At 34.1% G+C, this 72089-nt stretch overlaps 3 protein-coding genes across 6 annotated transcripts in view; 2 read left to right on the top strand and 1 right to left on the bottom strand.

Annotated features, from left to right (window-relative positions):
• Positions 1 to 342: 342 nt before the first annotated feature.
• On the top strand, positions 343 to 2349 carry LOC110631256 (RING-H2 finger protein ATL13). The gene has a single exon (XM_021779021.2). The coding sequence runs from the start codon at positions 783 to 785 to the stop codon at positions 2193 to 2195; it is 1413 nt and encodes a 470-aa protein (XP_021634713.1). The 5' UTR covers positions 343 to 782; the 3' UTR covers positions 2196 to 2349.
• Positions 2350 to 22221: 19872 nt separating this feature from the next.
• On the top strand, positions 22222 to 45219 carry LOC110599938 (probable E3 ubiquitin-protein ligase XBOS32). Of its 4 annotated transcripts, none has more exons than XM_021736577.2 (11): positions 22222 to 23114; positions 23235 to 23505; positions 23638 to 23697; positions 23783 to 23854; positions 23962 to 24140; positions 24233 to 24393; positions 25078 to 25136; positions 25234 to 25280; positions 25619 to 25723; positions 27016 to 27107; positions 44481 to 45219. In XM_021736577.2, exons 2-11 carry the CDS (start codon positions 23311 to 23313, stop codon positions 45008 to 45010), a joined length of 1500 nt encoding a protein of 499 aa, XP_021592269.1. In that variant the 5' UTR covers positions 22222 to 23114; positions 23235 to 23310; the 3' UTR covers positions 45011 to 45219. The 4 variants fall into 4 exon arrangements, with proteins under 4 accessions (XP_021592269.1, XP_021592268.1, XP_043806067.1 ...); XM_021736576.2 differs by having other exon boundaries at positions 22223 to 23114; positions 23225 to 23505; positions 25583 to 25723; XM_021736575.2 differs by having other exon boundaries at positions 22224 to 23114; positions 25583 to 25723.
• Positions 45220 to 72021: 26802 nt separating this feature from the next.
• LOC110600531 (EG45-like domain containing protein) overlaps positions 72022 to 72089 on the bottom strand; it is a 998-nt gene continuing 930 nt past the window's right edge. Inside the window, 1 exon segment of the mRNA XM_043950167.1 lies at positions 72022 to 72089. This exon segment is cut by the window's right edge and continues 249 nt beyond it. The gene's annotated coding sequence lies outside the window, so the exon portion shown is untranslated.

Here is a 72089-nt window from a genome sequence, read left to right on the forward strand (position 1 = left end):
ATCTATCAAAATTAAAGAATTTCAACTTCTTTGCTTGCCCAATGCAAAAGAAAGAGAGAGGGAGAGAGAGAGTATGATCTGTTTTACTGAATCTGAGATTAGATGTAGAATAGAACATCTTAGAAGAATGTGATCAGAAAGGTAGCATAAAATTAAGGACAAGAAACAGAAGACCCATTTGGGTTCACATTTCCAAATCAACTTAACAAAAAAACATTAATTTTCTCTAAGAGAATTAAATGAGCATTGGAGTTGATGCATAGTTTCATTACAAGTCAAACTATAACAAGATTCTTGTATTTGTTTAAAACATATAATTAACAAAGTCTCCTCCTAAAACTGTTTTTATCCTTTCTTTTTTAATTATTTTACTCTCTCAATTCAATTTGGCTACCAAGTGAGATCTATTTTCATTTAATTTTTGCACTGTCCTCATTAATTGTCTACTCTTGAAAGTTGAACTTCACCTTCTGGGCACTGGGCTCTCCATTTATCTTCTCTTAATTGTCTCATTGATCTCTCTCTCTCTCTCTCTCTCTCTCTCTCTCTCTCTTCTCATTTGACTTGCAGGTTCCTGTTACAGTAAAAAGGAAATTGACAAGCTCTTTGTGTGTCCCAAACCTCTCATAAGAGGGGCAGTAGGCTTAAAGTAACTTTGTGGGGATTCTTCTTTGGGCCTTGGCTTTGTCTGTTGTAGCAGATGAGGTGTTTGATAAATCACACAGCTCAAGGCTAAAGCTGCAATCTTGGTGAGTTTCTGTTGTTTTCAATCATAACAAATCATGGACTGGGTTTCCCTCCAAAATAAGGTAAGTACCAATTTTTCTCCTTCACAACAACCTTATTTTCTTGCTCAGACACCTCCACAACCAAGTCTTGATTCAGATGGTTTTAGCCTGAACAACAAAATCAGTCCAAGTGTATTTCTTATCATAATAATTCTTGCTATTGTTTTCTTTGTTTCTGGGTTGCTTCATCTTCTTGTTAGACTTCTTTTAAGACCACCCAGTAGAAACCCAGATGATTTGGAGAATGTGACTGCTCTTCAAGGGCAATTGCAGCAACTCTTTCATCTCCATGACTCTGGTGTTGATCAGTCATTTATAGATACTCTCCCTGTGTTCCAATACAAAGCCATTATTGGATTGAAGAACCCTTTTGATTGTGCTGTATGTTTGTGTGAATTTGAGCCTGAGGATGAGCTTAGATTGCTTCCAAAATGTAGCCATGCCTTTCACATGGAGTGTATAGACACTTGGTTATTATCTCACTCCACTTGCCCTCTCTGTAGAGGTTGCTTGCTGCCTGATTTCTCTCCAAACAACACCTGCTCTCCCATTGTTATTGTTCTTGAATCTAGTGAGAGCCCCAGAGAGATTTTAACTGATAGAGAGAATAATATTGGCAGAACCAGTTCAGTTTTAACAACAAATTCCCATCTATGTATTCAAGGAGACAATGATTTGGGATCATCTAGAATAGATTTTTCACAAAAGTCATGTGAAATTGCTAGAAAAGATGACTGTAACCCAAGAATCATGGTGGATTCAGGAGAGAAAGTTGTTCCTGTTAAGCTAGGAAAGTTTAAGAATGTGGATATTGGTGAAGGGAGTAGCAATAATAGTAAGGTTGATGAAAGAAGATGTTTTTCTATGGGATCATTTGAGTATGTAATGGATGAGAACTGTTCATTGCAAGTTGCTTTGAGGACTCCATTGAAGAAGAAACAATCAAACAAGAAACCTTCTTTGCCATTAACTCCTGGCCACAGACCTGCAATGTCTGAATGTGATTTAGAATCAAGAAGAGAACTCCATGGATTTGAAGGCAGCAATAGAAATTCCATTGACAGAAGCAGAAGGGAGAGCTTTTCTATATCTAAGATTTGGCTTAGAGGGGAAAAGGAGAAGCAGAAATCAACTGGGGATTCTTCAAGGAGGGCCTTTTCCTTCCGGTTTCCGGTGAACAAAAATGCTGTCGCCGGCAGTGATTTGAAGGTGAAGAATGGTAATAGCAGGAGAACTAAATCTGAGATTGGAATTGGAAGATGGGAAAATGGAGGAATTGGATTGAGTTTTGATGAAGAAAATCAGAGCTGTAATGCAAAAACTCCTTCATTTGCCAGGAGGACTCTGCTTTGGCTTGTAGGGAGACAAAACAAGGTTATTCACTCAAACTTTTCATCTAATGTCTAGTTTCTTTTTCATTTTCTTGGATTCTTCTTCTTTTTTCTGGGAAAATTTCCGTCTATTCCATCATTATGTACAAGGCAGAATTTGGAATTTTGTAGTTTAAAAGAAAAGTGGAAATTATGAAAAAGCACAGAATCGATGGTTACTATTCATTGTAGTTTCTTTTATTATTGTTGCTTTTCTTTACTTCCTTTTCTAAGGTCAACGATTTTTTTGCCTTGCATGAGTTCATATGATTGAAATTAGAGATCTTAACCTCCAAAGTAATTAATTCTTTTATCAGTTCTAACTTGCAAAGATTCTTCATAATGGATTTTTTAATTGAAAAAAAAAAAGAGATTTTATATTAGAAATGGGTATAATTGAAAAGTTGATAAAAAAATATTAAAAAATATTTTAAAATTTTTTTAAAAAATAAAATAAAATTTAATAAAATTATAATAATTAATTTATATATTATTATAATTTAAAAAACTAAATAATAATTTTGAAATAATTAAAAAAATAGATAAAAAATTATAAAATCAAGAGAACATAAATTTAAATTTCTTGCCTCCTAGTAGTCCAGTAATTAGAGTTTGAATTGCAGCAGAAGAATTAGAGATGGATGGGACATTAAATGGGTGATTCACTATTTACAGTAAATGTTAACGTAATTCAAAATGAAGAATCAAGCTGGTCCATAATGAATTGCATTAATTGCGAAACCAATTTCTCTTTGTTAAATTGTGTGGGACTTCCTATTAATGCCTGAATTGTCTGATGTTAATAATGTCTCAAGAACCGTTGAGAGACTATTTTCTGCTGTTACTTTCTTACAACCTAACCACTTACTGCATTTGCCTTTTCGATTTGTTTTTAGAAGGTAGATATATTAATAAAAGGTACAAATGTCTAAATACAATTCAGACAAAAAAAAAAAAAAAGCTCCATCAGCTTAATTTTCTACGAACGAACACAACACAAAGTCCAAACCGTCGGTCCATAGCCTACAACAAACAAGCCCAAACCCACCAGAAATCCTAACTTGGAAGGAGGATAGAACAATTTGGAACTATCACAGCTGGAAATGTGAGAGTCTGAAAGGACCGATGAAGCCAAAAACAGGGGAACCCAGTCAAACTTCGTCAAGCCAAGAAAGAGGTTGAAGAGAAAAACTCGCTGCCCATCTTCGTGCCTAAGGATCAACTGCTCAAAAGCAAGTGACAATGAAACATCCTCGAGGATCTCAACATCAGAAATAGAAGTTACTCTTCACATGACTACAACAGATTTGGTCTACACTGAAGCATAAAGATGAAAGGATTGCAGATATTTTAGAAAGCCTCGTGGTGAAAGAGATCTAAAACTCTCGGTGTATGCATGTGTCAACGTTAGATTCACCAATATAGATCAACCTACATGCATAAACAAAGCCACACATAAGACAACAATAATAATAAAAACACAACAGATTGAACTAAAAATCCTTCTCTCCGAAGCTCGGATTTATAAAAAGAGTATTATTTATCCACAAACTCCATTCAAAGGAGAGAACGAGACCGGTGTTCCCCCACCCGTAAGGAATAGAGAATGGCCATGTAAGGTAGCAAATAAGAAACGGACTAGCCCGCAGAAGACATGTCTACCCTCTCCATTATTTAATTCCTAATATTTTTTAAAAAAATATTTTTCATATTTCTTAATATTTGGAATATTTAAATAAATTTGTGAATATAAAATATTTTAAAATAAAATAAAATAAAATAAATTTTAATAAAAAAATGAGAAGCTTTCTGAATTTAGGAAATTTTATTAAGACCGATATATATATAAATTTATAAATATTTTTTATTTTTAAATTAAATTTAAATAATAAAAAAAAATTATTTTTTAATCCCTTAAATATAGGATTAACGGATTTGTCCTCTATTTTTAAAACCAACACTTTCGTTTTTAAAATTTAATTCCTTTAAAATCTAAAGTTTCATCTTAAAAAATTTCTTTTAAATCAATGATTTCCATTTGATAAAAAAAAAATAAATATAATCTTAAAAATACCATACTCAATAAAAAAAAATATTATTTAGTTTCTATAATATGAAAAAAAATTACTATTTAATCTTTTAATTTTAAAAAATATATTAAAATATCATTGACATTCTAAAAATCTTACTAGTTAGTTCTTTTATTAATTTTATTACTAAATATTTTACTATTTAATCCTTATAGTTTAGAAAAAATTATTAATTAGTCTCTTAAATTATTAAAAAATTTACTAATTAGTCCCTTCATATCAGGGATATTTTAGATTTTTTTATAATATTTAACGATTAAAATTAACGGAAAGACTAATTAGTAGACTTTTTTTAAAATATTAAAGACATTTTAATGAATTTTTCAAATGGTAAGCAGTAATCTCGACAACGAATAGTATCACAAAAACAATTTCTATTGAATTTTAACTATCACGAAAATAATTTCTATTGAATTTTAACTTTTTACTTTTAATAATTTAAATTTTATATATTTTAATTTTTATTATCTTTGCTGAATTTAAATTTTAAATTTATTAAAATTTTATTTGTTTATGAAGATAAGTTTGAGATTTTCTTTTTTGAATTTTGACGAAATTAAATTTTAGGGACTAAAATGTTGAATTCAAAAAATAAAAAGATAAATCTATTAATTATGTAATATTTTAGAGACAAAAACGTATTTTTTCCTTCAAGTCTTTGAGAAAGACCTATAAATGTGTAAAATTAAATTTCAGGAACTAAAATGTTGGGTTCTAAAAATGGTGATTCAGTCATTTTTTCTGTCACTAACGGTATTTTTGACAAAAAAAAATTTTTAATTTTTTATGAAATTAAACCTCAGAGATAAAAATGTTGAGTTTTAAAAATAGAGAGACGATTTCGTTAATTATGTTATACCTCAATAACTAAAAAGTAATTTTTTTTTATAAAAAATATTTTATATGAAAATAAAAAAATATCTTTTAAATATAAATTATTTTATACGAAACAAATTAAATCTTAATTTATTGTCTCAATCCACTGCTCCTTATCTATATATATTATATGGTAAAAATATTAAATTTTCTCTAAAACTATACAACAGAAACTAAAAATTTAAATTTTATTTTTTATCTAAATTTACCTATGAACAATTATTAAAAACTTAAATAAGTCTAAATAAACTAAAAAAATATGGTTCACATTCTAAAATTTTAACTAGTAATAATATGATTTATTCTTTTAAGTATTATTAATGAGTAAATTTAAATTAAAATATAAAATTTAATATATTTGTTTCCGCTATATATATATATAATTTAATAATAAATTTAACCATTTAGTATTTTCATTTGCATGTTAAGGAACATTCTTAGAGATTTTTCTTTTTTTTTTTAAAAAAAAAAATTATAGATGATTAAGCTGACACATAATTGAATGGTAGAGGAGCCAAAAATTAATTTTTATAATTAATAAATTCATCCACTATTATTATATTGCACGTTTTTATCTTCATTATATTTATTATATATATTTTAATAGTTTAATATTTCTCTAACTAACTCTTAAAATTAATCTAACAAATAGAATATTATTCATTTTAAATTTAAATAAAATTCTAAATAATCTATTTTAATAATATAATTCATTATTTAAAATTTATTATTTCACTAATATTTTAATATCAATTAATTAAATTTTAATTTATTATTTTTATTTTGTGCTTAAAAATATAAAATAATTTTTTAATAATTGTCTTAAATTATCAACTCATCAAATAATTTTTTTTATCAATTTAAAAAATGTATTATTCTAAAATTTTTTATTTAAACAATCTTTCAATATCAGTTAATTAAATTTGAACTTATTATTTTAATATCCACTTTAACATTATTAATTTACTATTCTAATATTTATTATTTTTATAATAATTTTTTATATTATCTAATATATGAATGTGTTGTTCTAAAAACTAATATTCTAAATATTTAATTTTATTTTAATTATATATATATATATATATAGTAAACTTTAAAATACTTTAAGTTAACTATAAAAATAATTAAAATAATAAAATTTATCAATCAGGTAAATAATGTAAATAATTGAAATATAAAAATTCTTTTAACAATCATCTTATTTTTTATCCTCTCACTTTTAAATTAGTTTAGATTGTGAATTTATTTTTTTTAATTTATATTTATTTTAAAAATATATATTATTTAAAATAACTCAAAATTTTGGGTTTCTTTGAAATACAAAAGACTCCCCGACATTTGTTTTAGATCTAGGAAGATGGCCACCTGAGACGTGATTGCTTTGATGTAACAGTCCCTACCATTGAAAGCTCATCATCAAAAGCCTGTTTTGAAAATTAGATGAAGGGTTTCCCACCCCAAAACCCCCCCTTAATCATAAATTGAACCCAAACGAACCTCTTCTAGCCCTCTTGTCGAAACTTGCACAACCTTCACCTCACAGCAGCCATGCCATCCCATCTTGAGCCATCGAACCAAGCAATCGTTCAATTAGCAATCCGCAAAACCGTTGATAACCAAATCACTCCCGCCCAAACCTCTCCATATTAACCTAGAAAAGTCACACCTTTCTCCTTAAAATCGAAACCTTTCCTCTTTGGTGAATCCCTGGAATGCGAACCTCCATCTAGCCACCTTACGAAAACCCAAAAGGAAAAATTAATTAATACATTTCCCTTGCACCAAATCCCAACCTTTTTGATGAATACTTGTCACACTAAAGATCTCAAAAAGTCACATCCGGCCAGTTTTTTAAGGAATTTTCATACCTAACTCAATACCTTCAATCAGCCACCCTGCTCGCTCTGGAAAAATAGAATATACACTAAAATGAAGACTTCCCACCTTCCCAACACAAGTCTATGTCATTAAATAATCTTTTGGATCCAAGCCCAAGCCTACAAGGCTTTCTACCTCAGCCCAAGCCAAAACAATGCTTTGTTGGGCCCTTAACAAAATGGCAAACCAGAAAACAACACATCAGGCCCAAGGTTCCCTGCTCTCCATTCCAAATAACCATCTTGAGCCACAAAACTTTCTCAAACTTGATGATCTCGTTCAAATGGCATGTCTTCTTATCAAACCCAAGTCTATCCCTGTTGTTGTGAAATAACCTTCAATAGAAAGTGATCCTCACCAACAAGCATGCCAGATGAACAAGTAAAATGAAAGAGGCTTGCTCGATCTAAGAACTTAGGCATTACTATTACTGAGCTTAAAGATGGGAAAGAGGAGGCGAATCAGTTGAACAGAATCATAGGCATTAGCAATTGAATAGGAGTTGCTTTGGAGGAAGAGAAAGAACCAAACATATTTGCATTAAAAGTGATGATTCGAGACTTATTACCATTGAAGAAATGGCAGGACCTGCAAGGCAGGCAGGCCGAGAACCATGAGTTTCTTGAGTTAGAATTGTCGTGGATTGGCTGGTCCACCAACAGTTAAGTCCTTCAAGACCTTGTCTCATATAAAGCCAAATTTTATTTTTCTTTGTGAAACAAAAGTTGACAGAAGTAGAATTGAAAGAATCCATTTGGTGTTGGGTTTTGAGGGTTGTTTTGCTTTTGACAACTCTAGTTCTAGGGGAGGGCTTGCGTTACTTTGGGGATCAACTACAAAAGTCAGTTTGCTCAATTTCTCGATAATGATCCGGGTTGGTGCCTCACTGGCTTTTATGGCTTTCCTGAGAAAAGTAGATGTCAACAATCTTAGAACCTTCTTTGCAATCTTCAAAATAAATTTGACCTTCCCTGGTGTTGTATAGGTGATTTTAACGATATTGTCAATCATTCTGAAAAAAAGGAAGGTCCCCACCCAAACAAGTTGATAAATGACTTTAGAATAACGACCGAAAGATGCAACTTGATTGATATCAATATGGAGGGCTATCCCTTCACCTAGAAAAGATATCGTATCAAATAGAATTCACCTTTTTATATTTTGAATTCATAATAAATTGAGTTAGTTGAATCTCACGTCGGTTTGAAATACGAATAATGTAACTCTTACAAAAGTCTTAAATACTATTCCATTTTTGGATGAATTATGCCTGGTTCAAATTTAATACGGTGTCAAAACCTCACCAATATTGAATCTCTCTTATAGATGTATTACGTTTCAATGTAGTTCTAGACATAAAGTCAACACATCAATTTGGAATAGAAGCATTAGGTCTAACACTCTCATTTTAAATGAATGCAAAACTACATACAAAATTATAGTAACTTAAATTATAGTAACATGTAACAAAATTAAAACTTATTAAGATGTTGACAACATTGTTGTGTGTAAAAATATTTTTAAATTATTTAATCTTTAAAATAATCTAAATTATATAATAATCTACAATGTTTAATTTATTTCTATATTGATGGTAAAACTAATTTTAAATATTAAATTTGATAAAATTATTATTCTCAAATTAAAGGAAAAATTTTTAGATACAAGTGAATAAAACACTTTTCATTAAAATGAAAATTCCAATAATCTAAACAAATGCTTAAGTTACTAAAAATGTATAATTTAATTTTATACAAGGAACGGACCATGGACACCTGAAATTTTTTTAGTTAGCTAGAGATTTTTAGGCAATTTTTCATTAATTTAACTTTTAAATAAATATGAGAAAACTACTATTAAATGGTTTAATTTTAAAAAATTTATTAATTTCGTGTCTATTTAGAAATTACCTAATTAAAAAATTTTTGTAGTTTATAAAATTAACTTCTTTAATTTTTTATATTATTTATTTCATGTAATTTTAACTATACATATTATTTAATTTTTATAATTTTAAATATTTATATTATTTAATCTATCTAATTAAAATTAAAATAAATTGACTAATTATTTTTTAACTAATAGACTAAATAATATAATTTTATAAAATATAAATATATTTTAATAAAATAATTTTAATATATAGAGATGAATTAATAAATTTTTTAAAAACTCAAAAATCTAATAATAATTCTTTCGTGAATAAAACCTCTAACTTTTAATGCCATTTTTACGGCAATTACCCTTATCCGTATGTCTCTCTTCATGTTTTTTCTTTTGCAATCCATGAGTTCACTAACATCTTCCTACTAGATATTCACTACATTTGTAACAGCCCGGACGTGATCCTCGGCACTGTTACCGTTCACGGCCCAGGGCTATCCCTCGCCTGGCCTCTTGCCACCTCGGACTTTCCACTAGCGTCGTGAACAGCTCTTAACATCCCTTCACCCTCACGGGTTCCGGGCAGGATTTGTCCCCTTGGGTTCTCGACGTCGCATCCTTCCCCAAGTGGATTTGGCCCAAATTTCCCTTAGAAAATTAGGTCGCCTCCCCCACTGCTCGAACCCTTGACCTCCCCATGCTATGTGTTAGTTGAGGAACATTCGGGGACGAATGTTCTTAAGGGGGGGAGAATGTAATACCCGGCTAGACTTCGGTATCGGAATTCCTACCGTCCGGTAGAATCTCGGATGTCGGAGACCTCTAGAAGGGTAAAACCATGTTTTCATAAAATGTTTAAATGTGTTTTGATGATTTTAAGTAAAGAGGAAATGAGTTTTTGGAATAAAAACACCCTTGGAGGAAACTCAGGTTCGGCCGCCGAAACTCAAAGTTCGGCCGCCGAACATGCATGCACTTCGGGAGTGCTTTAGGCCCCCGAAGGCATAGGTTGAGGAAAGTCCAGGTTCGGCCGCCGAACATGGCATGCATGCGGAGGCACTTTCGGCCCCCGAACGTGGCCTGGCCAGCCACTATAAAAAGGTCCATTAGCCGAAAACGGGCGAGCTTTTCCCCATTTTCGGCCAAGGTGAGTCCTTCCGCCATTCCTCACCATCCTTGAGTTCTTTCCTTCAAATCTTTCAAGATTTTCACAAGTTTTTACGTTGTTTTGAAGATTTTCGAGTTTAAAGCAAGTTTTGGAGCTTTGAGGTTCAAGAACTCAAAATCTCCCACCTCCGAGTTTAGGACGTCTCTCTCTCGATCTTCAAGACGTAAGAGCCGATCTTAAGCTCATTTCATGTTTAAAGTAAGTTTTATGCAAGATCTATGGGGTAGAATGCATGTTTAGCTCATAGTTAGGTTTTTGAGTTAATGTTATGTTTTGAGCAATGTATGTTGGATTTGTGTTGTTGTTGTGTGTTGTAGTTGGGGTTTTAGTTAGTTTGAAGCCCCTAGGAGCCAATGTATGTATATTTGCATGATTTGGATTAGTTATATGTTTGATTGGAAGTTTTGGAGGCAAATGTGCATAAAGGAGCCAAGTTTCTGCCCTTTGGCAGAAACCATTTCGGCCGCCGAACATGGCTTGGGAGGCAGGCCTTTCGGCTGCCGAAGTTGCCCCCGAAAAGAGACTTTCGTCTCTGTCTGGGACTTTCGGCCGCCGAAGGTGCCGCCAAACCTGCCTGGGTTTCGGCTCTGGAGGGACTTTCGGCCGCCGAAGGTGCCGCCGAACCTGCCCTGTTCAGCCTTCCTTTGCATGTTTTTGCATGATTGTTTGAGGTGTTTTAGGGGGTTTTTGGGGGATGTTTTTAGAGTTATGTTCTAGTTGTTTGGTCCCTCATTTGAGTCCACCTGTGTAGGTTCGGACCCGAGGAATCGAGGACCCCAGCAGTGAGTTCAGCTGCTTCTGAGTCAGTAGAGCTTCGGCCAGAGGTGAGTAGAATAAACTTTTATGTTTTAAAGCAAATGAATTATAAAGTTGAGCATGTTCATGCATCATGAATGCCATGTGATGAATTAGGTTGTTTGCATTAGAATTCACGAATATGTTACATTGCATTTATGATGTTGATGTGGATTGGTCATTGAATGATCATTTAGTCCTCATATGGTATGATGATGCTACGGCATGAGATGGTATGGAAGTCCAGGTTGTACCCATTCTACGTCCCTGGCACTATGTAAGAGAAAGTCCAGGTTGTACCCATTCTACGTCCCTGGCACATTGGTATGTATGATATGTTATGTTAAGAGAAAGACCGGTTGTACCCATTCTACGTCCCGGCACTTTGGAATGTAGAGGACTATTGGTGACAATACCATCCGAGATGTGATTAGTTGTGATGTGTTGCATTACATAATGACATGAGATTTGAATATTGTTTTCTATTATTCTGCTCACTGGGCTCTTGTAGCTCACCCCTTTCCCTAATCCCCCAGGATTGCAGGTACGGGCTAGACAGAGAAGTTAAGAAGAGTAAAGAAGTTTTATGTATGTAATAGTTAGAATGTGGACATGACAAATTGTATAATGATGTATAGGTTTAAAATGTAATGATATTGAGGTTTAGAAGTGTGCTTGACCATAGTTATTGTAATCCCTTTTTATTACATGATCCTAGATGTTTATTGATGTCTATGCTTAGCCAACTCAACACATGTATATCGCCCATTGGGGCATTGATGAGATCCCACAGAGGGGTCAAGTTTATGATTATGGTTATGTTCAGTGCATGCACAGGTTGAGTTTGGCGTATGATAGAATGTATGAAAGAAAAGTTTTAATTTTTATGTATGTTGTTGATCATGTATGGGATTAAACAGGTTTCCAGGATGTATGTTTGGCTTGCTACGGGTCCCGGCGGCCTTAAGTCGACCCGGATCCTAGCGCTGGTAGCGGTCCGATTTTTGGGTCGTTACAACATTTTTATGTTTTTATGAGTCGAGATAGTGGATGAGATAGTGGATATAAAGCAAATATATTAGACACTATGTTTATACAAAAATTTACTGCTTAAAATAAATATCATTCTTTACGTATATTTCTTATATATTATCTTAGTGAATTTAATATGGAATTATTGGTCACACGAATATAATTTTATATTTGATATTTTAGTGAATTTAATATGAAATTATTGGTCACACGAATATAATTCTATATTTAGTATTACACAATAATTGTCCAAGGCAGGTCATGAACTATCATATAAGATAGGGTCACATGACAGGATTCTGATAAGCCGGTATGAGGTCCTACCCTAAGAAAAGACCCAAGCACCATTGCATCCAATTTTTCACCAAGATTTGCCATTTTCAGAAAAATCTCTGATGTAACGTAACACTCACCTAAAGTAAGCCACGAGCTTCTGATAAGCCGGTACGCAGTCCTATCCGAGTAAAGAAAGACCCGGACACCGTAGCACTCGGTTCTTCACTAAGACTCGTCCTATTCAAAAAGGATCAAGTCTTCACATATATTACCATTAGTGGATATCATAAAGCAGATACCTATTATACTTGTAATTGCAGGATCACTGATCAATCAACCGGTGAGATTCCTTATTAATTGGTCGGTCACATTATTGTCGAATTTTCAGAAAATGCTATAATTGACTCCATCTTTTTACAGTATAAAAGCTAACGATCACAGTGACAAAAATATGCAATTCTTTAGTTTACTGACTTGAGCATCGAGTGGCTGTCGTAGGCGCCAACCACCTCACATTCTCTTTCTTGCAGGATTGACCAATCACAACATAGCTCTGTTTCAGCTACATTATTAACTTTATTTCAGCAACATCATTTAGTTTCGCTGCCAGAAGATCCATTGAATTCTCTTTATTTATCTGGATTAAAATCAGTCTCTTATCCCTTTTTCTCTTAAAAAAAATCTCTTTTCTCTCTCTCGAAATAGCCGGCAATTTATGAGCTGTTGCTAAGGTTGCTACCAATGAGGGCACTATCATTTCTTCTACTTTGGGTAGTGGACAAGACACATCCCCTTGGGTAAACGAAGGAGATCACAACAATCTGAACAATGAGAAAATGCTCCAATACATCACAGGGTTGCAAGCTACTCTCGAGCAATACAAAGCTCAGGAGGAGGCATCCTTCATAGCTTCCAGAGGAAGGGAAGAAGCCTCCATTGATACCCTAATGCCTCAGACAGAGGCAATCCAAACACGGATAAAAGGGAAGACCAAGTTGGAAGAAGAAGAGTCACCAGATGATGCTCCAAAGGATGTCAACTGGAAGCTTATACGGACTGTTCAAAAGTATCAGAAAGAGCAGAAAGAAGACTATATCCTGGACGGTGCCTCACCCCTATCAGAATAAATCTTAGCAAAAAATTTTTCAACCAAGTTCAAGGTACTAAGCTTAGTCAAATATGATGGAACAGCAGATTCCAAAAGTCACCTGGTGATCTTTAGGACGATCATGCAGCTTTAAGATGTCAATGACTTCGTGTTGTGCCGAGTATTTCCGTCAACACTTATAGGTTTGACTTAAAAATGATACCAACATTTGAACCCATATTTAATTCAGAACTTTATACAGTTTGCTATATTATTTAAATCTAGGTTTATTATTTATATACCCCCAAAAAATCTCTCCTTTGATCTACGAAAGATCCGCCAAGGAGAGGGCAAATCTTTAAGGAGTTTTATCTCACGGTTTAATGTAGAAGCAGTACAGGTGGAGGAGTTAAATCACGAGATAGCGTGTGAAGCATTAAAGAAAGGAACACGCAATGTCAAGTTCATGGACTCCCTAATCAAGAACCCAATGGCTACGTACCAACAACTAATGGATAAAGCTCAGAAGTACATCATACTAGATGACAAAGTCCAAGCATTGAGAGAAGACAAAAGGATGAACAAAAAACAAAACCAAAGGCCAGAAAGGTGAGGATATGGAGGAGACCATAGAAGCTATCCAATCTCCCAAAAAAGAGATGATCAAAGTATAAGAATTATACTCTATTAAATGAGTCATGAATACACATTCTAATGTGGATCAAGAAGAATGACAAGAAAGTCAGATGGCCTCCCAAGCTTAATCCAGAGAGAGCCGAAAGGTGAGACAGGACCAAGTACTGTTATTTTCATGAAGACTAGGACATATAATGGAGGAGTGCTGACAACTGAAAGTCGAGATCGAGAGGTTAATAAGGGACGACACACTTTGAAAGTTTTTTAGAAGGAACAGAAAAGAGAGAAGGCTCGAACCCGAGGTAACAACTCCTGAAACAACCCCTGACCATGAACTTGCAGGAGTTATTCATGTAATTACAGAAGGATCTAGCGATTGTACAATAAACAAATCATAGAAGATGTCCCGAGTGTTCAACATAAGAGTCAGGTCATGTGTCTCTAATGTAGGAGACTTAGTCCTTAAAGAAATAGATGTAATAATCGGTAATACCGGGTCTAGTAAGTTGAGTTAAAACTGAAAAAGACCATTCAAGGTCTCAAAGGTTATTTGTCCAGGATCTTGTAAGCTAGCCAAGTTAGATATCTGAGTCATTCTCCACTCCTAGAATATTTGTAATCTAATGAAATTTTATCAATAACAATTAATGAGTTATTTTTTCATGTGTTGTGTTTTTCAATAACAAGGAACATTGGAATTACCTTCTCCAAAAAGATTAAGAAGCATTCATTAAAGGTCACAAAAAGGGAATCCATTAGGCTAGAAGCTCGGGTGTTAGTCTAATTAAAAAAGGCATTTATGCCAGGCCACAAGGCGAAAATTCGTCAGGCCAAAAGACTGGGTGTTAGTCTTACTAAACAAAAGTATTTATGCTAGGCCACAAGGCGAGAATCCATTTAGCTAGAAGACCGGGTGTTAGCTCACTAAACAAAGGCATTTATGCCAGGCCACAAGGTGAGAATCTATCAGGCCAGAATACCGGGTATTAGTCTTACTAAATAAGATATTTATGTCAGGTCATAATGCGGAAATCTGTTAGGCCAGAAGACCAAGTATTAGTCCCACTAAACAATGCATTTATGCCAGGCCACAAGGTGAGAATTTGTTAGGCCAGAAGACTGGGTGTTAATCCCACTAAACAAGACATTTATGCCAGGCCATAAGGTGAGAATCCATTAGGCTAGAAAATCGGGTGATAGTCCCACTAAACAAAGGTATTATGCCAAAATCATAAGGCGGAAATCCGCCAGGCACATGTTCGGGTATTAGTCCCAGAAGACGAAAGCAAGTTTATGCCAAGAAACACCATAAGGCGAGTAACTGTTAGGCGAGTCTTCGGATGTTAATTCTAAAGAACAAAGGAAAGTTTCTATCAAAAATCACCACAAGGTATGTTTTCGCCAGACAAACGACCACGTGTCAGTTCCAATCCTTAAGTCGTTATCATGATCGGGTGTTAAATTTGGTTTATTATTTTAGCCATGAGGCAGGTATCTGCTAGGCGAGTCACAAGGCAAGGGGTATTCCCATTAAAAGTTTAAAATCATAGTAAAAAGCAGAGGTTGCCAAGTGCTTGGCTGGGTGTTAACCCTTTAACAATTTTTTAAGAGATTATTTAAGTCTTATTTGGCTATGATCAAACGAGGGTTATGGTCAAGTACCGAACATTTATGGGTAACTCAAGAAACAAGGTAATTATCATTTATGGGTGGGAGTAGGCAAAGCGACACGAGTATAGAAGACCAATCTAAATAGGCCACGTGTCCTAGGTTCTAAAGACATATGTCACCTTTGAATCTAAAGGATCAAAAACCAGCGGGGAGACTTCTGATATTATATAATAGTCGCCCAAGGCAGGCCATGAGTTGTCACCATAAGACAGGGCCACGTAGCAAAGTTCTGATAAGCTGGTACGCGATCCTACCTGAGTAAAGGAAGACCTAGACACTGTAGCATCCGGTTCTTTATGAAGACTCGTCCTTTTCAAGAAAACCTCTGATGTAACACAACACTCGCGCAAAGTAAGCCATGAGCTGTCACCTTAAGACAGGGCCATGTGAGAAGCTTCTAATAAGCCGGTACGCGGTCCTACCTGAGTAAAGGAAGACCCAGACACTGTGGTATCCAATTCTTCACAAAAACTCACCCTATCCAGGAAAGGTCAAATCTTCACATAAAGTTACCGATAGCAGATATTATACAGCAGATATTCATTACGCCTGTAATCGTGAAATCACTGATCAATTAGCTAGCGAGATCCCTTATTAATTGGCCGGCCACATCACTGCTGGATTTTCAAAAAATATTATAATTGATTACATCTTCTTACAGTATAAAAACTAATGATCACAAAAACAAAGGTACACAATTCTTACACAACTACTCTTAAGTTTTAAGCAACTCCTTATACTCGCTCCATTCTTCAGTTTACTGACTTGAGCGTCAGAGTGGCTGCTGTAGGCACCAACTACCTCACATTCTCTTTCTTGCAGGATTGACCAATTACAGCACAACTCTGTTTCAGCCACATCATCAATTTTGTTTCAGCAATATCAATATTAAATAACATAGTCAAAGCAAACAAGGACCTTTTGACACATTTATCCATAAACATGTGAGGTTTTTATCTGATTTTAAGTGTGATGATTACCTTGCTTCCTTAAACACATATTCTTATGTCTATTTTCATACATAAAATTCATTTGGCAAACAAAATTAAAACCTAGCATGTATGGTATTTAAGTTTGATACAAGCCCATAGCAATAAATAAATTCACTAGGTTTCAAAAAACTTATCCAAGATTATTTACTACTTAGCTATTTTTATGCATTTGGTGATAACCAATTCCTCAACGTACAAAACATATCTCTAATATGCTAGATTTCTTTTAGATTTATCAAGTGAACCTAATTTGAATTACTAAATCCAATTGCATACAATTTAGCATAAAGAAAGCAATAAACCATTTATAGAAAGAGGAACAGAAAGGAGATTATTACAAACTAACTGTAACAAAAAAAAAAGAGCAAGAAGAAAATATTACAATCCATTCAAAGACCTACAACTAATGATTAACAAATATAAACCCACTTATAACTAAGAAATTAAAATAAAAAGAGATTGAAACTATTACAAAACTTATTAGATCAAATATCTCATGTAAATAACCTTTAAGCTGGGATTTGGACTTTGAATTGGGCTCATATACCTCCTTAGCCTCCATGAGCTATTGGCTTCATGGGTTGGATCATGTTTTCTATATTCAGTATTTGTCCATGCTTAATTTTGAACCTTTGGCCCTCCTTTCTTCAATCAGCTGAATTGTTTTAGACTTCTATTTAATAATTCATTGTTAGTTCCTTCTTCAATTGGCTGACTTATTTTAGGCTTCTACTTAATAATTCATTGTTAGTTTTAAACTTTTAATACATAAAAAAATAAAAATAAAAGCAAATAACAATAAGACAAGAGTCCTAATGCTACTATAAAATGAAAATCCTTTCTTAAATCATCATGGTAATCGATCAAAAGGAAGGAGAGAGGAGTTCTAGCCGCACTTCTAACTTATCTAAATAGTAAATGTACATGTAGCAAAATAAAGATCAAACCACAAAAACAACATAAAAAATCAAATAAACATCTAACGAATAAAAGAGTCCTAGCCTTACAACAATCTTGGTTCAACTGATTTTTAGATTTAGTCCTTTGTTTTATTAGTGATGAAATAAATGGCTAATGTGCTTATAAAATTATGAAAAACTATAGATATAGATTGAATATGAAATAAAAGAATAAAAATAGAATTAAAGCAAAATCAATTATAGAAAGAGATATGAGATATGAAAGTCCGCTATCTCCTATCAAATTAGTTTATAGGCATTGTTTTTATATCTAAATTCGATATAAAGCTAGTGATATGTGCAAGAACTCATTCATACTGAGATTTATATTTATGTAATTTCGTAAAAATCATAATTTTGAGAAAAAATTAATATTATAAAATATAATATATAAAAGTTATTGAAAAATTCATAAATTTTTTAGAATGAAATAAATAAATAACACGCCAGTTCACCTTATATTATATCGCCTGTACTTATTAATAATTAACTAAATTATTTAATTTAATTTAATTTTTTATTTAAGTTAATTATTTAATTTATCCAATTTTTTATTTATATTAAAAAGTGCAGATTCAAACTCATTAAAAAAATAAAATAAAATATAAAAATTATTTTAATTTGTGGTAATTATATCTAATTATTTATTTTTATTGCCTTTGAAATATTCATATAGTAGTTAATTAGGATGAAAGTATTATTTTTTTAATTATAAAATATAAATATAATTATTTTAATTAGATAAATTATTATTTAGTATCAGTTATACGATTAAATTAATTAGTTAATATTATATTTTTTAAAAATATATTAAATAATCTTTATAATTTTGTAAAGTTAACTAAAAAAAAATCCTTTCATGAAATTATAGATTGTCATCATTAATTTATAAAATAAAAAGTAAAAAAAAAATATTAACGGTAATAGTGGTAAAAGTTAATAAGATTATGTAATATCAAATATTAGTCTCATAACTCCAAGAGCATGATTTTAATAATGGTAGAACTTAAGTTTATTTATTCAACAAAGTTGAATGTAAAGGAGATGGAAAGGAATGAAAAATGATGGAATAAAAGAATTAAATAATATAAATATTATATTATTTATAAATAAATTTTTTTTACATTTAAGAATTCACATTAATTTTGATTTATTTGAATTTAAAATAAAAAATAAGATAGTATAAATATTTAAAATTATAGAGATTATATAATATATATAATTAGAATTATAGAAATTAAACATTTATAATGATAATTAATTAAAAAAGTTTAAAGAGTTTGAATTTTTATAAAATAAAAAATAAAAAAAAATTAATTAAATAATTTTTAAATAAAACAAACTTTTAAATTAAAAAAAAAACTCTTAATAATAACCTTTTTTTTTCGCGATATTAATAGTCATGTATTTTAAGCAGTTTAGCGACTATTGACTTTTTCCTGTAAAAAAAAAAAATGACTGTTGACTTTTTAGCTTTTTAAAAAAACATAGTTAACTTAATTATTTACATAAAAAATTTATTAGGTAATTTCTAAATTAAATTAAAAAATTACTATAATTCTTATAATATGAAAAAATTTATTATTTAATTATTTAATTTTAAAGAATATATTAAAATATTTTTAATATTTTAAAAAATTTATTAGTTAATTTCTTCATTAATTTTAATAATTATGTATTATAAAATATTTTTAATATGGAAGAGTTAATTAATAAATTTTTTAAAATTTGAAAAGTTAATTAATAAATTTTTAAAAATTATAAAAATTAAATAATAAAATACTTACTAATAAAATTAATAAAAAAATTAATCAGTAAATATTTTAAACATAACAAATATTTTAATATATTTTTTAAAATTAATAAGTTTTTTAAAACTATATAAACTAAATATTAATTTTTTTTGACTAAATATTAATTCTTTTTCAATTAAATATCCTTCAATTCTAATTGGTAAAGTGGAGTGGTGGTGTTTGATTTTTTTTTTCCAAAAATTATTTTGGTTTTCGTTATATATTTTTAATTAAAATAAAGAAGTCACTTTATAATGGCTAACCAAAACGCAATTTTTTATTTGTTAATCACTGAACTGTTTATTCAATAATAAATGAAAAAAAAAAGCCGTACTCCACTAAGCAGAAAAATAAATAAATAAAAGAGCAAACCAAGCTGTTAAGAGAGTGATTAGGCGAAAATGATTTAGTACGTAGGGGCCGACTTGGAATATTTAGTTTTTTTATATACGTGTGTGTATAATGATTTTGAGGGTAATGTGAATGTGCCACCCACTTGCTTTGCAATTATATTGTTGTCAAACAGTACAACACTTTTATTAGTTAAACAATCAGCAACTCTTTGTTATAATGAGGGGAGCTTCATATATATATATTAACTACTCCTTTCTGAAGTTAAGTATTATTTTTTAAAGGAATTATATGTAAAGATAGAGTTGAAAAAAATTAAAATTAAAATAGGATTGTGTATTTTAATTATAGTCTAATTTTAATTTATTTTGAATAAATTAAAAAATAAAAAAATTAAATTTTAAATATTTAGCAATAATGCCGAGATTGTGGATAGTAGGCATAAATATTCATTCACTTTTTTTTTTCTCTATTCTATCATTAACCAACAAAAAGTCTCTCTGTACTTTCTAAATAAAAACTCTCTGCTATTTAAAAAAAAAATTATTCTCTTATAAAATTACTTACCGTTTACTAAAACAGTTTTTAGAGAAATAATTTTTTTTTTAGATTTATTTTTTTCGTTGGACTATTTTCTGTAAATATCGAGCTATCTTCTGTGTCGGAGGACCTTCTATATTCGTATAGAACTAAAGAATGATAATTATGGAACACGTGAATATCCAAATACTTAAAATTCAAAAATTATGGATTTAATTTATTTAATTTGGTTTGATTAATAATTTGATAAAGTTTTAATTTTTAAGTCAATTTAGTTAAATAATTAAAATAAGAAAAGAACTTAAAATTTTTTAAATTTATTACTTAACCTAGTTACTATGAGAAATTTATATTGATATATTATTTATAATATAATTTTTAAATTTTATTTAAATAAGGATTGAGAATTAGGATCGTTGAAATTTGAGATCTCTTAATTTATTCAAATGCACTTATTACCATATTAAATTTATGAGTGTAATATAATTTCTAATTATTATTATAGTCTGATTTATTTTGTATAGAGTATTTTACTGTAATTGGGTACGTTGAGTTTTCCTTAGTGGGTATATTAGGTACGTTGTAATTTGCAGCGTAAATGTTCGTTTTCATTATGATTTTTTTTTTTTAATAAAAAATATAAAAATTTATTCAATTATTAGTGTTATATATATATATATATTTACTTTTTATTAAAAATATTTTTAAAATAAAAAAATGAAAAGATATAAATACTAATTTTTTTACTAGACTATTATCTTTTTAAATTTTATCAATTATTATAATAATTTTAAAATTTTATCTTTCTCAATTAAGTTTATTTTTTAAATATATATTCATGAGAAATTATATTTTTGTTTTATTATTATAAAAAATTTTACTATTTAATTTATATAATATAAAAAATTTATTAATTAATTTAAAAATATCTATTAAAATATACTTAAATGTTGAAAAATCTATTAATTAAATATTTTATTAGTTTTAATTATTAAATATTTTATTATTTAATTATTATAATATAAAAAATTTATTAATTTATTTTTTAATTTTATAAAAATATTTATTAATTATTTTTTCTACTTTAAGATATTTTAAATTATTTTATAATATAAAAATTAATTAGTTAATTTTTCGATTTTAAAAATATATTTAATATTATTAATATATATATATTTTTTAAAATGAAATATCACTAATATATTAAAAGGTATACTAATTAGTCTTCCATTAATTTAGATATTAAGAATTTTACTATTTAGTTATTGTAATAGAAAAAATTTATTAATTTACTTTCTTAATTTTATAAAAATATTTATTAATTAGACTTTTTATATAGATATTTTAAATTTTTTATAACACTTAACAATTAAAATTAATAAAAATATTAATTAGTATATTTTTAAAAGATATTTGAATATATTTTTTAAAATCAATCGATTAATTAGTGAGTTTTTTTATATCAGATTAAATTATATTTTTTATTTTTATAATATTTAATTATTAAACTTAATGAATAAATTAATTAGTAGATTTTTTAATAAATTTTTAAAATTTTAATAATATTTTAATTTATTTTTAAAATTAAAAAACTAATTAATGAATAAATAGTAATTTTTTATTATAATATTATATATTTTATAAAAATAATTTTATTTTATTTTTATATACAATTATTTATAAAATTATTTATATTTTATTTAAAAAAATACTTTATTGCTATAAAAATTTATAAATTATTTTTATATAAAATGGTTTTTAAAAAATAAATAATAAAATTTAAAAGCTGTGTCCACTTTTTGAAAAATAAAAAACAAATTTAACAGCGTTACTAAATCCACCGGCAGAATTTTAATAAGATCGGTTCTCTATAAACCGAACAGAACCGATATCCAGTTTGATTAAAAATTTTGGGCGTTCGATTTTTATTTCTTGATTTTTATTATTATTATTTTTTAAAGTTCAGTTCATGCTCAGGCTACCAACGGTAAAAATAAAAAAAAAATAAAAGAGTTCCCTGCACGACAGAACAGAAGTTGATTGGACAAAGAATGATTTCCTACGTCCTGCCAAACGCGCCTTTCATGCATTATCTAAAATTCTCTATTCTTCTGTTGGTTGAGGTTGCAGTTAAAAGTCGCTGTTTTCCATTTTTTTAATTATCTCTCTGCTCTAACAGTTTTCAATTTTGCTAAATTATAACTTCGCCAGATAATTAGCAAGTATTTTCCTCTTTTAGTCTACACATTCTTTCGGATTACTTATGGTACCCGCGGGGTCAATTTCATTTTGATCGGTATCTCTGGGCAGAGGGGAGATACTTGATCTGGGTTTTTACAGGTCTTGCAAATTTGGAGATGGGGATGAGAGAATTTGATTCTTCATTGTAAATATGGATGTGGGTTCGCATTTCTTTTCCAGGAGGTAAAATTGGGGACGTGGTATTGAATATTTCTTTAATACCCATTGAAGATTTTGATTCTTTCAAGGAAATCGGGAAATGGGGCCTTGGAGATTTTGATTCTTTGAGAAATTTCTGGAAGTGGGTAAAGGGTAGGAGACATTGATGTTTTGTTTTGAAAGTCCAAAGGTCGTCCTCTTTAAGAGGAAATTATTTGTTTTATGAAATTTGGTGAGAGAGTGAATGAGTAAATTGGATGGTGTTGAAAATTGATTTGGATTTCATTGTTGTATTCTAATGTTTGTTGGGTTTCTCGAAGTTCACGAGAAATACTTTAACAAACCCATGAAGGGTCGCCATTCAGATTGCAATTTCTTTTGCAATTTTTTCCGCTTAAATTAATAATCAGTTGGAAAGAGCCCCTCTTTTGTTCTTTCCTTTGGATGTCAACAGGAGTCCTTCTCTCTGAGAATTCACATCAGTAGTCAGTGAGATTCTGACCGTTGCAACCAATTCTTTGATAAGTAAGTGAGCTTTGGGTGGTTGTTCGTTTGGTAGATACCCAGGAATTTACCTTCTCCTTTTTATTTTTCTTTTCTAAATTTTCCCTTTCTTCTGTTTTCATTCTGACAAGCTTTATATAGTTTGAAGGAGCTGAGGATTTAAAGACCCTTTTGCGGTTACATTTGATCAGAATACTTTCCTGTGGAGCTAAAAATCATGAAATTTCTAAGTATCATGGGTAATTCTTTCGGTTGTTCTGCATCCGGGGAACGTTTAGTTTCTGCAGCAAGAGATGGAGATCTTCAAGAAGCCAAGGCCTTGTTGGAATATAATCCAAGGCTTGCGAGGTACTCCACATTTGGGGTTCGAAATTCTCCACTTCACTACTCTGCAGCTCAAGGTCACCATGAGGTATTTTATATTTTCAATCATGTCGGCTAGATCTCTTGTATTGAGGTTGAGAATAATTTATATATGAGTCACTTTAAACCTTTTAATTGTGTTTATTTTCTTTATTCCTTTTTCTTTTTTACATGTTTTCAGATCGTGTCTCTATTGATCGAGTCTGGAGTTGATATTAATCTGAGGAATTATCGCGGTCAGGTATTGTTTTCGTTGCCTCACTAAATTTTCCAGATTTTCATTAGTATGAAATAATAAAGCATTGAATTTTTCATTGGGTAAACAGACTGCTTTGATGCAAGCTTGTCAACATGGTCACTGGGAGGTTGTTCTCATTTTGGTGCTCTTTAAAGCCAACGTAAGTATTTTACACTTGATTTATTCGTCCTTATCATGTTGATCGTGAATATTTTAAATGACTTTAAAAATAAGATTGTGACAAGTTTGTGAAATCCTGGAATATAGATTCACAGATCAGATTATCTTAATGGGGGTACTGCACTCCACTTGGCTGCTTTGAATGGTCATTCTCGTTGCATACGCCTCCTCCTTGCAGATTACATACCTAGTAGAATCGCTGATTCTTGGAACATATTGAAGGAAAGATCAAACAGAAATGGATCAATCACTGAGTTAGATGAAGGGTACTCCTAATTCTAAGCTTTCTCACTTTTGGGATTAGCTTTTTTATGTAAAACTGTTCTAAATTGCTATTGTGCCATTTTGCTTGCATCAGTGCTCTCCATGAGGTAATCAATAGAACTGCTGATGGAGGCATCACTGCTCTGCATATGGCAGCACTAAATGGGCATGTTGAAACTGTGCAATTACTCTTGGACTTAGGAGCTTCTGTTTCTGAGGTCACTGTGGAAGATGGAACTACAATTGATCTCATAGGTATTACCATTATTTTTTGTATTGTCAATTTACGATCAATGTCCATTACTTGTTCATGAATTTTCTGAATTTTAGTCAAACAGTGGTGGAGGTGCTTTTTAGTTATTCTTATTTTTGATTTTATTGGATATTACTTTGACATTGACACCATTTCTTCTCTGACATGGACACTAGATTAAAAACTTCATAACCACCGTTAAATGCATTCTTTCCCTGTTTGGATAGTTGTTAAGAGGCTTCTAAACTGGATTTGATTTGCAAATTGATAAATTATTGACAAAGGAATGAGGAGTGAAATGGGTAAAGACATGGAGGGAAGTAGTGGCAAAAGATTTAAAATTGAATATTGATGTAGAATTGGTCTTTAACTCCTAAAAACAACTGAATGGCTAAAAAGGATTATATAGCTTACCTCATCTAGTTTGATGTTAGGGCTTAATATTTGAGTTGGTTGTGTAATTTATAATTCTCAACTACATTGCTAAACTATCAATGTGAATTTAAAATAGACTAAGCTGCTTGATAATGTTAGAGCCTACACAGATTTACCAATAGAACAACTAATTTTTTAATGCTGTCAAGGATGGATGCAAGTTATTGACTCAAGGCTACCATTAGTGTGGATTGAATCTTTAGCAGCATTGCAGTTAACATCTTTGTAAAGTTGTATGCCGGTCTTTTCAGGTGCTGGAAGCACACCTCTTCATTATGCTGCGTGTGGTGGAAATGCACAATGTTGTCATGTATGTTTCTTATTAAAGAAGAATTAATCTAAATTCTGTCATGACGTTGCAACAATGATGAAACTGTACCATGTTCATTTTTTTTTTCTTTTTTCAGATTTTGATTGCCAGTGGTGCCAGTCTGACTGCTGTAAATGCGAATGGGTATGCATCCACCATGTTTACTGCTGAAAATATAATGGGAAATCACATTGCATGTGCAAAAGTTGGCTTTTAGGAGCTAGTTCATGTGTTCAAAAGATCTTTTTATTTTGACAACATGATCATCTTGGGGACAGATCTTGTACCCTAGAAAGGACCACTTACCATTTCATATCCAAGTCCAGTTCATGGAGACTATTGGTTGTAGCTTAATATTTATGGGATTAAGCATATTGTCTATATGCTGGTAGTCTTTATCAATTGAAGATTGTCAATTTATTTCTTATTTCTTTTTTTCTCTAAAGCTGGACTCCTTTAATGGTTGCTCGTTCGTGGCATAGAAATGAACTTGAGGAAATACTTAGCACCCAGTTAGAACACCAGATACAAATGTCTCCTTCACCATATCTATCTCTCCCGCTTATGAGCATTGTCAAAATTGCTAGGTGAGTATGTTTTGACTGTAATAGTGCATTGGCTATATGTTATTGCGTCAACCAGGACCATGCTATATGCATCCTAATTATGAATATTGAAATTTTTATCCTCAACTCAGTTGAACTATTAAGTTTTTGAACACTTCCTTGGGAGCTTCTTTTCATCCTGGGTGCATTTGATTAAGTGGACTGAACATGATAGGACAGGACCATTTTTCCTTGTCTGTTTGGTGCATCAATTGGACACAAAAGATTGGATATATGTCCTGTCCAGTCCAGTCCAATCTCTTATTTTCTGCCCCTTCACTTATTATGTGTTAGCTTGTTTTGTCACATGGGACAAGAATCTAATATATATACATATATATATATATACTAAGAATCAATAAAATAATAATATAAGGAAATTTTATAACTTTTGTCAATATCATTAACAAAAATAAATTGATTGTTTTTGAAGTATTCTTATTTAATATTATTTATTTATCATAATGATTTATTATATTAAATATATTTATTAACTAATATAATATTTATATAGCTTTTTAAATATTAACAATTATTTTATATAATTAATTTATCTTCTCCATAACACAAGACTGGACAATTATATGTCTTGTCCTATGTTGTCTTCTTCCCGCTCATTCCATATTGCCCTATACCTCACACCAAATGCACCTTATTGTCTTGTGGAATTGTTATCTCTAGTGGCCTAAGTGAAATGTGGCTCAGAAAAAGCAGAGAGGCAAGTAAAACCTTTGCCGATTAGCATTAATCCATGAAGAAGATCATGGGAAAGTGGGACATTTATTAGAATTTGCCAAGTGAAAATCTACATATAGGGTCTTTTTCACGGCCTTTTTAAGACTCATGTCTTTTATGTTTCTAACCTACTGTACATGTTCCATGGGGTCAGGTACATGTTTTATGTCGCACAACCTTTATTGTAATCATCACTGAAACTGTAATTTAACCGAGTAATTTTACTTATCCTTTTGTTGTGCACTTAGTCTGTATCTGTGTCCTTGAGCCACTGATATGATTTAGGGGAACTGCTTGTTGTGTGAATCAAATAAATGAGCATGTACAACAAAAATATCTGTTGAGTTTACAGCTATCTCATGGAGAACTTTAGGCATAATACAGTGGGAAGGAGTTCAAGAAATGTAGATCACATGTTTTTGTGTTATAACAATTTTGTCAGTGTATCATTTAGTATGCTTAATACACTGATGACAAGTTAACATGTGGAATAGAGTGGCTATATATCAAACTGACTTCTTTTCTTGGGGCATTTCCAGAGAATATGGATGGAGGAATGATGATTTACTACCAACATGCCAAGATCCATGTGTTGTTTGTTTGGAAAGGACATGCACAGTTGCTGCAGAAGGCAAGTTACTTTTCATATCTAATAATGTCCAATATTCCATTATGCTTGTGAAAACTAATGTCATCAGACTGCACAGTTTATGAGAAAAGACAAACTTAATTTAACACTATTTTTAGATCTATAGTTTCTGAAGGCCATTGCCTAGGTGCAAGTTAAACATCACGAGCTTGCAACGATTGGGGTTGTAGATTTGAGCCTAAGAGTAGTCAATAGGACCATCTCGGGATTCTGTCCTCAGAACTTCTATTTGGTGGAATTTTTTATTTACATTACATATTATGGCTCTGCTTCTATTTTATTTAGAGTAATAGTCTAATGTATGTAACCCTTTGCGAGTCTTTTCAGTTGCTTGCATGTCTTATTTTACCTATTTGTTGGATTAGTTATTGATTTTATTTCATTATGTATATGATGGGTCTAGAGTTCTCAGCATATGCTAATGTTTTGTTGGATGGAAATCCAATATGCACACAAAGTCGTTGACTGGAAGGAGTAGCCCAACTTGTTCCTCATGAAGTTACTTAAAACTGCTTGTTTTTTAGGGTCATATTTTGCAAAAAAAAAAAAAAAAAGCTATCAGCTAGAAACCGTAAAAACAGGGGTTCAGCTCAAAGAAAATAAGAAATAGAAGGACAAAGATGAAAATGATAAAGAAACAAGAAGGGGAGAATATAAAGTGTTGCGAGATGGAAAAAATACGTATTGTGTATTTCAGTAGATGAAGTATTACATATTTATATACAAGACTAGAGTCATAATGGAAAGGAAAATAATCCCTAAAATCAAGCTAATATATACAATATCTATACATGTTTACTTCCTAACATTTCCCCTCAAGTTGGTAACTTGTTACATATATAATCAACTTAAGTCCCACCTCTAATTGATCTCCAGTCTTGATATATCCTGTTGAGATTATTTTTTGTTGTACCTTTTCACGAACAAATTGACAATCAATCTTGATATGCTTGGTCCGCTCATAAAATACTAGGTTAAAAGTAATATGGATAGCTGTTTGATTATTACACCACAATTTAACAGACACCGAATTCTTGAAACCAACCTTGACACACTCACAAAACTTCACATATAACTTATCCTGTAACTTGATATAATGATATCCTAATTTGACACTAGACATAGACCACATTTTGCTTCTTACTTCTCCATGAGACTGGATTACCTTTCACAAAAATATAGTATCCTGTTGTCGATTTCCTATCAACCTTTGAACTTGCCTTGTCTACAAAAAAACATTCAATATTTGAGTGTCTATGATTACCGTAGAAGAGACCGCATCTTGGATCTCCTTTCAAGTAGCAAAGAATCTGTCTCAAAATGTTCCAATAAGCAATAGTAGGAGAGGACATGACCTGACTCACCACACCAACTGAATATGCAATATTAGGATGAGCTACCATTATATAATTCAGCTTACCTATAAATCTTCTATAGTAAGTTAAAGATTCGGGATCATTGATGCATAATAAGGTTTAGCACCCAACTTTCCCATTTTGCCAATAAATTAATATCGCATTTTCTTTGGAATAAGAAAATGCCTTTCTTATACTGCATAACCTCAATACCCGAGAAATATGATACAAATGTTGAGGCAACCAAGAATAAACGGAGGGCTAAAGGCACATGAGTGGTTTATTCTCGAAGGGTAAAGAAGGATTAAAAAAATGTGGGGCAAAGTTAGTTACATAGAATATTATAGCTTGTGCAGTGAGGTGGCATGTGCCTAAGCTATAAATAGAATAAGACCAAGAATCATGATCTCATGTTTTTGGGAATTGTAAAATTGGAGCAGAAATTCTGATTGGGGAGAGCCTCTTCTCCTCAGTATAACTGTTTGGCGTGTATTGAAGATGAGAATTCAATACAGATCTTCCTATTTCTACTGCCATTCCATTTAATTTCTATGTTGTTTTTAGTTCTTTTTGTCAATTCCTTTATCAAAATACTTCAAGGAGGTCAAATCTTTCGTATGAAATTGTAACTTAAGAAACTTTTTAGAGATATAATATCTGCAACATCACTTCTGCTAATAATGATATCATCCACATATACTATGAGTTGGATTAACACACCATCTGAGTTTTTATAAAATACTAAGTGAGTACACTTACTTATCTACATATGAAACTATTGGACCACCTCACTAAACCGGCCAAACCATGCACAAGGGCTCTGTTTTAAGCCATAGAGATTTTCAAAGTCTACAAACCTTGTTTGGCTTTCTCTCAGGTGGTTGCTCAATATAGACTTCTTCTTGAAGATCACCATGCAGAAAAGCATTTTTTATGTCCAGTTGGTGCAAAGGCTAGCTACCAAGGAAACAAACAATTGAATAGAAGCCAATTTGGCAACTGAAAAGAAAATGTTAGAGTAGTCAATCATCCCATAGTTTGAGCATAACTTTCGGTAACTAAACAGGTCTTGAGACGCGCAATAGACCTATCAAAATTTAATATCACCTTGAATACCCATTTACAACTAATTGCTCGCTTTCCTGGGAGCAAGGATACTAGTTTCCAAGTACTGTTATTGTCCAAAGCTGCCATTTCCTCCTCTGTTGCAGCATGCTAGTCAGGATGGAATAAAGCCTCTCTAATAGTTTTAGAGACCGAAACTCTAGTGAAGTTGTAAAACAATGAGAGGAAGAGGATAATTAATTATGAGAGACAAAAGATAATATATGATAGATGCAAGAACTCTTTACCTTTACGAAGAGTAATATGGGAAAGTCTAAATCAGACTGAGGAGGAATGATTGGAGCATGATTTGCTGACAAGAAGCTAGTAGTGGGATCTGAGTCGAGAATCTCCATTCGCTTAAATTAAACATGAACAATGGGAGGATGATCTACGGTAACAAAAGGAGCATAGGAATTCTAAAGGCTAGGCAAAGGATGAGCGATGTAAACTAAGAGATCATCTTCCTCCTCCTGAGTCTCACAAATAGATGATAAAGGAAATAAAGGAGTAGATCAAAGAAGGTAAAATCACCAGGCACGAGATAACGATTAAGTTTTGGAGAGAAGTAACGATTTCCCATTTGAAACCAAGAATATCCAAGAAAAACACACTTAAGTGATTTTGGATCCAATTTAGACATGTGAATGAATATCACGAACAAAACATGTACAGTCAAAGATACGAGATTCAAAGGTAATATAGATTTAGAAGAAAATATAATATTTTAAGGGATATCACAATAAAAGAACATATTGTAGAAACTAGGGATGTGCCGTTCCGAGACGATTTCTTACAGGAGCTGGAACTGGAATAGAAAGTCGGTTCCTTTAATTTTTTTTAATCAGAACCAGAATCGAATTTTGGTACATGCGTTCAATTTTAGTTCGATTCTAGTTATTTCAATTTCAGTTTCAGTATAGTCATCGGTTCCTATAATAAAATATTTCCATCTAAAATATATCAAGGCACTAAATAACCAAACATAATATAGTTTTTCTATTATAATTTTCAAACTCTTAAAAAAAAAAGAAGAAAACTCCCAATAGAGCTTCTAAAAATTTTTGTTGTAATATTTTCACAAGAAATAAACTCAAACTAAACAAACTCAAACTAAACAAACTCAAACTAAACGAGCTTTTATCATTCCTTTAGTATGTTGCAAATTTGTTTTGTTTCCTTTATTTTTTATAACAAAACTATGTAGTTTTATCTAAAACTGTGTAGTATCTAAAATTATATAGTTTAACTTAATAGTATTTTTTTTAAATAATCACAATTATTTTAATTTAATTTATTTCTAATTTTATCAAATTATATTTTATTAATATATATAATCTAGTTAATGATTATATAATCTTAAACTAAACGAGCTTTTATCATTTCTTTGATATGTTGCAAATTTATTTAATTTTCTTTATTTTTTATAACAAAACTATATAGTTTTATCTAAAACTAAGCAGTATCTAAAATTACATAGTTTAACTTAATAATTTTTTTTAAATAGTCACAATTATTTTAATTTAATTTGTTTGTAATTTTATCAAATTATATTTTATTAATATATATAATCTAGTTAACAATTATATATATATATATAGGAGTAATAATGTACATATACATATATATGTGGTTGATTTTTATAATTTATATTCTATTAATATGGAGATAATGTATAATATAATTTATTTAAATAGAATGAAGTATAATTAATGAATTAAATTAATTGAATTATATTCTTATACATATATCAATCAATATATAATTATTTTAGCAATTTATATTTTGTTAATATAATTCTATTAATATTGAGGTAGTGTATACATAATCTATTTAGATAGGATGAACTTTAATTAACTAATGAAATTAGTTAAATTATATCATTATAAATATTTGATAATTGACAAGTGACTAAAAGATGTAACAATTTTGTATTGTTATTATATAACAATTATAAATACATATGCATACATATATATAATTATTTTAGTAATTTTATATTCTAATAGTATAATTCTATTAGTTTATATTATATATACATATGTAATCTATTTAAATAGAACAAATAATAATCAACTAATTAAATTGGATAAATAAAATGGTAAGAAATATATAATAATTAAACAATATTGTAATTATATGTGTAATTTTATTGAAATTACATGATATATAAAATATATTATTGAAACTATATATTAGAATTATAGTATCACAATAAATTAATTATATATTTATATATATATACACGATTTCAGTTCGGTACGGATCTGATATGGTTCCGGTACTGTTCTTGATAAAGAACTAGGACCAGAACCAAATATCTAAATAAATTCGGTTTGGTTCCTACACCATCGATTCTTTTTTGTTTTGGTTTCAGTTCGGTACGGTTCTTCGGTTTGGTTCGGGACCCTCAGGAACTGTGCACAGCCCTAGTAGAAACTACATCTGCCCATAATTCTTTGGAACTTTCATTTGAAAGAGAAGTGCTCTAGCAACCTCAAGAAGATACCAATTTTTTCTTTCGACAATACCATCTTTTTAATGGTGTATCGACACAAGAAGACAAGAAGGCTGATGAAAAAAGAAACCCATTCTCTGTCATATAGAGACATTTGAAAGAGAAGTGCTGCGAATGTTTTTGAAAAGTATTCTTTGTTATTATCACTTTGAAATACACACAAAGAGACATTAAACTGAGTTTTAATTTCAAAACAAAAGGTACAAAAAACAGAAAATAGTTCTGAACAATTCTTCATCAAGTACAACCAAAGTAACAAAGAATAATTATCAATAAACATAATACAATACTTAAATCCAGGTTTAGAAATAATAGAACATGGATCCCAAATATCAGAATGTACTTGCATAAAAGGAGTTGATACTCGTTTATTAATTCTAGCAACTAAAAGTAAATAGCGATATTTAGCAAACTGACACGAGTCACACTCTAAACTTGATAATGACTAGAATTGAGGGCACAATTTCTTTAAGGTAGGTAAGGATAGATGTCCTAATCGACAATGAATTTAAAAAAGAGTTGAATTACGAGAATATACAAAAGACTTTGATACCTTTTCATAAAGAACATAAAGACCTCCAGACTCATGATCTCATTCAGTGATATGCTTCATTGTCAAACCTTGAAAAACACAACAATCGGGAAAAAAATGAGAACAATTTAAGACTTGAGTAAGTTTACTACAGAAAGCAAATTAAGGAGAATCGAGGCAAACATAAAACAAATGAGAAAGATATGGATGGCCTAGGATTTACAATTCTAGGGCCTATGACACCTGAGGTAGATCCACCAGCTAAAATAACAGGCAATGAAGTTGTGTGGGATTGGAAAACAGATAATAGATTAGTTTTATATTTATGACTTATAATCCTAGTGGGATATTCTTTTCTAATTAAAGTGAAAGATTTATTCTTCAATAGATGGAGGATTAAATGGGGTAGATACCTTATATATATGTTATTCCTAGATGAGATTCCTAATTAAATTAGGACTAAAGCGTCTAATACTATAAATAGGAGTATAGTTGAAAGAGTATATGACTCATCTATTGTGAAAAGGGGCTCTTGCCCATCGTGGTGTATTATAGTTAATAGTAAATATATTGGGTTATTACTAGAGGAGATTGAGAAGGAATAATCAGCATATTTAATATGAGCTGTTTATTATAGCGAGAGAGAGGCTTCGGTTTAAGGTGGAGAAGGAATTTGTCCGTGCAATTGACATTGCTTGTAGTGTATATTATAACTATAGTAAATACAATGGATTATTTTTAGAGGAGACAGAGAGAAAAACTAATATATTTACTATGAGCAGTTTGTAATGTATAATTGATAGGGTGTGGTGGGTTGATGGGTAAATAAGATGACTTGAACTTGTAATTGATAATGGTTGAAGAACCACATTGAAATTTTATATTTTACTTTTATTATATGTGGATAATTATCATAACAAATTGGGATCAGAGTTGAGGTTCGTTGTGTCAAAAAGCTCATGATATCAATAATGATTAATACAAAATTGAGGTGGTAGTCGTTATGCTTTTATGATCATGAAGGCCACGAAGATTTGAAAGGTTCAAGCTCAAGCATGAATATTTGGAGGGTTCAAGCTCAAGTACAAAGATTTGATGATTAAAGACATTCGAGGTATATTATGGTAGATGGATTTTGAGTCAAGGTAGAGATTGTTATATTTATGACTTGTAAGCCTAGTGGGATACTCTTTCTAACTAGAGTGTAAGATTTATTCCTCAATAGGTGAAGGATTAAATGAGATAAATATCTTATTTATATGCTATTTTTGGATGGGATTCTTAATTAGATTAGGATTGAAGGGTCTAACAATATAAATAAGAGTATGGTTGAAAGAATATTTGGCTCTTGCCTATTGTGGAAAAGGGCTCTTGCCCATCGTAGTATATTTTAATAATAGTTAATATATTAGGTTATTCCTAGAGGCAACAGAGGGAATGATCAATATATTTACTATGAGCAGTTTATTGTAGTGTGAGAGAGGCTTGACCTAAGGTGGAGAAGGGTTTTGTCTATACAGTTGAAGGCACCCCTTATGGTAGATAATACGGTTATAGTAAATATATTGAGTTATTCCTAAAAGAGATTGAAAGGGAATAACTGACATATTTACTATGAACAATTTGTAGTATGGGATTGATAGGGTGTAATAGGTTGATGGGTCGATAACTTTAGCTTGTAATTGATGATTATATTGATGATAGTGGAAAATGGATATCCGTAAATATAGCCCTGTGTTGAAAGGGTGAATCACGTTAAAAATTTATGTTTTACTTTTATTATATATGGATGTTGTAGCCCTTTTTCCAGTCCAGTTTTGCTTGTAAGAAAGAAGGATGACAGTTGGCGTTTCTATGTGGATTATCGCCAATTGGACAAAGCTACCATACCAGACCGCTGTGCCATTTCGGTAATTCACGAAATGCTTGATAAATTGTGTGGGGCTCTTTTTTTTTTTTTAAGTTGGATTTAAAGTCGGGCTACCACCAGATTCGTGTAGCTATTGATAGGGTGTAATATGTTGATAGGTAGATGGCTTGAGATTGTAATTGATGATTATATTGATGATAGTGGAAGATTGATGTCCATGGATGTAGGCCTTATGTTAAGAGGGTGAACTAAGTTAAAATTTTGTGTTTTACTTTTATTATACGTGGATGACTATCACAACAAATTTGTATCTGAGGTTCGTGATGTCAATAATGATTAATACAAAATAGAGGTGGAGCCAGGTTATTCTTAGAGGAGACTGAGAGAGAATAATCAATATATTTTCTATGAGCTATTTATTGTAGCGATAGAGAGGTTTTGGCTTAAGGTGGAGAAGTATTTTACCCATGCATTTGAAGGCACCCTTGTGGTGTACAATATAGTTATAGTAAATATATTGGGTTTTTCTTAGAGGAGACTGAGAGGAAATAATTAATATATTTACTATGAGCATTTTATTGTGTGCGATTCATAAGGTGTAATAGGTTGATGGGTAGATGGCTTGAGCTTGTAATTGATGATTATATTGATGATAGTGGAAGATTGGAATCCATGAATGTAGCCTTATGTTGAGAGGGTGAACTAGGTCAAAATTTTGTGTTGTACTTTTATTATATGTGGATGACTATCCGAACAAATTGGTATCAGAGCTGAGGTTCGTGATGTTAATAATGATGGATAGAAAATTGAGGTGGAGCCATGAGACTTAGCTACAGTACTATTGTGATCATGAAGGTTAGAAGGGTTCAAGTTCAAGTATGAAGATTTGAAGAGTTCAAGCTCAAGTACGAAGGTTTGATGATTGAAGACATTCGAGGTATGCTATGGTAGGTGGATTTTGAATCAAGGTAGATATTTTTATATTTATAACTCTTAATTCTAGTGAGATAATTTTTTCTAGTTAGAGTATAAGGTTTGTTCCTCAATCGGTAGAGGATTAAATAGGATAGGTATCTTATTTATACGTTATTCCTGGATAAGATTCCTAATTAGATTAAAATTGAAGGGTCTAACACTAAAAAGGAGTATAATTGAAATAGTATTTGGCTCTTGTCCATTGTAGAAAGGGGCTCTTGTCTATTGTGGTGTGTTGTAGTTATAGTAAATATATTGGAATACTTAGAGGAGACTAATCAATATATTTACTATGAGCAATTTATTATAGTGAAAGAGGTTTCAGCCTAAGGTGGAGAAGAACTTTGCTCATACAGATGAAGGCATCTTTTGTGGTGTATAATATAATTATAGTAAATATATTAAGTTATTCCTAGAGAAGACTAAAGGTTTAACACTATAAAAAGGAGTATGGTTGAAAGAGTATTTGGCTTTTGCCTATTGTGGAAAGGGGCTCTTGCCTATTGTGATGTATTGTAATCGTAAATATGTTGGAATATTCAGAGGAGACTGAGAGGAATAATCAATATATTGGCTTAAGGTGGAGAAGAGTCTTGCTTATGCATTTGAAGGCACCCTTGTGGTGTATAATATAGTTATAGTAAATATATTGAATTTTTTTTGGAGGAGACTGAGGGGGAAATAACTAGTATATTTACTATTAGCATTTTATAGCGTGGGATTGATAGGGTGTAATAGGTTGATAGGTAGATGGCTTGAGCTTGTAATTGATGATTATATTGATGACAATGGAATACTGTTATCCATGTATGTAGTCTTATGTTGAGAGGGTGAAGTACAATAAAATTTTGTATTTTACTTTTATTATAAATGGATTATTATCACAACAATTAGAGTTATCTATTGTATGATTCGTAATATCAGAACCAATGATCAATTTAGAAGAAAACACAATAGAGGAAGACACAAGACATGAGATGGCTATACTTGATTCCATGATAGTAGTAATAGACGAATTGGTAAGTTTTAATAGTTCTTCATATATTGAGAAAACTGAGTAAACTCTTTCTGTGGATATTAAAATAGTTTTCTCGGAGGATGATGCGATTGCCATGTAATGGGACTAATAAACTCAAGTTTAGCTCCAAAACAAAACCCAAGCCAAACAATAGCAGCCAACTAAAGGCCACAAAATCACAATAGCAACACAGAAAATGCAATTTGAATAGGTGAACCAAACACCATAGACGGTCTAGAGAAAAGAATTGAAGACCTAAGTAAAGTAACTCTTCCAAACACTGCTGAGATGGGAACCAAACAGCCAGCAATGTCCAACACTACATTGGAAAAGGTGAGGCGACATTGGGAAAGGAAGTGGCAAACAGATGGTGACAGCACGCACTCTCATGCATCGGCATGTGGGAAAGCATTGAAAATTGATTATGGCGCATGGAGGTTACTCGCTAGAGATCCAACCACTGGGTCTTAGTGATAGGCCGATCGGCTACCTGCACAACTCCTCAGGTGGGTGGTGAGGTGAATTAATCACCCTGGATCGGTGACCTTAGATTCCAATAGCTAATGACTAGAAAGACCAGAGAAAGGAAAACTTAAAACTTTTTTTTCTCTCTCTATTCTGATACCATATTGAGAGATATAAAAAAAGGGAAAATTATTATAGAGTCCCTAGGTTTTAATGAAATTAACTATTTAGTTCTTAAAATTCTTAGCTCCAATTAAAATATCCCTCGTATTCTCAAAATAGCACCATTAGATCCTTCTGTTAAAAATCGTTAACAAATTCCATTAACTTTGTGTGAAAAACTTAATATTTCCTCATCCAAAAATTCCCAATTTAGAATCCCATTACTTCTAAATCCATAACCCTAAAATACATTTACTTTGTTTGGTGTCTCCTTCCTTAGCCTTTTAGTTCCATGGGTAAAATAAAAAATCAACTGCAACATGCAACTGTGATAGAAAAATTGTAATTCTTCTTCATTTTCAACTGAACCCCATTCCAAATTGAACAAAAATTACAAATGGAGCCACAAATTCAACAGAGAAATTCAATACAGATTTCCATGCAGAAATTTTCAAATCCATCTTCTCCCTTCAACAACAGATGATCACCCGGTTCAACTCACATGGAACAAAAAAAATTAATTTAATCATTTTTCTATGCATAATCGAAATCAAAGGAGAGATTACTCTTTCTAAGAAAGGGTCTAATTGCTCTTCTTATTGATACTTGTCCATTTGAGGTCAAGAAAGAATTTAGAATTTATTTTGAATGACAATGAATCAAATCCTATAGACAGAGAAGAGATTAAAGACACAACCATTGAAAACGATGTTCTCAAAGAGAGATTTGACAACCTTCCACTCCTGCAAGAAGTACTGCAAAACTCTCTGCTTGAAATCGTGCTTATCGTCTTCTTCTTCCAATGTTGTTTCCTCCTAATTTTGAGCTTTGAGTTCTAGGTTTAATTGAAGGAGTAAAGAAGAGAAACTAAGGGGCGTGATCTCTTCTTGGAGACATATGAGGGTAATTTTGTAATATCTTAATATACTCTCTCTTTTAACTGATTGTTATATTAGTGGACTATCAATTTAACAGAAAGACCTAATGGTTCTATTTGGAGAATATGAGAGATATTTTAATTAGAGTAAGAATTATAAAGATCAAGTAGTTAATTTCATTACAAATATATATTGTGTGTATTTAATTAGATGAAATATTATATATTTATATACAAGAGTCATAATGGAAAAGGAAAAATAATTCTTAAAATTGAGCCCTAAGATCAAGCTAATATATACAACATTTATACATATTTATTTCCTATAATGTTGTGAAGAAAAGTTAGAGTGTTGACCAACATAGAAAATTCTTAATTATGAGGATTTAGATCCTTGGATCCTAATTAGGCTTAGTTATAGGGCTTGATTATAAAGATTTTATTCTTGTTATAAATATTTCTAATTTAGGTTGATTCTTTGTGTATAAATACTCAAACCTTGTAAAGATCAATTTAATTAAATAGAATAAAAAAATTTTCCTAAAATTCTTCATGGTATCATAGTTTTGCCAATATTATTTGGTATAAGGTTCACAGAGTTAGAATTTTTATAGGTCAAGTTTCTTGGCAACTCTATAGAGGGAGTTAATTGACACCGCCCATACCAGGAGAATACCCATTGGATTTCCAGCCTTTTCCCGGCAACGTGCCTCCATTTCAGCCACGTGCCTCCATTTCAGCCACATGCGTGATCTCACGCACCACCACAGTCTCAGCGTCATTTTGACGTGTTGGCGTGTAGGTCCTTCTCCGGTGCCCTTTTTCCATGACACTCCTTTCCGACGACCTCCCTTTACATTGCGCCTCTGACCAACTCAGTCCCATACCTTTTCGCCTCTGCTTCTCTAGTGAACAATAGTTCTTTACCTGTTTTGATAAAAAAAAAAAAAAAGATAGTTTGGTCTTCTCCTTGAAATGGCAGACAAGGAAAAAAGAAAAAAAAGGTAGTTTTTTTCTTCTTTCGTTTCATCTACTGATTTTGCTCCATGAATTATTGATTTTGGCGCAAATACACATGACGAGCTCCTCTAAAGGACTTCCTTAATTATTTTCCATGTCTATAGAAGAATACTATTAAAATAGCTGATGGTTTTTTCATTCCTGTCTCTGGTAGTGGTTCTATTGTTTGTACTCCAAATATCAAGCTATTCTCTATTTTTCATGTTCCTTGTTTCCCTGTTAATCTTTTATCTGTTAGTGCTCTCACCAAAGCACTTAACTGTAAAATTGAATTTTTTTTTCCTGATCATTGTGTTATTTAAAACCTTCAAACTGGGAAGAGGATTGACAATGGTAGACTGCACGATGACTTACATATGTTGGAAGGGAATCTGAGTTTGAATTCATCTCAGACTCTTTTTGAAAGAAATTAGAATGTCAACCAGGAAATTAGGACACTCATCCTTCTTTGTTTTAAAGAAACTTTATTTTAATTTATTTTCCTAGGCTCAATGTAGTTCTTTAGTTTGTAATGTTTGTGAGTATACTAAGTATACAAGGACCTCTTATCGCTCCAGTAACAGTAGGAGTATTGATAAAGGCAAAGAGTGATGTGGTTTCTTGCTTTCAATCTTTTCACAAGATGATTTGTACTCAATTTGATGTTAAAATAAAAGTTTTGAGAACTGATAATGGTACAGAGTACATGGATTACCTTTTTTTGCTTATCTGAGTCTAATGAGATACTGTATCAAACTAGTTGTTCTTACACTAGTGTTCAAAATGGTATTGCTGAAAGAAATAGGCACATGTTGGAAGTAGCTCGATCTCTTTTTTTTACTCGGAACCTTCCAAAAATCTATTGGAGAGATGCAGTCTTAGCTGTAGCTTATCTCATTAATAGAATGCCTCTCAAATTTCTTGCCTTTAAAAGCCTTTTAGAGGTGTTACTAGTGAAAAATGTTTATACTGTTCCATCAAAAATATTTGGATGCACGTGTTTTGTTCATACTAGGACAGGCGGAAAGCTCGATTTGAGGGCTCTTAAATGTGTGTTTGTTGGGTACTATCTCACACAGAAAGGTTACAAGTGTTGTCTCCCTCCATCTGAAAAATACTTTGTCAGTATGGATGATATGTTTAGAGGGATTGAACCTTACTTTAATACTACCCCATCATCTCTTTAGGGGGGAATAATAAGAAAAAAGAGATGATTTCTAGTCCTATAACTCTAGAGCGTTTTACTCTAGAATAGACTACTACTATACAGGGGGAGACTATTGGTGATTAGGAAAAGATAATTGGGCGTTTTGATAAATCAGATTTAAGGAGATACTCAAGAAGAGATACAACAGAAGCAGAAAAAGCTATTGTGCAGCCTACTTAGTGTCATAAATCTTCCTCTTCTTCATCTGGTGAGTTATTCCTAAATTTTGAGCTAATTGATGATCTAAATAAACCACTCAAAGAAAAGGAATTAGGTTTTGTATAAAGCACTCTATTTCTAACTCTCTCTTATAATTTTTTGTCTCCATCCTATAGAGACTTTGCGTTGTCTATTTCTTCTGTATCTATCCCTCAGGATTGGAAGAAAGCTCTCAAAGATTCTAATTGGAAGGGAGCAATGATTGAAAAAATGAAAGTTTTGGCTAAAAATGAGACGTGGGAGTTGATGTCTCTTCCACCTGGAAAAAAACCAGTTGGCTTCAAGCCTGCAAATGGGTGTTTATTGTGAAATACAAAGCAGATAAATCAATTGAAAGATTTAATGCCAAACTAGTTACTAAGGGATACACTCAAACCTATGGAGTGGTTTACCAGGAGACATTTGTATTTGTCCCTGTTGTCAAAATGAACTCAATCAGAGTATTGCTATCTTGCATTGCCAATTTTGACTGGGACCTATAGCAATTTGATGTGAAAAATACATTCCTCTATGGAGACTTGGATCAGGAAGTGTATATGGAAATCTCTCATGGATTTACTGAGGAAAGGTGTGTAGGCTAAAGAAGCCTTTGTATGAGTTAAAGCAGTCATTTTCCTTTGGTTTGATCGATTCAGTAGAGCTATGGTTTCCTTTGGCTATCAACAAAGCAATGCTGACCATACCCTATTTATTAGACATCACAAGGGTAAAATTTACTTTTCTCATAGTTTATGTTGATGATATAGTAATGATAGGGGATGACACTGAAGAGATGACTCGATTGAAAAAACTTTTGGCCTAGGAGTTTGAAATTAAAGATCTGGGAATCGAGGTTGCCAGATCAAAAAGGAAATCTTTATTTCTTAGAGAAAATATATTCTGGATCTTTCGGAAGAAATTGGTATATTAGGCTGCAAACTAGCAGAAACTCTCATGGAGAGTAATCACAAGCTACAAATAGGGATTAGTGAATCAGTGAATATTGGCAGATATCAGAGGTTGGTGTTAGTGGCAGACTGATTTATCTTTCGCATATTCAACTAAACATAGCATATGCAGTCAGCTTAGTCAATTCGTTTATGCATGATCCTCGTGAGTCTCACATGCAAGTTGTTTTTCGCATTTTGCGCGATACTTAAAGTCTGCTCCTGAAAAATGTCTCATATTCTCTAAACACAATCATCTTTGCATACACGCATTCACAGATACAGATTGGGTTGGATCCCTTAATGATAGGAGGTGAACTAGTGATTACTGTAGTCTTGTGGGAGGAAATCTTCTCATTCAGAGAAGCAAAAAATAAAGTTTTGTTACTCGATCAAGTGCTGAGGTAAAATATAGAGTAATGACACTAGGTGTTTGTGAACTCTTATGGTTGCAGAGATTGTTGGAGGAATTAAAATTGTTGGAGAGGCACAATCTCCTCTCGTACTATGACAACAAAGCTACTATTAGTATAACTCACAATCCAATTCAACATGACCGAACGAAGCATATAGAGATTGATTGATATTTCATTAAGGAGAAGTTAATAAATGGTGTCATTAAATCATGTGACTTTCGATGAATAGTTAGCTGATGTGTTTACCAAAATGCTCAACAATAAGATCTTTTACACCTTAATTTGCAAGTTGGGCATGTGTGATATTTATGCACTAATTTAGGGGAAAATATTGACCAAAATAGAATGTTTTTAATTAAGAGGATTCAGATCTTTGGAATCCTGATTAGGCTTAATTATAAGGATTTTATTCTCATTGTAAATATTTCTAATTTAAGTTAATTGTTTGTATATAAATACTCAAATTTTGTAAAAATCAATTCAATTAGAATAAAATGAAAAATTCCTCCTAAAATTCTTTATAGGGAGAATATGCAAATCTGGTATGATTTTTGATTCTTGATTAGCCTTCTTTATGGGGGATCTATGCCTTGTGTGGGTAAGCTTCTTGATAATTGCCTGTAATATGTTCTTTAACCAAGTAACCGCTTTCATTTTCCTCCAAAACCATATCTTTTAAATTTTATCCTTTTCCATATGTATTCATTATTGATTTCAGTCAACAACTCATATTCCAGACTTAATTTGGTCATCTCAACCATTCTCTATTTCCTCTTCTCCCCTAGTTCACTTGTATGTAATACTTCCCCTTAGATCTCAAGAGGAGGGGCTGATCCGATTGCATGAGTAATACAAATAATGTGTTTGCTGGTAGTGATGTTCTTGATGAATTGAAATAGCAGAATTTAGGAGAAAACTCGGTTTATTTTTGTGTATATCAATCTTTGCACATTCTACCTATTTAATTTATACATAGCAATTCTAACTATATAAGGAAACCTACAATAACATGAAACTAATAGAAATAGGAAACAATATATTCAAAATAGGAGTATAAAACATTTTGCTGCTTGATCCCTTGGTGGACACATCGACCAACTGGTCCTTAGAAGCTGCATGAGAGATACTCAACAATCTATCTACAATTTTCTCTTTATATGTTTGGTTCAATCATGCTACACTGGATTATGAACGACACTAATAGTAGCTTTGTGATCAGAGAAAAGTGTAAACCGCTTGTTTTTGATAATTTCATTTCTTGTATTAACATCCATAACCACAATAATCCACAAACCCCATGAGCCATAGTTTACTATTCAGCCTCTGCACTAGATCTAGCAGTTATATTTTTTCTTGTTTCTCCAAGTGACCAGATTATCGCTAACAAAAGTACAACCACTTGTCCTTGATCTCCTATGTCAAGAGATCCTGTCGATCTGCATCCATAAAAGCCTTTATCTGAAGCTGCCCATGCCTTGAGAAGAGGAGTCCTCTCCTTGGGGTACATTTCATATATCTCAAAATGCAAATTCCGAAGGGTCATGCATATATTGACTGTTAGCTTATTGCATAGGCTGTGTCTAGTCTAGTGTGTGAAAGATAAATCAATTTGCCTACAATCTCTAATATCTTCCTAACTCCACTAACTCTTCAACTAGACAGCTGGCAATCTATGATTTCCTTCAATAGAAGACTTTTTTGGTTTACACCTCAAAATTTCTATTTCTTCAGGAAAATCAAATAACGTACTTTTTTTGACTAAATAAAGATCCCTTTTTGTCTAATTTGGCAACCTCAATGCTGAGAAAGTACCTTGGCTTTCCCAAATCTTTAATTTCAAATTCTTGTACTAGCCATTTCTTTAATCGAACAATTTCTTCCTTATATTTATTTCCACCATTATATTATCAACATAAACAATTAGTTTATATGACTTACCTACCTCTATAGTGTTTTATAAATAGGGTGTGGTCAACCTTACTCTAAGAGAACTCAAAGGAGGTTATAACCTTGCCGAATATGTCAAACCATATTCTAGGAGATCGTTTTAGACTATATACATCCTTTTTCAATCTGCAAGCTTTCTCTGTAACCAGCTCATTTTAGATAATAATACCCTTTGCATTCTTCCATATCCTATGAAGATCCAGAGCTTCCTTGCTCCTTTTGATTCCCTTGCCTCTTATCAACAGTGGACTAAAATTATAAGAAAGGGAAATCTTTTTTCTATTTGAAGGTTGTTGGATATCTGACATTGTGAAACTGGTCTGTATAAATTGTCCATTAAAAAAGCTGCAAGTAATACAGTTGGTGACAGGCATCGTAAGATCTTTACAGACTCGCTGGTTTAGCTTATGCTTTTTGCTTTTAATAAATATTTGTATCTATTCTCTATTTTTTTTCCCTAAATGCAAATTTTATGAATTTCATGGTACAGACAATTATAACAATAAGTTGACTTTTTGTTTTTTCGTCAAATGTATTTTTTCCCATTTTTAAATATCATTTTTCATCGACTAATCAAATGTTGTTAATATGTATATACACAACGGAGAGCTTGTTAATGTTCTTTAAACTCCTCAAGGGTCTATTTTCATTACCTGGCAATGGCATATTTCAAAAGCCATTAAAACCTCAATTGTTAATCTTGTTTGCTTATGAATAAATCCCAAGGACTAAAAAGCTAAATTTGTGTGATTTTAATTGATGCAGGCTGTGGTCATGAATTCTGCACATGGTGTGCGTTATATCTCTGTTCTTCATTTTGCACCTCAGTAGTTGCTCAAGATCCTCCTGGCTCAGTTGCCTGTCCTCTCTGTCGACAAGGCATAGTTTCATTTGTGAAGCTCCCAGGAACTAGGCCAATGGTGAAGGTTGCCAGAACGAGTTTGTCACTAGCCTTCTGCACATGTACAGGCGAGGAGCCGGAACCCACTTCCATGATAACTCCGCTCTGCAAGCCGGATATTGGATGCACCAGAATTTCCCCTCTTTCTTCTTCGTTCCGCTCTTTAAGTTGCCAGAAGTTCCCATACATGAAATTCAATGCTAGGGGTTGCTTGGGAATTCCAGAGACAAGACCTTCTTTAGTTCCTTCTGCCATTGACAGGAGCCTGCGTGAACAATTGGTGAGATGTTCAAGGCCAAGGCTTGGAAGATCCACTTCTAGCAATGACACTGAGCGTAGGAGGACTTGGCTATCTGCGCTGAACGATTATGTAACAATAGGATCTGGAAGCTGAGATTTCTTGAATATTCTTTCATTTTCTCATTAAATTTTTTCTTTTGAAGAAATTTTCCCATATCCTTTTGTAAAGCTTGTAATCTTGGGTGTAAATATTAAAAGCACCTGAATAAATCAAAGGATTTACCTTTGGTTTTGGTGCTCAAAACAAACTAAATGTTGTTTAAAATATTGATTCCGTTATTGATTCCAAAGGCTTTACCTCTAGATTGCAGCCTTCTATGGACCTCATTATTAGTAAAGACCAAAAGAAAATTAGTAAGGCATATGAATACGTTGAATGGTGCAACTAAGACAAACCCTTTAACAACAAAGCAAACACTTTCCTTTGATTACATTTGACAAATAAATGCATAACAAGCATCTATGAAACCTAGTAGCACCTCATCAGCTTCTTTGTCTGCCGGAGAAGTTTTAAAATGAGCGATAGAAATCAAGTCAACCATACTAAAAATCCTCATCTTTGCAGGTCCTCGCATCGCACGTCCTTTTCTCACAAGCCAGCATCAGCATCAGCATCGCAAGCCTCCTCAATGGCACAGCCTAGCAACCATTTTGTCATATTATCATTCATCATTGTTTCACTCTCATATCTAGCTTCCTACTATTTTTGCCATTAGTTGACTCATTGCGTCCTCTTGGATTCACTCTCAAGACCTTATTTGATCGAGAATAAGTAAATTAAAAAAATAACACTTTAACTCTTAACTCTTGTGTGTTAGTACTTTCTTCTATCCTTTTGCTTTTATTGCTTTCGTTGTGTTGATTGTTCAACTTTGCTTAAAGAGGTGTAAAGCTAACTTAATCGTGGGAGAAAGTTAAATGTCGCAAGGATTCTTGGTGCGGCGATTTACCAAGCTCACTAGTAAGAAATGTAATAAGTTGTATCCTGAAATATTTAATTTGTATGCCAAATACATTTATATCATATTTTCTATCAACCCTTTAAGTAAATTTATTAAATGCATACTTGTGAAATATATTTTCTATGGATCAAGGGATTGGCTAAATCTAATTTCTTTTAAGCCTACTCTTTATATAGTTTTTGAATTTTAATTTCATATCTATAAATTTATTGTGTTGAAATTAAACGAAAGTAAATTTTAACTTTTTGCTACGAAAAAGTGAATACAAATTTACAATAAATATGAATATAATTAAAAAAATTTAATTAAATTTAATTCATTTGTTACCCATTTTAATTTATTTAGTTCAATTTGGTTCCATATCTCAAGCTAAAACTATTACATTTTGTTTTCCTTGCATACTTTCCCTTTATAATGTATTTACTATATTTAAACATTATGAACATTAAATGATTTGGAGTAAGCATTGGCTGGATCAAGCTTAAGAAAGCAATAAAAATTGAAAATTCAAATTTTCAAGGAAGAGACAAAACATTTAATATTTCCTCTTAAAGACAATCACGCTCAGCAATCAGCATAAAAACATCTTTGTACGAAACTAAGCTCACCTAATAAATTTCTAATACAAATCAATATAAACATAAACTCCGTCTCGATCAATTGTTTATTTTAGAAAATTAATTTATTTACACTGTTCTATATAAATTTATAAGATAAAATGATGGAAATTCCCATAAAAACACATATATTTATATTACTGAGTCTATATAAATTTAGTCTACATAAAAATTACCCTCAATTTTATAATATTAGAGTGATCTCTAAATAACTCCCATGCAGAAGTTGGACATCTGCCTTTAAAAAAATTAGTTGAAATATCATATATGATATTTACTTTTTTTTTAAAACTGAAAATCTAAGTTGAAAAAGAAGTATATATTTTTTTAATTTAAATATGAAAAAAAATGAATGAAAAATTCTTACAAATTTGTCGATATCAAAACCCAATTTATTTTTTTGATAAAAAGAAGAAAGATACCCAGGTTTTTGTCCAAAGTGCAAGTAAAACCTCGGCAGTCACTAGACTTCTGAAATTATTTTCCTTGCATGAAAACATGTAAAAATCATTGCTCGGGAAAAGCAAAAATCCATGCTTCATTTCTTTGTTCGATTGACATATGAAGAAAATGTAAAAATGCTTCCAGTTACCTGTCTTGAAATGGAGAGATAATCTTCAATATTACACAAATATTACAAGAGTATTTGAAATTCACTACCATGAAGATTATATTCACAAGCTAATACATGAGGTCGTCAATGTAAGGAGTTCAAGAAAGCTCAGGAGGGACAAATTAAAAAGTAAAATATGAAATAAATAATAAAAATAAAATAAAATATTAAATTTATAAATAAGAAAGAAAAATATTAAAAGTCCTGCAAGGTCAAGAAAAAAAAAAAAAAGAAAAAGATAAAAGCTCAATCAGAATAGCACCTTAAAACCCTAATTTTTTTTTTTTGCTTTATTCTCCATCTATGGTGAATGCCATAGTGCTGATATTGTTTCTTACAAACTTCAACAGACGAACAATGATGTTTGTCCGATTCCATGCAAAAGAAGCTCGTAACCCAGCAGAAATAGAAGAGGATATACGAGAAAGAAATGAAAGAGAAGCAATGAAGTCGAGCGAAGTGATAGAAAACGGCAGAAAGAGATTCGTAAATTTGTAAAGGAAGAGAAGAATGGAATTTATATATAGAGAGAAAGTGTCTGATTATAGAAGAACCAAAGAGCATGAATAAGCATAATGGGTACTCTTTTTTCTTTCTTTTCAGTCTGTAATTTTCCGAGAAAGTGTAGGATTATCAGCAACAGAAAATGGTGATTGATTTGAGAGAAGGAAGTACAAAACGTGACTTAACCATCACTAATCTCTCTCTCTCTGTCTCACTATCTTTTATCCTCTCAGATACGTTAATTCGAAAGAATAAGAATTGCATAGGCATAGGGACTCGGATTTTCAAGTTGTTGATATTGATAGAGTAAGAAAGAGAGAGAGAGAGAGAGAGAGAATGGGCAGTTAAGAGAGAGAGAATGGGCAGTGAATTAACAGTGTGGTTGTGCAATGAATACGTATAAAAGAGAGCTAAAATGCAGTGTTGTTCTGTCGTTTTCCTTTCAGTTTCCTCTTCTGTTCATGGCTATTCTCTCTTTGACTTAGTCTTCTTGCTCATTTCTTTTGAGAAAATTTATTATTTTTTCAATCTAATTAAAAAATTGAATAAATTATAATTTAGTTTCTAAAATTATATCATAATTAATAAATTTAATAAATTAATTCTATATTTTTAAAATTAAATATTTAAAATTTTTTTATTTTTATTCTGTTCAAATACATAATTTTTCCAATTCATTTTCTATTAGTTTAAAGATAGTTGACTAATCAAATATCTAAAAATTATTTTTATTCTCAAAATTCTTTTATTGCACCGTGTTTAATGCATATAAAAAAAACTTTATATCTAAAATTCTAAATTCTCCTCTATTTGTTTTATTCTCCCCATTGAAAGTGGATGACAAGTTAATAGATATGTATTAGAAAATTTAAATATTTTATTAGTAGTTTATATATTTTTATTGCTCGTAGTAGTAGCAAAAATATTTTGGATGTATGAAACGTTTGAATGAATAAAATTGTTTGTTTTGTAATATTTGCTTTGTCTTGGTTGTGAAAGATAGAAAAAATTGAATATGTATAAATTTTTTTTATATGTGTTAGTATGATGCAATAAGAATATTGCGAAAAGAAAAGATAATTTTTAGACATTTAATAAGCCATTTATTTCTGAACCAACGAAGAAATGAATAATGGGACTACATTTGAATAGAATGAAAATAAAAAGATTTAAGTATGAATTATAGAGATTATCTATTAATTATATTATAATTCAAATAAAATGTAATTTACTTTAAAAAATATTAAAATATTATTAAAATTTTAAAATTTTTATTAATTAATTATTTTATTAATTTTATTTATTAATTTTTTATTATTAAGCTCCTATAATTTATAAAATCTATTAATTAGTCTCTTAAATTTATAAAATATTTAATATTTAATTTATTTAAAATATTTTTATAATATTTACGGTTAAAATTAATATATTTATTAATTAATAAAATTTTTAAAATCTTAAAAATATTTTAATATATTTTTTAAAATTAAATAATAAAAAACTAAATAATAATGTTACCTCGCTCCATAATTATGCTTCTCATATCCAACAACGATAATGCGGTTGCTTTACTTTGAAGGAGAGATTTATTATACTCTCAGCGTTACATCATTTTTATTCGTTTTCTATATTTAATTATTTTAAAATATTATCCACTTTTTCTTTTCATATTATATTTCATATATAATTATTATGATTTTATTTAATTTTATTTTATTTTTAATATAATTTTTTAATAATTGTATTTTTCTAAATAAAAGTTTAAAATATATTTTAATATTAATAAATTTTAATATTTTATTTTTAAATAAATATAATTAAAAAGTTAATAAAAATTATTTTTTAATTAAAGTATTTTTTTAATATGTATGAAAAATCAAAATAAATAAAAATTATACAACAGAAAAAATATTAATTAAGTTTAATGATTATTAAATTCATTTTATAATTTAATTAATTATACACACATTTTAATAAAAATATTTATTTCAATCATTATCTAACTCACTCTTAAATTTATATTTAGAATTAAACAAACCAAAATTTTAAACAAACAATCAAATTTTCTATTAAAAAAAAACTTTGAAATTAATTAACACTACAATGTAATATATACAAAATAATTATGGTTATATATATTTAAACCGTAAATATAACTATTCAAAGATCGCTATATATTTTCGCTTCTGCATGATAAAGCAATTAATTCACTTACTTTTTATAATATAAAAATCATAATTTTATTAAATATGAATTGAAATTTTTATTAAAATATATTATTATATATAACTCTTAATTGTATATTAATATTATTTTAAAAAATATAAATTTTTTCAAATATAATAAAAAATTTAATTTAATAAAATTTGATACGAAATAATTAGTTTTAAACATTACGTTAGATTTAAATCGGATCTAACTTTTATTGTCGAAGTATGATAAAGATCCATAATAACTTTTTAAAAAATAAATTTTGAGACGCACGACTTGATGAGGATGATATATATGATCACAAAGTTTGATATAAAAATTCTACGGTTTAAGATTTAATTTTATATTTTAATTATATTTTAAATATTTTTATAATTTTATATATTAAAAATTTTTTATTATAAATATCCTTCTTTATGAAACTCACTTTTTAAATTTTAAAAAATTTTAATAAAATTTTTCGATTTTTAACCATTTTTTTATATAATTTTAGTCAAAAAATAATATTGATTCTGATTAGTCTTTTATTAAAATTAAAATAGAAAGAAAAAATTATTGAGTTTAAAAAAAAATAATATAATTTAGGAGGAAAAGAAAAGGTAATTTACCAACTATTGATGAAGAAATATACTCCATGCAGCTTCTGTAGTGATGGAGTCTCGTTTATGTAAAATATAGGCAGGCATGAGTGGGCACTGGCTATTCAACCCAAGAATGACCCATGGTGAGCTCACATTGTCCAATGTTAGATAGACTGCAAACGCAAAAAGCTGTGCTACCAAAAGCTGGCTCCAAGCAGAATCATTTTAAATTTTATTAAATAATAAAAAATATTTTTGAGAAATTATTAAAAATAAAATAAAATAAAATAAAATTATGATCATCAATTTATTCAGTGTAAAAAAAATAAGGGAAAATTACTTTGTAGTCCCTGAGGTTTAACGTAATTAACACTTATGTCCCTCTATTTTGGCGACCCAACACTTAAGTCCCTCACTTTTTTTTCTGTCCAACTTCGTAGTCCTTCCATTCAAAATAGCCGTTTGGGACACGTGAATTGACAAAATTAACCTTCTTCTTTTTCTTCTTCCTCCTTTTTCTGCAACTTCTTCTTCTTCTTCTTCTTCTTCTTTCTTCTTCTTCTTCTTCTTTCTTCTTCCTTCTTCTTCTTCTTTCTTATTCCTTCTTCTTCTTCTTCTTTCTTCTTCTTCTTCTTCTTCTTCCTACTCTTTCTACAGCAGCTTCTTCTTCTTCTTCTTCTTCGTCTTCTTCTTCTTCTTCCTACTCTTTCTGCAGCAGCTTCTTCTTCTTCTTTCTTCTTCTTCTTCTTCTTCTTCTTCTTCTTCTTCTTCTTCTTCTTCTTCTTCAACTGGAGAGAGAAAGCATGAAAGAGAAAAAAAAAAAAAAAGGAATTTCACATTAAGAGAAGGGTATTTCTGGAAAAAATTATTACCTCTCACTTTTGACTCTTTGACCAAACGGTTTAAATGGACGGAAGGACTACGAATTTGGACGGAAGAGAAAGTGAGGGACTTAAGTGTTGGGTCGCCAAAATAGAGGGACAGAAGTGTTAATTACGTTAAACCTCAGGGACTAAAAAGTAAATTTCCCAAAAAATAATAATTTTGAGATAATAAAAAATAAATAAAAATTATAAAATGAAAATAATAATAATTTAATCTTTTTATTTTTATTTTGTAAATTTAAAAGTTTCTTAATTGATTATTTTCAAGTGAACATTGATAAATATTTTCCTCTTCCTGGTCTATGATAGATCTGGTTTTCTTCTGGGTCCTTTCTGGTTGGGCTCCCTGATGGGTCTCTCCATGTTCTATCTGGTGAAAGGATCTGTAAAATAAGAAAGAATGGTCAGGGGCCTACCGGGGGTGCCCTGGCAGAGGCCCTCCGACGCTCAAGTCAGATTTTATGGCTCAGAGTAGTATATTTAGGCAAGGGTTACAGAAAGAATAAAAATGGTGTCCAGGAAGGAGAAAGAAGAAGAAGAGAGAACCCTCTGCGTGGCCTCTACCGTGATATATATATCTGTCTCTCTGCCACAATGCTAGCTGTCTTCTGTCGCCTAGCTCCGTATGTACGGATGTGTCAGGCGCCTGCTCCATGCGTAACGGCCATTAATTCTCTTCTAATACGTATGATTCTCCTCTGATACGCATGCGGAAGGACCTACCAGCGGGGCATCTTGGTCATTTTCCCCTTTCCGGGCTGGGTTGAATGGTAGGGCTGAAGTTGAGCCTGGTGAGGGCCTGATTACTGGGCCGAGAGGTTTGGGCCGGTTTGATTGAGGAGTCTAGGCGGAGTCCGGCCCTGTGACTGAGCGGGCTGGACCTGGCTCTCGAGGGGAATATTGAAGCCTTCGGATCATGGACTGTTTTCATGGGCCTGGCCTTTATACCGGGGTGAAGAAATCCAGCGATCATCAATTGCCCCTTTATCTCCTCAGCAGTTTCCATGACTGGTGAGGGGATAAATCTTTAAACTCTATTCATGACCGTGCGGTCTGAGAACTGCTCTTGTCGAAAGTATCCCTTTCTTGCCTTTTTATTATTTTTGTCTGAGCGTTGGACTCTCGTGTATGTTTTTTGCCCCTGAGTATTTATGGGTTGTCTTTTCTCGAGCGTTTTGCGGGCTCTTTGTTGCCTGGACCTTTCTCTAGGCCAGCTGAGTTGGTTTAGTGTGAGCGGTCAATTCCCGAGGTCGGTGCCTCTTATGATTGCCCCTGATTCTCTGTTTGGCTTTGTATTTTGGTATGCAGTTTGCTTAGGAATCGCCTTGCCTCAATTCGGTCTGCCTATTGGGTTTTCCAGTACTGCGCTCGTTTTCTTGAGATCGGCATGATGCTTTGGTACTTTTGGCTGTTGTGTGAGATCCAAGTCTCTCTACCTGAAGACTCGAGTTCCTTTGGGAGATCGGAGTTTAACTTTTCATTTATGGTCTGTGCCCCAATCTTTATGTGAGATCGGAACTACGTTCTTATGAGTTGTTTTTGCTTGTAGCACCGGATGATCTTGGGGATTCCGGCCATTTTCGCTCCGGGAGATCTTTGAGATCTTCGCCGGTATTCTACCTCAGTGAGGTCTTCTACCTCTCAATGAGGTCTTCTGCCTCATTGAGGTCTTCTGCCTCAGTGAGGTCTTCTGCCTCAGTGAGGTCTTCTGCCTCATTGAGGTCTTCTCTTGTCAAGACCTTATTGAGGTCTTCCTTGTCAAGACCTTATTGAGGTCTTCCTTGTCAAGACCTTATTGAGGTCTTCCTTTGCTAGGACCTCAGTGAGGTCTTCTTTTGTCAAAACCTTATTGAGGTCTTCTCTTTTCAAGACCTCATTGAGGTCTTCTCTTGTCAAGACCTCATTGAGGTCTTCTCTTGTCAAGACCTTATTGAGGTCTTCCTTTGCTAGGACCCCAGTGAGGTCTTCTTTTGTCAAGACCTTATTGAGGTCTTCCTTTGTCAAGACCTTATTAAGGTCTTCCTTTGTCAAGACCTCATTGACGTCTTCTCTTGTCAAGACCTTATTGAGGTCTTCCTTTGCTAGGACCTCAGTGAGGTCTTCTTTTGTCAAGACCTTATTGAGGTCTTCCTTTGTCAAGACCTTATTGAGGTCTTCCTTGTCAAGACCTTATTGGCGTCTTCCTTTGCTAGGACCTCAGTGAGGTCTTCTTTTGTCAAGACCTTATTGAGGTCTTCCTTTGTCAAGACCTTATTGAGGTCTTCCTTGTCAAGACCTTATTGAGGTCTTCCTTTGCTAGGATGTAATACCCGGCTAGACTCCGGTATCGGGATCCCTACCGTCCGGTGGGACCTCGGATGTCGGAAACCTCTAGAAGGGTAAAACTATGATTTTATAAAGTGTTTTCATGTATTTTAATGGTTTTAAGCATGAAATTAAATGAGTTTTTTTGCATGAAAAGTCTTTGGAGGAAAACCCAGGTTCGGCCGCCGAAAGTCAAGTTCGGCCGCCGAACACGCATGCTTTCGGAGGGACTTTAGGCGCCCGAAAGTTTTGAGTGAGGGAAATGCAGGTTCGGCCGCCGAACTCCAAGTTCGGCCGCCGAACCTTGCATGCATGCGGAGGCACCTTCGGCCCCCGAACGTGGCCTGGCCAGCCACCTATAAAAGGGGCACTTAGCCGAAATGGGAGAGTTTTCTCCCATTTTCGACCTTAGCGAGCTTCCGACCTCCCTCTCCCAAATCTTGTGTTTTTCCTTCAATCCCCACTATTTTCTTTGAGTTTTAAGGTTCCACAGAAGTTTTTGAGTGTTTTCAAGCAAGTTTGGAGCTTGGAAGTCTTGGAGCTAAATCCCTCCATTTTTCCGAGCTAGGATCGTTCTTCCTCTAGATCTTCAAGAGGTAAGCTTCGATCTATGCTTCTTTTATGTTTTATGAAAGTTTTATGCAAGTTGATGGGGTAGAATGCATGTTTAGGCTTGTTGTTAGGTTTATGGGTTTATGATGTGATTTGAGCAATGTATGTTGGAAATGTGTGGTTTGAAGTGTTGTAGTTGGGGTATATTATAGTTTGAGACCCCTAGGTGTGATGTGTGATGTTTATGCATGTGTAGAAACAAGTTTATGCATGTTTTGAGGCATTTTGGAGGCTTTGGACACAAGGGAACCAAGTTTCTGCCCTTCGGCAGAAACTCAGGTTCGGCCGCCGAAGTGACTTTCGGCCGCCGAACCCCCTTGTGGAGGCAGTTTCGGCTGCCGAAGCCTGCCCCCGAAACTCAAGTTTCGTCTCTGTCTGGGAGGTTCGGCCGCCGAAAGTGCCGCCGAACCTGCATGACTTTCGGCTGCAGAGGGACTTTCGGCCGCCGAACCTGCCGCCGAAAGTGCCCTGTTCAGCCATTTCTTGTATGTTTTCATGTGATGTTTTCGGGAGGTTTTAGGGGGTTTTTGGGGAGTATTTTAGAGTCATATTCATGTATGTTCGGTGCCTCATTTGAGTCCACCTGTGTAGGTTCGGACCCGAGGGACCGAGACCCCCGGTTGTGAGATAGTCGTTCAGAGTTCGCCGTTAAAGCTTCAGTTGCCAGGTGAGTGGAACAACTCCTTAAGCTTTAAAGTAAAGGAATAAATGAATGAATCATAAAGCATTGCCCATGCATCATTATGCTATGCAATATTAGGTTGTATGCATTAGAATTCACGAATATGTTGCATTGCATACTTTGTTGTTGATGTGGATGAATGTTGAATGATCCATTAGCCCTTGTATGTTATGATAGCCTATGTGAGTCCAGGTGTGCCTGCTACGGCTCTACGCCCCTGGCACTATGACTGACTATGAAAGTCCGGGTGTGCCTGCTACGGTTCTACGCCCCCGGCATGTATGAGTAAGAAAGATTGGGGCTGAATGGTGACAAGTTCATCCTTGTTGTGAAATGTTTGTGTTATGACGCATACATGAAAGCATGAATAAGAAAGAAAAAGTTAAATGATAATAACAATAATAAAATGAATAATAATATACCTAAAAATGGAGGAATTAAAACAAATGTTTTTAGTTTCTGCTCACTGGGCTCTAGTAGCTCACCCCACTCCCTTTATCCCCAAAGTTGCAGGTACAGGATAGATCAAGAAGTCGGCTAGAGTGAAGTCAAGCCTTGTATGTTGTAACAGATAGTAGTGGACATGAACATGTAATGTAATGAATGAGTAATGTATAGTTATGATATGTAAGGATGATGATGATTGAGGATTAGTATGTGCTTGACCCTATGTTTATGGTTATCCCCTTGGCACATGATCTATAGAAATGTTTTTATGATGTATTTGATAGTCCAAGCTTATCGAATGATGAAATACCCCATTGGAGCATTTGATGAGGACTCCAGTGGTGGTTATGTTATTGATGTGCACATGTTCAGGTTAAGCTTGGAAAAAAAGAAAGAAAAAAAAAAAAAAAAGGGTTTACAGCTTTATGTATGTTGATCATGTATGGGATATTACAGGTTACAGGAGGTATGTTTGGCTTGCTACGGGTCCCGGCGGCCTTAAGCCGATCTGGATCCTAGCGCCGGTAACGGGTCGGATTTCCGGGTCGTTACAGAGTGGTATCAGAGCCCTAGGTTCATATGGTCGGACCTAGAGTGTCGGGCTCATAGATGTTCTAGAAGGTCAAGCACACTAGGAAAATCATGTCCACTAGGATAGGATGTAGAGTTCTGTCTATATGATGATATGATATGCCATGATGATACGCATGTGCATAAATGTTATGATATGATGCTATGTATGTGATGAGGGTTCATGTGTTTCCACATGAACCATATGATGCTAATGATTGTTTATGCTATGTGCTGTTTTTCAGAAGAAAGAATGAGGGGAACTCGTCGATCTGCACGATTGACTGGAGCGCCACCTCAGGACGAGGGCGCTGATGCCCGTCCCTCAGCTTTGCCTAGGGCAATGTCCAGTAGGTCCAACAGAGACAGAGTAGCTAGAGACCCTAGAAGGTCTTTGGATCTGGGAAGAAGCAGATCAGTAAGGGGAACAGTGCAGGGAGGAATGTCTGAGGATATGGAAGTAGACCAGAGGAGGGATGGCAATCTTGGTGTGAGCATGCCGGAAGAGGGCATGGGAGAATCGGAAGGAGGCACTCAGGCCTCGAGTTATGTCCAGCCGCATCACTACCCACCCTATTCACACCATCCAGGGTATTCGATGGGAGGTACATCGGATTACCCCAGTTTTAGCCCTTATCCTCCACACATGCCATACCCACCTTACTACCCACCATACTCTCAGTACCCCACGTACCCACCTCCACCTCCCTATACCAGTACAGCAAACCCTACCCCAGGGGATGTTGCACCTCCACCACCACCAGTACCTACTGTCCCGGAAACACAAATACCCAAACCTACCTCATCTGGAGGAAGCAAGGTCAAAATGACCGATTACATGAAGTTGGGTGCTCCTCAGTACAGAACAGGTGATGACCCATTTGAGTATCTGAGCAGGGTCAAGACTATTACAGATGAGATAGGGGCTGATGACAGTAGAGCCATTCAGATGGCTGGGTTCACAATGGAGTGCAAGAAGGCACGTGGTTGGTTTAAGAACTATGTAAACCCGAGAGCGGACGGTATGTCCTGGGAGGAGTTTGCAAATGAGTTCGCAGGATGGGCTTTCCCTGAGAGCTCCAGAGAGCAGAAGATAATAGAATTCGAACAGTTGAGGCAGACTGAACAGATGAGCGTAGAGGAGTACACAGACAGGTTCCTGGAGTTGTTGCCATATGCTGGGCAGAATTTGGACACAGATCAAAAGAAATCAAGTAGATATATTATGAGGCTACACTCCAGGTATTCCTCTTTGATACAGTCAGCAGAGAGGGAGAGTTTCCATGCCATAGTGGATATGGCTAGGAGAATGGAGGCTTGTGCCATCGTTGAGGGGAAGGTAAAACAGTCAGTGGTACAGTCTTCTGGTTCCAAGACCCCAGGTGGGGAAAGGTTAGACTCTTCTTCTCTGAGTGCAGCAGTTGCAGGCAGTAAGAAGTGGGACAGAGGCCACAGAAAATCTAAGAAGAATAAGTTCTGGAACAAGATCAAGTCAGGTCTGGGTTTAGGCAGTGGCTCAAGCTCTGGCGCAGAGGTTACAGCATGTATGAGATGTGGGAGACCACACAAGGGAGTATGTCTGGCAGGGACAAACACATGTTTCAGGTGCGGACAGGCGGGTCATTTGGCTCGAGATTGTCCTAGAGCAGCCTTTGCAGCACCGTCTCAGCAGACAGCCTCCGGCAGTGTGGTGCAGCCAGTAGCTCCAGCCGCAACACAGGCCAGTGGCAGAGGCAGAGGGAGAGGGTCAGCCTCTTCATCAGCAGGATACAGAGGTGAAGGTCCATCAGCTCCGGCACGGATCTTCACTATGACTCAGCAGGAGGCCAGCACATCCAACACCGTGGTGGCAGGTAATCTCATCATTGGTTGTTCTGATGTGTATGCCTTAATGGACCCGGGTGCATCTCATTCTTTTGTTGCTCCGAGAGCCGTGGAGAGGGTAGGATTGATGGTCTCTGGGTTAGAGTGTCCCCTATGGGTCAGTGGACCCAAGTGTGACCCGTCAGTGGCAGAGGCAGTCTGCCAATGTAGTCCAGTTTTCATTGAGGGAAGATGCCTTTCCGCCGACCTCGTGGTTCTAGATTTGACAGATTTTGACGTCATTCTAGGGATGGATTGGTTATCGACCCATGGTGCTACCTTGGACTGTAGAGACAAGGTAGTCAGATTCAGAGATCAGGATGGGTCAGAGGTCGTCTTCAGAGGAGACAAGAGGGGTACACCTAGAGGTCTGATCTCAGCTCTTCAGGCTCGTAGGTTGCTTAGGAGGGGATGTCAGGGGTTTCTAGCTCATGTGAGGGAGTTAGATAGTCATGTCAGAGAGCCCGCCTCAGTGCCTGTGGTGAGTGAGTTCTTAGATGTTTTCCCAGACGAGCTGCCAGGGTTACCACCTGCTAGGGAGATAGAGTTCGAGATTGAGTTAATGCCTGGTACCAGACCGATCTCTATCCCTCCCTACAGGATGGCACCAGCTGAATTGAAAGAACTGAAGGAACAGTTGCAAGAACTGGTAGATAAGGGTTTCATCCGACCGAGTACTTCACCTTGGGGTGCTCCGGTTTTGTTTGTGAGGAAGAAGGATGGATCCCTCAGACTTTGTATCGACTACAGACAGTTGAACAAGGTCACTACCAAGAACAAGTACCCTTTGCCGAGGATCGACGATCTATTCGACCAGCTAGCAGGAGCAGGTTGTTTCTCTAAAATAGATCTGAGATCAGGGTACCATCAGTTGAAGATAAGGAATGAAGATGTACCGAAGACAGCTTTCAGGACCAGGTATGGGCACTATGAGTTCCTTGTGATGCCGTTTGGGCTGACCAACGCCCCTGCAGCATTCATGGACCTCATGAACAGAGTATTCAGTCAGTATCTGGATCACTTCGTTATTGTCTTCATAGATGATATCTTAGTGTATTCCCGAAATGCTGAGGAGCATGCCCATCACCTGAGGACAGTTTTGCAGACCTTGAGAGAGCATGGCTTGTATGCCAAGTTCTCCAAGTGTGAGTTTTGGCTTAGGAGCATATCATTCTTGGGGCACATTGTGTCAGAACAGGGTATTGAAGTAGACCCCAAGAAGGTAGAGGCTGTAGCTAACTGGCCTAGACCCACCACAGTGACCGAGATCAAGAGTTTTCTGGGTTTAGCAGGTTACTACAGGAGGTTCGTTCAGGACTTCTCAAAGATTGCTGCTCCTATGACCAAATTGACAAAGAAGAACCAGAAGTTCATATGGACCGATCAGTGTGAGGAAAGCTTTGAGGAGCTTAAGAGGAGGTTGACTTCAGCACCGGTGTTAGCTCTGCCAAAAAGTGATGATGACTTCTCAGTATATTGTGATGCGTCCCGTGTGGGACTGGGTTGTGTGCTAATGCAAAATGAGAGGGTGATCGCTTATGCTTCTAGGCAGCTGAAGAAGCATGAGCTGAATTACCCCACACATGACCTAGAAATGGCAGCAGTGATCTTTGCACTCAAGATGTGGAGGCATTACCTTTATGGGGTAAAGTGTGAGATCTTCACAGATCATAAGAGCCTGCAGTACATCCTGAGTCAGAGAGAACTGAACATGAGGCAGAGGAGATGGGTAGAACTGTTGAGTGACTATGATTGCAAGATTCAGTACCATCCGGGTAAGGCGAATGTTGTGGCAGACGCCCTAAGCCGGAAATCACTCGGCAGTCTATCCCACATTTCAGCAGAGAGGAGGCCGGTGGTGAAGGAGTTCCACAGACTTATGAGTGAGGGATTACAGTTGGAGTTGTCTGGCACAGGTGCCTTAGTGGCTCAGATGAGAGTGACACCCGTGTTTCTGGAGCAGGTAGCTCAGAAACAGCATGAGGACCCAGAGTTGGTCAGGATAGCCAGAACGGTTCAGTCAGGCCAGAGTAATGAGTTCAAGTTTGATGATAAGGGGATCCTCCGCTACGGGAACAGGTTATGTGTGCCAGATGACATTGGTCTGAAGGGAGATATTATGGGGGAAGCCCATAATACCAGGTATAGTGTTCACCCTGGAGCCACCAAGATGTATCAGGATCTGAAGAGAGTGTATTGGTGGCCAGCTATGAAGAAGGACGTGGCACTGTTCGTGTCAGCCTGCGATGTGTGTCAGAGGGTGAAACTAGAGCATCAGAAGCCGGCTGGAATGTTGAATCCACTACCGATTCCAGAGTGGAAATGGGAGAATATAGCTATGGACTTCGTAGTGGGGTTACCGGCGATGTCCAACAGATTGGACTCCATATGGGTGATTGTGGACAGACTCACCAAATCTGCTCACTTCATCCCTGTCAGGAGTGGTTACTCTGTGGACAAGTTGGCGCAGGTGTACGTAGATGAGATTGTCAGACTGCATGGGGTCCCGGTATCTATAGTGTCAGATAGAGGGCCCCAGTTCACCTCCAGGTTTTGGCGGAGTCTGCAGAACGCTATGGGTACCAGATTAGACTTCAGTACTGCCTTCCACCCACAGACAGACGGACAGTCAGAGAGGACCATCCAGACAATAGAGGATATGCTCAGAATGTGTGTGCTAGATTTTGGCGGTTCTTGGAGGCAGCATCTACCTTTGGTGGAGTTTGCCTACAATAACAGCTATCATGCTAGCATAGGGATGGCTCCATATGAAGCTTTGTATGGAAGGAAGTGCAGATCACCTATCTGCTGGGAGGAAGTAGGAGAGAGGACTCTTGCGGGTCCGGAGTTAGTAGAGCTTACCAGCAGGGTAGTACCCATAATCAGAGAGAGGATTAAGACTGCTGCTAGTCGGCAGAAGAGTTACGCAGATATCCGCAGAAGACAGCTAGAGTTTCAGGAGGGGGATTTGGTTTTACTCAAGGTGTCTCCTATGAAAGGAGTGGTTCGGTTCGGGAAAAAGGGTAAGTTAGCTCCACGGTACATCGGTCCTTTCGAGGTGCTTCAGAGGGTCGGTAATGTGTCGTACAAGCTAGACTTGCCTGCTTCGATGGAGAGAATCCATCCGGTTTTCCATGTTTCTCTGTTACGGAAGTACGTGTCAGATCCGAGTAAGGTTCTTAGTGAGCCTGATATGGAGATCCATGAGGATCTCACCTATGTAGAACAGCCAGTGCGGATCCTAGACACTCAGATCAGAAAGCTGAGGAACAAGGAAATTCCGATGGTGAAAGTCCTTTGGAACCACCACAATATTGAAGAATGCACCTGGGAGACACGGGAGTCTATGCTCCAGCAGTACCCCCATCTGTTTTGAGGTGAGTGTTAGTTGTTCTATGTGTTGCATGTATGATATATTGTATGCTATGTTATATGTTATGATTGATGCCATGCTTTGTATGTTAGTTGAGGAACATTCGGGGACGAATGTTCTTAAGGGGGGGAGAATGTAATACCCGGCTAGACTCCGGTATCGGGATCCCTACCGTCCGGTGGGACCTCGGATGTCGGAAACCTCTAGAAGGGTAAAACTATGATTTTATAAAGTGTTTTCATGTATTTTAATGGTTTTAAGCATGAAATTAAATGAGTTTTTTTGCATGAAAAGTCTTTGGAGGAAAACCCAGGTTCGGCCGCCGAAAGTCAAGTTCGGCCGCCGAACACGCATGCTTTCGGAGGGACTTTAGGCGCCCGAAAGTTTTGAGTGAGGGAAATGCAGGTTCGGCCGCCGAACTCCAAGTTCGGCCGCCGAACCTTGCATGCATGCGGAGGCACCTTCGGCCCCCGAACGTGGCCTGGCCAGCCACCTATAAAAGGGGCACTTAGCCGAAATGGGAGAGTTTTCTCCCATTTTCGACCTTAGCGAGCTTCCGACCTCCCTCTCCCAAATCTTGTGTTTTTCCTTCAATCCCCACTATTTTCTTTGAGTTTTAAGGTTCCACAGAAGTTTTTGAGTGTTTTCAAGCAAGTTTGGAGCTTGGAAGTCTTGGAGCTAAATCCCTCCATTTTTCCGAGCTAGGATCGTTCTTCCTCTAGATCTTCAAGAGGTAAGCTTCGATCTATGCTTCTTTTATGTTTTATGAAAGTTTTATGCAAGTTGATGGGGTAGAATGCATGTTTAGGCTTGTTGTTAGGTTTATGGGTTCATGATGTGATTTGAGCAATGTATGTTGGAAATGTGTGGTTTGAAGTGTTGTAGTTGGGGTATATTATAGTTTGAGACCCCTAGGTGTGATGTGTGATGTTTATGCATGTGTAGAAACAAGTTTATGCATGTTTTGAGGCATTTTGGAGGCTTTGGACACAAGGGAACCAAGTTTCTGCCCTTCGGCAGAAACTCAGGTTCGGCCGCCGAAGTGACTTTCGGCCGCCGAACCCCCTTGTGGAGGCAGTTTCGGCTGCCGAAGCCTGCCCCCGAAACTCAAGTTTCGTCTCTGTCTGGGAGGTTCGGCCGCCGAAAGTGCCGCCGAACCTGCATGACTTTCGGCTGCAGAGGGACTTTCGGCCGCCGAACCTGCCGCCGAAAGTGCCCTGTTCAGCCATTTCTTGTATGTTTTCATGTGATGTTTTCGGGAGGTTTTAGGGGGTTTTTGGGGAGTATTTTAGAGTCATATTCATGTATGTTCGGTGCCTCATTTGAGTCCACCTGTGTAGGTTCGGACCCGAGGGACCGAGACCCCCGGTTGTGAGATAGTCGTTCAGAGTTCGCCGTTAAAGCTTCAGTTGCCAGGTGAGTGGAACAACTCCTTAAGCTTTAAAGTAAAGGAATAAATGAATGAATCATAAAGCATTGCCCATGCATCATTATGCTATGCAATATTAGGTTGTATGCATTAGAATTCACGAATATGTTGCATTGCATACTTTGTTGTTGATGTGGATGAATGTTGAATGATCCATTAGCCCTTGTATGTTATGATAGCCTATGTGAGTCCAGGTGTGCCTGCTACGGCTCTACGCCCCTGGCACTATGACTGACTATGAAAGTCCGGGTGTGCCTGCTACGGTTCTACGCCCCCGGCATGTATGAGTAAGAAAGATTGGGGCTGAATGGTGACAAGTTCATCCTTGTTGTGAAATGTTTGTGTTATGACGCATACATGAAAGCATGAATAAGAAAGAAAAAGTTAAATGATAATAACAATAATAAAATGAATAATAATATACCTAAAAATGGAGGAATTAAAACAAATGTTTTTAGTTTCTGCTCACTGGGCTCTAGTAGCTCACCCCACTCCCTTTATCCCCAAAGTTGCAGGTACAGGATAGATCAAGAAGTCGGCTAGAGTGAAGTCAAGCCTTGTATGTTGTAACAGATAGTAGTGGACATGAACATGTAATGTAATGAATGAGTAATGTATAGTTATGATATGTAAGGATGATGATGATTGAGGATTAGTATGTGCTTGACCCTATGTTTATGGTTATCCCCTTGGCACATGATCTATAGAAATGTTTTTATGATGTATTTGATAGTCCAAGCTTATCGAATGATGAAATACCCCATTGGAGCATTTGATGAGGACTCCAGTGGTGGTTATGTTATTGATGTGCACATGTTCAGGTTAAGCTTGGAAAAAAAGAAAGAAAAAAAAAAAAAAGGGTTTACAGCTTTATGTATGTTGATCATGTATGGGATATTACAGGTTACAGGAGGTATGTTTGGCTTGCTACGGGTCCCGGCGGCCTTAAGCCGATCTGGATCCTAGCGCCGGTAACGGGTCGGATTTCCGGGTCGTTACAGAGACCTCAGTGAGGTCTTCTTTTATCAAGACCTTATTGAGGTCTTCTCTTGTCAAGACCTCATTGAGGTCTTCTCTTGTCAAGACCTCATTGAGGTCTTCTCTTGTCAAGACCTTATTGAGGTCTTCCTTTGTCAAGACCTTATTGAGGTCTTCCTTGTCAAGACCTTATTGGCGTCTTCCTTTGCTAGGACCTCAGTGAGGTCTTCTTTTGTCAAGACCTTATTGAGGTCTTCCTTTGTCAAGACCTTATTGAGGTCTTCCTTGTCAAGACCTTATTGAGGTCTTCCTTTGCTAAGACCTCAGTGAGGTCTTCTTTTGTCAAGACCTTATTGAGGTCTTCTCTTGTCAAGACCTCATTGAGGTCTTCTCTTGTCAAGACCTCATTGAGGTCTTCTCTTGTCAAGACCTTATTGAGGTCTTCCTTTGTCAAGACCTTATTGAGGTCTTCCTTGTCAAGACCTTATTGGCGTCTTCCTTTGTTAGGACCTCAGTGAGGTCTTCTTTTGTCAAGACCTTATTGAGGTCTTCCTTTATCAAGACCTTATTGAGGTCTTCCTTGTCAAGACCTTATTGAGGTCTTCCTTTGCTAGGACCTCAGTGAGGTCTTCTTTTGTCAAGACCTTATTGAGGTCTTCTCTTGTCAAGACCTCATTGAGGTCTTCTCTTGTCAAGACCTCATTGAGGTCTTCCTTTGCTAGGACCCCAGTGAGGTCTTCTTTTATCAAGACCTTATTGAGGTCTTCCTTTGCTAGGACCTCAGTGAGGTCTTCTTTTGTCAAGACCTTATTGAGGTCTTCCTTTGTCAAGACCTTATTGAGGTCTTCCTTGTCAAGACCTTATTGAGGTCTTCCTTTGCTAGGACCTCAGTGAGGTCTTCTTTTGTCAAGACCTTATTGAGGTCTTCTCTTGTCAAGACCTCATTGAGGTCTTCTCTTGTCAAGACCTTATTGAGGTCTTCCTTTGCTAGGACCCCAGTGAGGTCTTCTTTTGTCAAGACCTTATTGAGGTCTTCCTTTGCTAGGACCTCAGTGAGGTCTTCTTTTGTCAAGACCTTATTGAGGTCTTCCTTTGTCAAGACCTTATTGAGGTCTTCCTTTGTCAAGACCTCATTGAGGTCTTCTCTTGTCAAGACCTTATTGAGGTCTTCCTTTGCTAGGACCTCAGTGAGGTCTTCTTTTGTCAAGACCTTATTGAGGTCTTCCTTTGTCAAGACTCAGTGAGGTCTTCTCTTGTCAAGACCTTATTGAGGTCTTCTTTTGCCAGGACATCTTGGGGACCCTGGTCTTTATTCTCCGGGAGGTCTTTTAAGATCCTTATCGGCCGTTTTTATTTTGTTCTCCCGGGAGTTCTAGGGGATCCCGGTCTTCTTTGTTTTCCCGGGAGTTCTAGGGAATCCCGGTCTTCATGCTCCGGGAGGCATCTTTAAGATCCTCGCCGGCCGTTCCGGGGTGACCTCGGGGCCCGCCGGCAGTTTTTTGTTTTGTTTTCCCGGGAGTTCTAGGGGATTCCGGTCTTCTTTGTTTTCCCGGGAGTTCTAGGGGATCCCGGTCTTCATGCTCCGGGAGGCATCTTTAAGATCCTCGCCGGCCGTTCCGGGGTGACCTCGGGGCCCGCCGGCAGTTTTTTGTTTTGTTTTCCCGGGAGTTCTAGGGGATCCCGGTCTTCATGCTCTGGGAGGCATCTTTAAGATCCTCGCCGGCCGTTCCGGGGTGACCTCGGGGCCCCGCCGGCAGTTTTTTGTTCCTCCTTGAGGTTTTGCACAAGATTCGGGCTCAGTGGCCTTATTGTCGCTTCGTCATCTCAACTGGCTTTGTGCCTAATTGAGGTCTTGTTTTTTTTCAAGGGGTCTTTCTGAAAGATTCAGGATTTTTCTGCAAAATAAGAACTTACACAGAGCACATATAACGAGGATGCTCGTTGTTAATTCAATAATATTTAACAATAAATAATATGCCGCACGTGTCACTTAGTTTCATACTTCAGATGAACAAATGCAAGTATTAACTCTTGCAACGTTAACCCATGCAGTTTTAGAGATGCAATAAACAATATTTTGCCTGTGTAAATTTCTTCAAGACTTTTCGATCTATAAAATGCAAGCTATTATCATGATATCTAAACTCATAGAGTTTTATTTTAATTAAACTTAATCTTATTATTTACATGCGAAGCCTGCCTCTTAATAGACTACGAAATCATTTGTATTCAATAATATTTACTTAAAAATAACTGCCAATAACTAAAGGCATTCTTGAAATTCTGAAGCAAGATAATAAATATACACAGCAAAATACGATTTTAGTAACTGTAGCATAAATTTTTCAACAATAATTATGCTAATGACACGTGGCAAGTTATGTGTACCTTATTTCAATAGTCAATTGGCGTGATTATCCCTCATCCTTCAGTGAAGGATGCAATACAAAATTCTGAGAGCCTCCACTGAACTATGGGCTTACCCATGAACGGAAGAAATTTCATAATGTGCAGTTGACACTGTACATTGTTGATATGCAACTTGAGATTTTTTCCACCAGCCATCAACTTCTTGAGTACTAAATCTTCCTTTACCACGATGATCAGCTCTACTGTGCAAGCCCTGAGTGGACCTTCTGGGGGTTGTTGTTCCACTTACTATTGTTGATTCAAGATTCCTATCTCCAACAAAAAAAAAAAAAGCAGTCTTCCTGTGGGGCAGAGTTGATAATTCCACCAACACAAGTCTTTTCATGAGATGAAGTCTCAGTGCCTGCCTCATTTGTAGAATGACCAGCAAAGGCATTATCAGCTTGCAATTTATTATTTTGTTCCTCCCCACTAGAGACAGGTTTCACTTTTGTGGGCCCCCACTTTAAGGTGATTTCACTTTTAGGGGGACAACTTTTTGATTGTCAACAGCCCCAGAAAAAGCTTCTTCAACAGGTGCGATTCTCCTTCCTCATCTCCTTTTCCTTTTTCTGTTTAGTTCCCGAGAGCATTAAACTGCCTCCCAAATACTTGCTGGTGTTGTTTCTTGCAGTGGTGTTACTCACTACTCACTCTCTTACCCAATACAAGCCACCAATTAACAAGCCTCCTCCCGCAGAGAGATACGCCTCATTTGACCCAACAAACAAACACTACGGACTCCCAAAGAAGTGGCCACCCAGTTCGATTGATGGATCGATAGGAGCTGGTGATCATCAAGAGAAGGCATTCCCTGACAAAGACAAGCCATGAAAACGCAAGGGAGTGACGCCACCACACAAGCCTGGAAATCTGAGGTGAAACAGAGCCACACAGATTTGATTCTGTCAATTCCAATGAAACAATACGCCCTTGGGAGCAACGGACTCCAACCCATGAACAAATTGATCTTGGATTTGAGGAATTCCACGTTGTCGACTTGGCCGACCTGCTCAGTCAGGCCATCGTACTTCGCTAAATTCAAGTTTGAAAATTGCATGTCTTCAAGCTGGCCAACATCAACAACATCGTTCCCTCCGATCTGAATCGCGAGTCCGAGCTCAAGCATGCTCCGACCTCGAACACAAATCTAACTCCGAGCTCGGGTCCGACCTCGACTTATAATAATACTGTAATTGCTGGATTTCTTGAGTTCCTTTCAGTCCTGCTCTTGAGCTCGGACTCAAAGATAACTCCGAGCTCGGGTCCGACCTCCACTTATCTTGAGGACAGTCTGGCCATCCGACTCAAAATGCGAGACCGACTTCTTCTTCCGACCTGTTGAGTTTGATCTGCTGGAGCCTTCCCACTCAAAAGTTGATCATCTGGTGGTGGTGCCTGCTTTAATTCTTGAAGGTTGTGGTTTCTTCCTTGCATACGTGGTGTCAGCTCCATCATGCCTTCATATCTGGTCCAGTTCGGTGTCGCGACGACCTCACTTGTTGGAGCTTGACCAGACCAGCGACTTCTTCATCAGGTCGGCGCGCCTTTAGCACCATCATGTCTGTCTATCTGGTCCATTTCCACGTCGCTCCGGCCTCATTTGTCGGGTCTTGACCAGACCAGCAACTTCCTCCTCAGGTCGGTGCGTCTTTGGCAGCTCGAGCTCTTTCCACTCCTGCTATTTCTACATATATATATATATATATATATATTATTTTTATTTATTTATTTATTTATTATTATTATTATTTTTTATTTTAACTTGGAATCTTACAGCCAACCTGCCCATCTAACCCTTACAATATATATACGGCCGACCTCACAATCTCAACAAATATGTATATTATGCATTCTTTTTTTCTTTTTACAGAAAAAATTAAAATTTATACTTACAGGCAAGCACTTCGATCTGAAGTTTCACCTCGTCAGATCTCAAAGAAAAAGTTAGTAGTAATAATATTTAATAAATGTTAAAATAAATAACGAGGGTAGGAAAATGAAGATTAAGAGACTGTCAAGATATTCTTACATCAGCTGGGTCTTTCTTTTCAGCTGGGTTACTGTAAATCTCCAGCTTTCTTTTTCGTGTAAGCTTTCTTTTTTGTATTGTCTCCCTGTCGCCCCGATGCTTTCCATCTGTCCTGAAATGCGACTCCAACCTCGACCACGAATCTAGTTTCGAACATGGATCCGACCTCAACGAGCAATCTATCGCTGTGGTCGTCGGATTTGCTGAGTTCCTTTCTGTCTTGCTAAACACGGCTCCGACCTCCTTTTTTCTCACGGACTCCTCTTCTCTTTCTCTCACCTTCTTCTTCTCTCTTTTTTTTTTTTTTTATATATATATATACAGCGGACCTTAGAATTTTTTTTTATATATATATATATATATAGCGGACCTCAGAATTTCAACAATACATATATTCCTCACCCTTTTTTTTTTCTTTTACAGAAAATATTCACCAAACTTCAAAGAAAAAAATCAGCCGTAATAAAATCTAATAAATATTAAAATAAATTATCTGAAAGACCATCAAAATATTCTTTAGCACAATGAACCTTTCTTTTCAGCTGGGTTATCTGCTCAAACTTTCGTACCTTATGTGGATCTCAATGGGTGGATCTGAAAACTTTTGAGATAGTAAAATCTCTTTCGTGGAGGGCACATTCCCAGCCAAGCTCGGCGAGGGGTTAAAAGGAATGGGTGATTGGTTGTTTGGAGTTGTAGGACTGGAAAATAAGAACCGTTGCCCCTCTTGGGCAGAGCTCAGATTATTTGGAATGACGTTAAGGTTATTTTCTTGGTGGTTTGCCATTGTGGATCTCAGTGGGTTTTGAAAGTGAAAACTCCGGTGATGAAAAGATCTCCTTCGTTTCCCACAGACGGCGCCATTTGATAAATATTTTCCTCTTCCTGGTCCATGATAGATCTGGTTTTCTTCTGGGTCCTTTCTTGTTGGGCTCCCTGATGGGTCTCTCCATATTCTACCTGGTGAAAGGATCTGTAAAATAAGAAAGAATGGTCAGGGGCCTACCGGGGGTGCCCCGGCAGAGGCCCTCCGACGCTCAAGTCAGATTTTATGGCTCAGAGTAGTATATTTAGGCAAGGGTTACAGAAAGAATAAAAATGGTGTCCAGGAAGGAGAAAGAAGAAGAAGAGAGAACCCTCTGCGTGGCCTCTACCGTGATATATATATCTGTCTCTCTGCCACAATGCTAGCTGTCTTCTGTCGCCTAGCTCCGTATGTACGGATGTGTCAGGCGCCTGCTCCATGCGTAACGGCCATTAATTCTCTTCTGATACGTATGATTCTCCTCTGATACGCATGCGGAAGGACCTACCAGCGGGGCATCTTGGTCATTTTCCCCTTTCCGGGCTGGGTTGAATGGTAGGGCTGAAGTTGAGCCTGGTGAGGGCCTGATTACTGGGCCGAGAGGTTTGGACCGGTTTGATTGAGGAGTCTAGGCGGAGTCCGGCCCTATGACTGAGCGGGCTGGACCTGGCTCTCGAGGGGAATATTGAAGCCTTCGGATCATGGACTGTTTTCATGGGCCTGGCCTTTATACCGGGGTGAAGAAATCCAGCGATCATCAAACATATATAGAAATTTTAAAAAATTGATATATAAATAGTAAAAAATAATGAGAAATTAGAAGAAATTATTTTTTGTTTGATATTATCAAAATGCACAAATCAAAAATATATATTTTTTTATTTTTCTTAAAAAAGAATATTTAATACGGTTTCGTTTTATTGAGAGTTTGGAGAGCAGAGCTAGTTTGCATGTGATGACAAATGGGGAAAGAGTACAGTACAAACAGAGTGCTAGTTACGTTTACGTGGCATAAGTTGAAGTAGGAGATATAGGGTTTCTTGGATATTTCCTGCCAAACAGATGATTGGTTAATTAATTTAAGCTACAGTTGTAGATGGCTGCTACGTATATTAAGTCAATAGTAATAAATTAAAAATTATTATATTTTTCTTTGAATATAAATTAACAATTTATATATTTTTTTCATAATAAATAATATAAGCAGTCATTTATATTAATAAATTAAATAATTTGATTTAAATAATTTATTATAAATTATTATTAAAGATCGAATTATTTATTCGATTATTAGAGTTATCAATCAGTTAGAAATTAGTTTAGTATATTACAAATTAATTTAATATAAAAAAATAGATGTGATTCAATTAAAGAAAAAGGAAAGAAAATAAAGTTTTTTATTTCATGTTTGGAAAATAAATAAATATATATATATATATAAATTGGAAAGTGAGTAACAAACGGTGAAGTTAACGCGTGAGGATTTAAAATGCAAGGAGGCAGCTAGGATCTTTTAGTGTTCAGCTTTTCATCTGAATAATAATCATCACAACAATTGGGATGTGACTACACATGCCACTCTCCTTTTCTCTCTGCGTTAATCTTCTCCTCTACATTTGTTAAAATAGGCTTGGCAACTGGCGGATCAATCTCTCCATATCCATCCCATGCAAAGGAGTTTCTTTTTTATATACATTTTATTTTTATTTTTATTACTTTTTTAAATTATTGTCCATTGCTTTATTCACAGCATCTTTTGATATAATTTGTTATTTCTTTATCTTGAACTTGAAATCAGATTAATTATTAAACGGTGAAAATTATAACAGCGAATCGAAAGCTATTATTGGAATAAGATCACCGTTTATAACACGCAGAGTAGGTCACTGATTCATCTTTGATACTAGTTTAATTTACTAAAATGACTAAATTAAATTTATATAATTAATAATAAATTATAATATAATTTATAAAAATTTTATTTAAATAATAAAATAATTAAATTCATAAATTTAATCTGTTAATAAATACATCTGATTAAAATTAAAAGGTCTCGAATTCTATTTATTTGATTCTCGATTTTTCTTCAAGAATAAAACCTTTAAATATATATTTTTATTATAATAATATCATTTTTATTAATATTATTATTTATTATTTATTTTTATTTTTATATAATAGAGTAAATGTTTAAAAAAATTTAAAATATAAAAAATAATAAAATTTTATAATTTAAAATATATAATATTCTATTTTATTTAAAATATTATTAATAAAAAGTACAATTTTTTAAATATAAAAAATATACACATAACTTGTAATATTAAATATAAATATTTAGTAATGTATATTATTTATATATGATGTTTATATAATAGAAATTTATTTATAATAAATATTTATTCAATATAATATATATAATATTACATAAAATAAATATAAACTATATTCAATTTTAATATAAAATTTAAATTAAATGGTTATATATTTTATTAATAATTATATTATAATTTATTATTAATTTTTTTATATATAATTTAATTTTGTTTGAGATTTGACTTTATTATATAAAATTAAAATTAAAATGTTGAATATATCTAAATTTTAAAAATATTATACAAATTTATGTACTGCTTAATAAATGTTGAAGATTTAAGGAATTACAACATGTATTTATTTATTTATTTATATTAATAGGTTATGTTTAATTAATTTATATATCCAATTAATGGTTATGACCTGCTAATTGGTAATATTAAAAATTTATTGAAAAAAAAGTAAAATTAATCACTCATATTCTAAATTTTATTAATTGCAGTATGAATTTTTATAAATTAATAAAGTTGAATGATAATAATTTAATTAATTTTATAAAGATTTAGAGTTTAATTAATAGCTATATAAAAAATAAATTAAAAATATCATAAAATAGAATAAAACATTCTTTTCTACTCCTCTATTCTCAAGTAAATTATTATGTAATCCCTCAATTTTATCATTATTAACACTTTTATTTATTTATTTTTTTAAAATAGAATAAAACATTCTTTTCAATAAGGGTGAAAATGTTTTAAACAATAAAAATTAACAATATTTTAATGAGTTTATAAATATATAGATACCAATTTACTAATAATAACATTACTTTTAATTTTTTTCTTTTTTTTATCAAAACAAGTTCTTGTAATTTAGTCAACATTTTTAAAGTGTAAAATCAATTCGACTCGTTTTTTAACAGGTTTTTTTTTAAAAAAAATTAATTTGGTAGAGTTAAATAATTTGAAAGCAAAGGAGGAG

The sequence above is a fragment of the Manihot esculenta genome, chromosome 14, assembly GCF_001659605.2.
Source record: "Manihot esculenta cultivar AM560-2 chromosome 14, M.esculenta_v8, whole genome shotgun sequence".
In the NCBI taxonomy this organism is placed as follows: domain Eukaryota; kingdom Viridiplantae; phylum Streptophyta; class Magnoliopsida; order Malpighiales; family Euphorbiaceae; genus Manihot; species Manihot esculenta.

Coding starts and splice junctions, on each gene's coding strand:
- LOC110631256 (XM_021779021.2), top strand. CDS start 783: ATGGACTGGGTTTCCCTCCAAAATAAGGTAAGTACCAATTTTTCTCCT.
- LOC110599938 (XM_043950132.1), top strand. CDS start 23,311: ATGAAATTTCTAAGTATCATGGGTAATTCTTTCGGTTGTTCTGCATCC. Junction 23,698..23,782: donor TGAGGAATTATCGCGGTCAG/GTATTGTTTTCG, acceptor TTGGGTAAACAG/ACTGCTTTGATGCAAGCTTG. Junction 25,281..25,582: donor ACTGCTGTAAATGCGAATGG/GTATGCATCCAC, acceptor TTTTCTCTAAAG/CTGGACTCCTTTAATGGTTG.